Source organism: Tubulanus polymorphus, chromosome 6 (assembly GCF_964204645.1).
Source record: "Tubulanus polymorphus chromosome 6, tnTubPoly1.2, whole genome shotgun sequence".
NCBI lineage: Eukaryota > Metazoa > Nemertea > Palaeonemertea > Tubulaniformes > Tubulanidae > Tubulanus > Tubulanus polymorphus.
Window position 1 is genome coordinate 13,345,605 of NC_134030.1, and position 72,089 is coordinate 13,417,693.

General features: G+C 34.4%; 1 protein-coding gene across 1 annotated transcript; it reads right to left on the bottom strand.

Annotated features, from left to right (window-relative positions):
• Positions 1-10,774: 10,774 nt before the first annotated feature.
• LOC141907398 (uncharacterized) lies at positions 10,775-59,883 on the bottom strand. Its single transcript, XM_074797021.1, has 2 exons — positions 59,153-59,883; positions 10,775-11,481 (listed from the first exon to the last, which is right to left on the bottom strand). The coding sequence occupies exons 1-2, from the start codon at positions 59,619-59,621 to the stop codon at positions 11,012-11,014; spliced, it is 939 nt and encodes a 312-aa protein (XP_074653122.1). The 5' UTR covers positions 59,622-59,883; the 3' UTR covers positions 10,775-11,011.
• Positions 59,884-72,089: the final 12,206 nt, after the last annotated feature.

The following is a 72,089-nucleotide window of genomic DNA, read 5'->3' on the forward strand; positions in this document are numbered from 1 at the left end:
TTATAATATCTTTTATCACTGAATGATTGATTACACGTATTACATTTATATATTTCTTTTTCATTCTTTAATTCATCTAATTTAGTTTATAATATATCATCTTTATATTTTAACTTTAATTTATTCTCTAAATGTGTTTTAGTTTTATTGTGTCTTGCTTTTTGAGATTTATCTATATTGATTTTACATGTTGAACAGTAGTACTTATTTGCTTCCATTTTAATACTAAATTTTTTTATTAAAATTGATTTTAAAAGTTATTCATATATATATATATATATATATATATATATATATATATATATATATGAATATTTTAAGAGTAATAGGGGAAATGGGCTTTTTCATATCAAAGGTTAAAAGGGCGGGCGAGTAAAAAATGAAAAATAAATTCGAGCGTGCGAGAATTTATTTATCATTTTTTATGAGCTCGACCTTTCGACCTTTGGTATGAAAGCCCATTTTCCCTATTACTAACCAAATTTTACATTGGTAGTTCACTCTGATATAATGATAATCCAATGCGTCTCTGGTTGGTGGTAGCGAGCAAAGGTTTTTGGCCTTATTTTCATATAATGAAACACGAGCTTCCTCTACAGCTGAAAATTGTGTGTCATACATTTTACAGACAAACTCTTCAACTTTTTCAAAACTTCTGGATGCTTAACGTAAATATCCCAAGCAGTTTTTTTGCCAATGCCCCGAGAAAGAACTAGTTGTGTCACATCCAGTTATCGCATGCCATCCTAAAATATTGTTTAAAACGTTTTCCCTTAGACTGTCCCTGATTTTACTGATGTCGTACACCTTTTTACCACTAATCATCAAAACAGTAGCATCGATGTCTGCTGTGAAACAAACAGCAGCAGCAGCACGTCTGTGTCGTCAGCAACAATGACTACTCGAGTTGCACCTGAAAAGTTAACAAAAATTGTAATTAGATTACAATAATAAAGTGTTTTGCCAATACTTTTGTGGATTTTGAAACAGCAAAATGGATTATAATGCTTACCTGTATCTACTGCATGCTGCATGTGATAAATTATGCGGGTGTCAGCCTCCTCGTGATGGCATTCCAGATGCGGCAAAACCCCAGATGTAGTTGAAGTAGGAACAGTCCCACCACCACTGACTAATATCTCTATACCACTGTGTACTTTCACCACAAAGTTGCTGAGAAATGTTACGAGGTCTGATTTGTTTTCTTCTAGTGTGATGAATGCTTTCCAGTCCTGAAATTACATTTGAATTATCATAATCTATCATGTTATTAATAACTGCCAATGGTCAAACTGATGTTTAAACATATTATTCCGTTTTTATAATAAGAATTTCTGAAAAATAACTTAACAAACCTTTGGGAAAGGCGTGTCGTGGTTGATTAGTTTCCTCACTCCAGGTGTTTTCGATCTTTTTGGCGAGTTTGAAGTTTAATTGAATTACTTCCATTGTAACAGTCAAAGACAACGTCTATTCTGGATGTGTCATCAAGTTTCTTGGAACATGCCCGAAATATTGATATAACAACCAAGAATCAATATCATAATAAAATAACAATACAAATCCAAAATTAAAGGTTATAAGAAATTGGAAATTGAATCTGTGGGTAATTTATCATTATTACCTTCTCAAAGAATATTCTTCCATAGTCATTGTTACCAATTGTATTTGATTGTTTTAATTTCGTAAATTAAGTAATTTTGTCTTAAATTGTTTCCCGTATGGTGCTGCCACCTTCTGGGATTACTTTCCTTCCCAGGCATGCGAGGGAGAGAATTCAAGCTCAGTGATTGGCTGAGACTTCTTTGTTGTTGTTGTTCATCCAAAATGGTGGGGAAATCATAAGATGGGTCAGGCATTTTGTATGTAATAAATCTAATTTTGTAGCCTATCGAGATGGCTCGAGTGTGCCTTGATAATGTATTTAAGTTAAACTATGTATAGATCAGGCACAGCAGCATTGAGTTGGTGAAATTGTATACACACGACCGAAGTTTTATGGACTTTGAATTATAGGCAGATGTTGTCCTTGTCTGACCTTGAATACGATTCTGTTACTGATATGAAACTGTCACCGTGATTGATAATGTTCGCTTGAATCTGCGACATTTTCCAGCACCATACCTGAAGAGGATCCACCTATTGTATTGTATATATTAAACAGTTGAAAATGACCCATAATTGCAACCGTTAGCAGTTAATGTTTGTCATTGACTCGATCTTGTTGTAGTAAGGTTTTTGTAGTTAATCGACCTTACAATAACTGACTTGTTATATTTGGACGAAGATGTATGTGCGGTAGCGTGTCCCGACGTATCGCCGCCGAGGAAAAGGTGTTAATGCTGTCGACGAATCGCGATAAACTGTATATACTGTTTTCCGAATCCTGTCGAGCGTTATTCCGAATCCTGTCGAGCGTTATTCCGTATCCTGTCGAGCGTTATTCCGTTAATTGTCGTCGTTAGAATTCATCGCCCTAGATGTTATGTAAGCTAATGGCAATGCGTGCGAATTGCGAATAGTTGCGAATAATTGCGACTGCAGACGTGCAGTGAAGTTACTCTACTGTGCCTATTAATTTTTGCATAGTATTAAATTTATGTTTGGCATATAATTGTAATTCCATCAGTGAGCTAACTGTTGTTTTCCTTTGAGTAACATCAATAAAGTTATTTAGTTTTATATTTTTAATCCAAATTGTTTTGTTTCCTTCATAAGGACAGGTTAGACGGGTTTTTCCTACAATTGGCCCTTAACGAATTGTTTCAGTCATTGAAGGATTTGCATGATGAATTTGCTGGACTCCCAAGTTTTTGTATAAGTGCAAAACCGTCTACAATGATGATCGATTTCTCTGATTTTGTACTCTCCAGTTTACTTCTATCAGATACATCAATACCAGCATTTTTACCAAGAATTTCGAGAATTTTGCTTTTGGCTGTTTGACGCATCTCTCCTTTTGTAGTCACTATGGCTTGTGGGTATTCTGCCAACGCATGATTTGATATAAAATTCATGTCTATATCACGTCCAGCCTGCGTAGCCACTAGAACCTTTTGGAAGAATTTAGCAGTGCTGTCATTAGCGGCTGGTTTTACTTTCTTTGACTGAACGACTTCATCTTTGTAAACATCGGGAAACCTCTTTGCTTTCTCTTTGGTGATCGGATCAAAGAACTGTTGGATTTGTCCAGAAATCTACTTTGGATTATACCGTCCAACTTATTTTCGCCTTTCTGGTGAGCATTAACCAAGTCATTCGTAATTGGACTTGTCGCTACATCATTGCTTATCACAGATCGAATTAATCCACCAGGAGCACTTTGAAAAACCTGAAAATAACAAAATGGATTTTTTTATCAATATAATTTCAGAAAACCTTTAGGAATGATCAATTAAAATAATGATGACATTTTTGATATATTAATGACTTACATTGTGATTTATCAGAAGTGTAGTCAGATTTTGAATTTCTGTAACATCAGTATTAATTCTGCTGGGAAGCATGTCTTTTCGTCCTGATATGACAGGACCTTCAACTTCAGTATCTTCGATGCCCAGTAGAACTATGGTCTGCTGCATGGCATTAGCAGCTGCTGCCCATGTTATACAGAATCTGTTTCTGGTTTTCTCGTCAAGGGAAATACCAATGATACCATTAGCCATCTTACACGTTCTATTGATCCATTCCGTTGCCTGGTCAAAACTGACTTGATTAAACTTGTTGCTCGTTCTTGCAACAAAGTTACCCCTGATAAATTCCCTGTAATTCAAATGGATAACATGGTAAGCTTTTATGATAATCATGACACTGTCTGTTACATATTAGCAGATATTCACAAATAAAAATAAACCCGTGTCAAATCATTTTGCATTAGTACAGTACGGTAATTTCGATTTACCAGCCAAATAGAGCTGAATATTGATGAACTTTCTAAATTACAAAAATATTTTTTTCAAACGGCATTGTACCTCAAGATATCAGGTGCAGTGTTCTCCAAGTCAGTCATCTGTACCAGGTACACTGGTCCCCAACGACTATAGTGGACATGGTCGTACCTAACCATCAATGGTAGCATTTTAGCAAAACTTTCTAAATGAAGTGACCAGTTCCCGTCTCTCGTCGCTCCGATGAAATCAAGCATCACTCCAACCATATTTATATAATCAAGCCATAACTTGTAATTATTTGAGTGTTCACTTTGGACATCATCGAATATTTGCAGTAGATGGCTGAACTTTGCATCCCTCAATCGATCTGCGAGTAACTTCATTTTGTCTAAAAGATGAATAGCGTAGTGGAATTGAGCTGAAAATATCAGAATAAAATAAATTCCCAATTAAATATACACTGCTCAATGCCGACCAGTGATATATTGCCAAGTCTTAACATTGGAGCTATTCAAGCCTGGGTAATTAGCTTAGACTATAATTAGTAATATGTTTGAATTTGCTTGCTCACTGTGGAATAACAAAAATTGAATAATAAAATATAAGATGATAAGGTCTTCATACTAAATTACACTTACATACGGTGAGTCTTCAATCTTGATAGATTCAATGAGACCTTGAACAGCACATATTATATTGCATTGGTTTGCTTTGTCTTTAATCCAGGTAACGAACGTTTCCAACCTAATTTTATTCACAGCTTCAAAGACAAGTTGATGGCCTCTCACTGCTCTATAATATGCCTTCCCCTCTAACATTGCAGTGACACTGTGACTGGCAAATAATCCGGACTTTGTCCATAAGTCTTCTAGTCCTGCCCCTGCCATGTGTTGTCCTATGACCTTAAGAAAGTTAAAGAGTATATGAAGGTGACCAAGCATCAAAATTACGTGTTTGTACTGTGGGTTTTCTGACACAATTTCCTGGGCCAGACTGTAGAGTGGTTGATCGGCACACATAACAGTGTATTTCTGATTTAGTTGTTTCGAGCACTCCATAAACCTGTTTAGTACTTTTATCAATGTATCTCTGTTTTGAGACTGCGCATTTAGAATAGGTAGGATACCAACATTAGTTTTTTCTTGCAGTACCGGTTGTTGATCACAGATTTCAAAGAATGGGGCCCACATCGGCACAACATTTTGATCATCCAATATCCTACTCATCAACCATATGTCGGTCGCTTGGCGAAATTTATTGCATACATCTGATGTTTGGAGCATTTTACTGAGTACATTAGCATTAACTGTAGGGCTGGACCTCTCAGCTGAAAAAAACACCATTCACGATTTTACCTATGAACTGAAAGCAACAGTTTTTAAAATCAATACCCATTTATGTTTCCCTATCAGGGCTACCACCATCATCTAATAATAAAATGCTGAGGGGCAACTTAGTTTAGTCAACATTCTAATAATGTAATTTTTAAGAAAGAAATATACTAATAATGCCATTCTACAGAAGAGGACTAAGAGAAAAGCTTAGTACCTCAGAGAAAAGGTATTTCTAAAAGAACTGGTACAACCCCAGTGTACCGAAAAATTACTGTCGTGGCATGCTTACTTGGCTGACTTGAATTCTTTATCATGTTGTACTCTTCTAACGTTTCATTTCCGGCTCCACTTCGCACCAACTTCTTTCTTGGTATCAAAGAACTGTCAACGTTTGTGCCCCTTTGCCATAGAAGCATTTGTGTTGCATGAAGGGTGTCTTTCCCATCAGGTGTACACTCATTAAGGTCAATGTTGTCACATGAAGCTATAACCAGCCTCCCTGGTTCATAATGTTTTATATTTGGTGGTATATATACACAATTGCCCGATATATTTTCTGTGATATTTTCTTTTCCAGAGTATAATGGATGCGACGTATTGTGTTAATTCCTATACAATGCCCAGCTGCATGGAATATGTCGACGAGAGCTTCCGATCTGGTTGCGTGATGTAACGATAGCCCTAAACCTACATGTTTCGGGGTCAGTACATTCCCATTGGAGGCCGCATATACGAGATCCTGACCTATGCTACTTCTATTTTGCTTAGTCCTCTCTGTGTCATGTTCATTTTCTGGCTCTCCTTGGATAATGATCGACAATAATAAGTTCAGTGATTCAGGAATTATTTCACTAATTGCATCACAAGTTATGTCAATGTATTCTGTTGAATGCTTCGAAACAGAACTCAAAATATCATTCCTAATTTTCAGTGTTGCTTGAATCAAAGCGTGTCTATCATCCTCCATGTAACGTACTCCAATTTTGTCACCTGAACCATCATTTTTTATTGTATTCAAGACTAGGAAGAGTGGCGATCCATGTTCATTTGAATCCCTAAAAAGTTAGAACATAGGTGACGGAGACACCACGCTCTATTGCAGTTTTGCAGTTCACATTTCTCAATAAACAGAGGGAAAGAAAGAAATATGACAACAATATCCCCAATATCAACATGCATACTGGCGAGTGCACTTTCCACTGCCAAACTATCAAGCGACCGACTTGTAAAATCGAACCTAACAAGATGCCAAGGCATCTAAGCCCGCTTGCCTGTGTGCTTAGTGAAGTCAATTAATCACAATAATATACACCCCAGTTTAATAATCTTAGATGATACAGCCTATAGTGTTTCAAAGTGGAAAAATTCTAAATGGACAATAGACCACCACTAAGACCCGGGGGTACAGCATTTAAGCCCGTATGGCCTTTGGCCAAGCAGGCTAAAATACATAAGCTATGCTAATTTTTTACTTCAAAATTCCCAAATGGAGCCGTCTATAAAATACATCCATGCTGTAGGGGAAGGGGTTTGATTTTTTGTGGATAAAAGAATATAAGTAAAATAGCTCAACATTATTCAATAATCAAATCTCTCAATTATCCAAATGCCAATGCGGGTCACTGTCCAGTGAACAAGGGGAAGGGGGTTTAGATTATGTACATTTTATTTGGACATAGGGGAGGGGCGTCTAATTTTCCATATTTTGTGTGGACGTCTACAAACAATTATTTCTCTCGAATGATAAAAAGTTTAAAAACATATCCCGCATGGCTGCGCATTCATTATCCAAATGCACATTGTAGGTCAATTGCCTCTATGCAGGATGACTGATCAACACTGATTTTGGGGCCATTAAAGGGGGTGTCCCAAGAACCAGGGTAGAATTTGGTCATATATCATGGATTTGTATTTTCTTGGTTTTAAATGAGTTTCAGCTGTCTAGAGATAATCTAAGTATCTCAATTAAGCGGGAATCCCCACGGATTTGGCGAGTCGCCTAAAACTTGTTTATTAGTTAAGGGAACTGCAGGTGTCTGACAATTTCAGAATCCACTCTATATTCAATAAGCTTTATTTCAAACGCAAAGAAAATTCAAAACCTGTGACATAAAAATTTTCGACCCAGTTGCTGGGACCTCCCCTTTAAATAGAAAACATTCCATCCTTACATTATAAATGTACTTCAGAAGGTTTAATAATTACCATAATATGTCCTTTTTTTCCGTATGCAACATTTCCAGTCAAAATATATTCTGTGTTTTTATGTTACGCACTGTACGCTAAATAGTTTGGTTAAACGGTAATGCATTCACACACATCATGCAGTGAGGAAATAATTCAACTCTCATCAACCGTGGTATTACATACATAATGAATAAACTTATTTCGTGGGGCTATGTTGAGGAGAGGGTCGAAAATCTGGGTTTTACTGGGTCTTGCCCATGAGAGAAAGACGTAGATTTCTCTTTCTCCGAATGGAAGAAGCTTGATCAGTTTATGGGCTCGATTCATTGTGTTCCGTCAGCATGTTCTCCGAGTTGTTGACTTGAAGCCTGGCCTGAAATAAGTATAATGTGGATGGGAGGGTTTACTTGTTGAATTGGGTTAAAATAGTGTATGTAGAAGTCTTCTGAAATAAGTCGATGCTACTTTTGAAGAAGTCCTGAAATAAAGTGTTTTCTTAGTGGCCTACCTCACATAGTGAATATCTTCTAAGTTTTCTAATTTCTTTCTTATTGTTTCGTAAAATGTGGATTTTCTGGACATGTAGGAACTTCTAGGTGACTTGCCCATTGCCGTACATTTCTCGATTTACATGTCATACACCGCCGTAAAGCCAATCTATCTCCATTCTTCAGGAAATTATAACATCATTCAATAAATCATCAATTATAGTAGGTTCATCGTCGAGATTTTCTTTATTCTGTTTTTCTTTATCTATTGCAGCTTAACATTTCAGATGGTACTTCATTTTCCCCTTCATAAATTCATTGGCTATTCTAATGGAAATTGTCGAATCGGGTTTACTGGCTGCCATCTCTTTGATTTTCTGTTCAACATTTTGTCCATTGATGACATGTAACTTCTTCCCATCACTTTCTTCTTTACCGCACAGAACACTAGCAGAATCGAATGAGAAAGGTGCTATCTTCGGGCGTAAAACAGGTTTTTCTTCGCCATCTGAATATATTAGCTTTGACCTCAAACGTTGTATCTTGGACTCTGATGTAAATGTTGCATAACAGTTCCTGTGCCAGAATGCCTTAATTTCACCTATTCCATCTATTGCGTCAATAATCTCAGCATTCTCTTTGTCTCTCAATTTACTTCTTTCATTTGCTATTTCTCTTAATCTTTTCCATCCGCCATCACCTGTTTTTAAATCACCACCTCCTATTCCACAAATAATGCATTCTTCTTCATAATTCCTTTTCCTCTTAAGACCATTCATTTTCTTCTACTATCAATCTTGACTTCAAGAACATGTTCAAGAAAAAGCCAGGAAACAGATTATATTATTGGAAATCACTTAGCAACCTGAATGTGGATGGGGAATTTGAGGAGTTCTTAATTTTTGCTCTTAGGGGATATCCCTTTTGAAACAGGTTAGTTTGTAAAAAAGGTTGCCACTGGCGTAATTAAAAATTGGCTTGAAATTTTATTATCTGTAACTATGGCAACATCTTACTTTTTCAAATAAAATTGCAATGGAAAATAATTAGATTATGATAAATGGTATATCCATATTCAAAGTGTGATGTAGTGCACAGTGATTTTGCCTTAATTTTTGTAGTTGCACATTTTCAAAAATAAACCTATTTTACACATGAAAAACTAAACCTATTTTACACATGGAATTTTAGATTACATACTAGTCATATTCTACATAAACTTAATTTTTAAATGGATTTATCTCATCGGAAATGGATTCCTGGTCTATTGAAACCTAGGAAATGACACCAATATCAGCTTTTTATCAGTACTAGAACCAGAGTTATGGCAAATTTCGAAATATCCGCATTACAGTAATAACGGGAGCATGTTGCTATGGAAACACAACAATGACAATTTAATTTGATTATCAGGGGATTCTAAAATCCATAGCAACCATAATTTATTGTAGACATGTTGTTTACTTACCTTTACAGTAAGATAACGTAAATGCAAAGATTATCAGATAAATTCATAGATATTGGGTACTGTTTTCCTATAACCATAGCAACGGCGTGGCAACAATGAATTGGCCGATGATTGAGGAAAGAAAACTACCAATGGTCAAGTATTATCAGTAAGAATTGTTAAAAAAAATATAATGTCAAAGTATTACTTTTAGAACTTAAAAGTTTTTTTTCAGTATATTTTCAAGTAAATGATGGCACCAGATTTATGTTGCTAGGCAACACACAACAATGAAAAAAAGTGATTGTATTGACATTCATATTTGTGCATGACTATGGTATGTCATCACTAGTACATGTTTCAGCACCATTCACTTGACCTCCAGGTAATAAAATGAATTCACTTTTGCGTTATTTTTTGTTAAATTTAGCTTAAATTTTGGATAAACAAAGGGTACAGACTTTAGCGCCCCCTAGTGGCAAAAAATGAAGTTGCCAGAGTGGCAACAACCTGATTCTGGATGCTGACATTATGGTCTATCCATCGATGTATGTTGCCAAGCTCTACCCAAAAATGCCTAAAGATTGATTTCTAGACGTCCTAGGACCTGTTGGATGGCGGACTAATATGTTTCCTATGATACATATTTAAAGTAATTTAGTTCATAAATAGACTGTCCTCTGATTCACATGGGTAAAAAAACGTTTTACCAATATCCTTCAATAAAGCGTAAAATTGATATAAAAACGATGGTTTATTCATTCATTCACACTGCGTTTCATTGCTCATATTACGACTAGGTATTGAGGTATATGAACTTTTGAAACGCAATTACGTGTCATTCAATTTGTGTTTAAACGTTTTTTAACAAATCTTAAACCAGTATTATACTTAATAGAATGTTGCAGTAATATCACTTAACATTTAAATTAATAATTCGTAATTTTCATTATATCAATATATCATTGTAGTTCTCAAATTTCATTGGTTTGCAAGCACTTAATCAAACTAAACACCAGGACGGAGAAAAGATTCCTACATATGAAGCTTTGTGGATCCCGTTACCTGCAGTGCGTATTTGTGCTGAAAGTGCTTAACTATAATAAGAGCATACGCATGGCAGATTCTTCATGAAATCGCATGTATCCGTTGCCAGATTGAGGATAAATAGCCGGGTGTCCAATCAAAATACGTCTGCGTATACGGGATAACCTCTTCGAATCCGCAATGTATCCATTCATTGCGGTTATAATTAGTCAAAGAATATGTCATATATCCGATGCGGATAATTGTTTGAACTCGTCGAAATCGTCAAAGCCGGATTTCTCTAATCCGCCAAGCATACGTCAAGTGTCAGTTTCGTATCTGTCTAAGTACCAGCACCTGACAATCGACGTATGGTTGTGGATCTATCAATACATACGCGGATCCGTTTTCCCGGATTTCTCAATGTCAGTCACGGATTTGGGTCAGATATGAAATGTGTACGACCTTTATCCGTTAAAAATACGTCATAGATACGAGGTCAGATATTGATACCTTCCATCATGTGATGTGAATGAAAAATCATGACTGGATATAACTTCTGACAATATATTTTCATTTTAATCTTTAAAAATTCCCAAATTATAAGAGCAGATGAATAATCCATCACATCCTCGGTTGTCATGATAACGGTCGATTGGAGCGCTCGAATTGATGGTGCTGCGTTCGCACGGCCATTCTGTTAACGTGCACGGGTATAGGTACGACAATTTTTGGTTTATTGGTAGCCGTTCCATCTGGCGAGCAGTTCGGTTTCCCAGGATGTGAGAATCCAGCTTTTACACGTTTCCACTTGGCACGGCGATTTTGAAACCATATCTTCACCTGAACTTCGCTTAAATGAAGCGATTGGGCTATATGGGATCTCTCCGTTAGAGATAGATATTTTTTCAAATGGAATTCTTTTTCTAATTCTAACAATTGTTCAGTAGTGAAAGCAGTCCGCCTGCGACGCGATTTGTTAGTACTTCCTAGTAAATCTGGTGACTGCTGATCTCGCATCTCGTCTATTGACGTATTTCCGATATCTAAGAATCGATCCGATGAACTGTCCGCTTTCTCTTTGATCGGTTCGATATTTTCAACAGCATCTGAATTAGCAAAGACATCAAAATTTATTAATTAAGCCTAGTGCGCGCATAAAAAACAATATCATCACATCGTTAAATTTGAATTCGTAAGACAAAAAAAAATCAGAAGATAGCCTAGTTAAAAATATGTTGGCCTTCATATATGCCATACGCATCTCCAGAAAAGGTGGCTGCAGTGATAAACCTCCATTTGATCTGTGGAAATACATGTTTAAGCCTGTAATATTAGTTTTTCATGAATAAGGCAATTCATGGGTTATATGTCTCAAAAATGTTTACTGCTTCAATATTTTACATAGTACATTCGATATATTGCACAGTCGTTTGTTAAAACAATCGGGCATACACACGTGCCATTGAGGTTTTATCAATAAGGGATATCGAAAGAAAAAAAAACACAACATAATTTTAGGAACGGAAAGAGTGTTTTACCGCGTCCATACTACCACTAGTTAGGCCACACAAAGAAATACTGCCAGGAGAGTACCCTAGTTTCTCACGAAAGTCAAATGCCATACGAACCATACCATAAAAAATGAACCAGATAGAAATTACACATAAAATGTGCCCGCCCACAATCGGCAAAGCATCAATCATGCTCACCCGCATAACTGTAAGCTATTGCACAATCGCTTTTTTCTGTTGGCGTTTATGCCGTCCTTCACGAAACACGCTCTTGGATTTTAACGGTGACAACAGCAATAACCAGGTCACCGAGTTTCACTTCATTTCGGGGACGTGGAAATAATATCAGTTTCGATTAAATGTGACGATACAGCTTAATTTTGTTTTTGCATATGTTCTACTTGTCAGTATTAGTCAACGTGTAGCATTGGTAGAACCCCCCCCCCGCGTCTCTTCTATACGAGTCTTGTTAGGGTTTCTGCTGTTTTCGCAGAAACCCTCTTGTAATTCTGTTGATTATTAGGGTTTTCTGATTCATCACAGAAAAACCCTATTGATCTTCGCATGTTTATTATCATTATTGACAATTGACGTCATAACTGCAAAGGCTTTCGTACCTTACCGCGGTTTCCGATACAATCCATTTTATTTCATTTTGCTCACTTCGATCGACAGATACTACATGGGAATTGTGATGAATCAACGTTACAAAAGCACTGTCGGACCATAAACATCGAAAATTGAGCCCCATTCAACGAGGCGACATGTTTTTTAGAGGCGTCATCCCGAAATCATCCGCAGGCTTCACTTCGATTATCAATTCCAGTGTAAATAAACAAATTTATTGCCACAAGCCTTCACATTCAGTCGCGGTCTTGAAACTGTAATTTTAACAATTACCCATTTTCTTCATCGGTACACTTTACCGATTCATATGATATTTACTACTCTGAATATTATAAATATTATAAGCACTATTGAGCCGTAAAGATCGATAATTAACGTGTGCCTTCACGTCGTCGTTCCGCGGATCGGCTGCGAGTTTTCCTCGCCATGAGAATCAAATCAAGTACAAATAAATTTATTACTCCCATTGATTTGCCCGCGGGCTTCAAACAGTTAGTTTTACAATATTCTATTTTCCTTTACAAAATTTACCTGATATTTACTACGATAAATCATTTAAGTCCCGGCGAGTCGTAGGCCTAAACTTAACAGGCCGAATAGATTCAGCAGAGAAAAGCTGTAGCGTTGACGAGGTATCAAAAAAAATGAATTTACTACTACAGTGATTTGGCCCCGGGCTTCAGCCATGCATCTGTATTCTATTTTTCCTACAGTATATAACGAGCTTTTCCAAATCCACGGGATATTTACTAAATACCTGTATATGACATATTATTATCCGTCAGAGAAAAGCTGTAGTGTCGACGAGGTATCAAAATAAAATAATTTATTACTTGATTCGGCCGCGAGCTTCATTCAATTTTTTCCTACAGTACATACCGATCTTTACCAAATCCACAAGATGTTTACTAAATACAAGTATATGACACACTCTCATCCGTAAGCTGGACTCACGCTTATATTCGAAGTAATTGTTCGCCGCGGGGGATAGGAGATCGTTTCTCGGGTCGCTTGAAATGTTCATTGAGTTGTACGTGACCTTTAGGTCTACCGGTACTGAGCTTTACTGTCTGAAACAAACACATGTAATTGTTGTGATAATTAACGGACTCATGGATTGAACTCCAAACCAAAATTTGCAAAAAAAAAATCCGGCAACATTGCTGCGATGTACAATTGATGCGATCCCTGTTGAATAAGGTGTAGGAATAAGATGGTTTAAAGGGTTTAAATTCATTAGGCCTAAGACCGATCCGTCCGGATGTTAGGCCTACGCATATACATAGGCCTACGTAGGCTAGTAGCTTCTACTAGGTTAAAGCTTAGTTCACTATAATGGAGGAATCAGATTTATTAAAATGAATGTATAAGTGATTAACTGGTTCTGACTTCCAATGATCAATCACAATTATTAACGATATTTTATTGGCAAAAATTAAGAATTAATTCCTAATGACTTAAGTTACTGCGGATCCCCAGAAAGAGCTTTTTTTGTTCAAATAACTTTTCGCTCGAAATTTTTTTCGTCGAACCAATAACATTTCATTCAATTGAATCAATTTGAAAAAAATCGTTAGGACAAAGTTGTTTACGTTCGAACAAACTGTTTTTGTCAATACGAAATGTTTTTCGTTCGAACAATTGTTCGATCGAACAGAATCGTTTTCAATCTCATGTCAGAATGTTAAGTTTCCGTTCGAACAAGTATATTGTAAAAAGTTTTTCAATCGAAGAGAATTATTTTCATTCAAACATTTGTTCGAAACAAAACTGTTTTCACTCGACAAATTTTTTTGTCGGGAAAGAAAGTTTTTCACTTCAACAATTATTTTATTATTTTTATAATTTTATTCGAATAATTTTTTTTGTCAGAACGATGAAAAGTTTTCATTTGAACAAAAAGCATATTGTTCCATCTAACTGAATTTAGTCTTTTCGTTACAATGAGTATACTTTATTCGAACAAAATAATCTTCTCATTCGAACACTGAACCTAGGTTTTCTTTATCCAATATACATATAATGCCTTTCATGTTGAAGCCCATCTTCCATGTTTCTAACCTCATCAAATGCTTTTTCGAAATCTATAAAGACTAATTGAGACCTAATGGTCGATTTTCAAGAGTCAAATAACCATCTGGTCCAATCATCCATGGTTTCAAACAAGGCCTCGTTGACTGTTTGCCAACCGTCCTTTAATAAAACCGTTTTGACAGTTGAACAGGATTCTAACTTCCCTTCATGTTTATGGCATGGTGCGGCTGCATCAGCGTACACACGATCGTCGATACAGTATTCAGACGAGATCAAGAATACGAACGAGGATTTGCAGAAAACCCGCTATCGCTGTTTTGCAGCTATATTTATTGTTATCATTATTATTATAAATTTTTCACTTTGCAGCCAAAAATATTTAATAAAATGTAACTGACCATTTCGCCTGACCATTTCGAATTTGCGTTATGAATTAATTCCGCGTAACTATTGGGTCTAAACAGCAAATAAGAATGTCTCAAGCATCATCATCCATTGATAAATGTACACCCCGAAAAAGGCCTACAAATTACCGGAGGACCTTGAGCTTCAAACTATACCGTAAATCACGGAAACGGACTACATTAGTCTGGACCCTTCATTTCCCGCGAACAATAACTACAGCGGCGCAGCGAAACAACAGGGTGGATGGTTGAAATCATTTTTGGCTTAAATTTATAGAGTTTTGGGACTTAAATGAATTTCACGGAACCATGATCCCTAAAATTAGTCAATTGATTAATTATATTCCTACATAAAATTGACGTTGGCTCAAAGCAACGTAATATGGACAGAAATGGCAGGGTTTTTCACATGCAATTCTAAATCTGCGTTCACTTGACGATCGATGACAACGACGACAGCAGAGTTTATGTAATTTCCGATGAGAATCCGTTAACAAGGGCTTGTTTTGTATGATTTATTGAGTACATATGGTGGCAAATGAGTACTCGGTGAAGCAGTGATAATTGTTGGCTACCCGGTATCTACGGTCTTAGTGCCTAAATTGAGCTAGCTATTGGGGGGGGGGGGGTACGCCTAGAATAGATTAAGGCCCTAAATGTAGTGTGTAGAGCCAGTGGAAAGCCTAAGTAGTTAGTAAGGGGCTGGTTTACACTCTACGACTATTTATTTTGAGTATTTTCTTTCCAGCTATTACTCGTGGAATGAACTGTTCACTATGGTCTTCAATTCCTTTGGCTTTGCAGATTCTTGCAGCTGGTAGAAATAGATTCAAACCACAGTGTGCAAGTGTACGTTTCAAATGAAGCTTTTTCGTCATCGTCGTAATTTAAGCGCAGCAGTCTCGGATGCTGTAAGTACTTAGTAAATAGGAATAAGTTGTTCTAGATCAAAGTTCGAGAGGTCGAATTCATAAAAAATGAAAAATAAATTCTCGCACACTCGAATTTATTTTTCATTTTTTATGAATTCGACCCCTCAACCTTTAATCTAGAACAACTTATTCATATTTACTCTTAAAATGTTCATATATATAAATGAATAACATGTAAAATCAATTTCAATAGAAATTTGGATATTAAAATGGAGCCAGAACCATCACAAACTAACAATATTACAATATAACAAATAATATTATATAACATATAATGGTGTTATAAATATATACTACAAGAAATGTTCTAAATGTGAATTAGATAAGCCATTTACAGATTATTATAATTGTAACATTGGTAAAGATGGTTTTCAAAATACTTTTAAAAATTGCAAAAAAGCAAATGATAAACAATATTATATAAATAATACTGAAAAATGCAAAGAAACAAAAAAACAATATTATATGAATAATAAAGAAATATGTAAAGAAAAAATTTAACAATGGAAAGAAAATAACCCAGAATATGTTAAAGCGTACCAAAATAATTATCATAAAGAAAAATACCAAACAGATCTTAATTTTAAATTGAAACAATGTTTAAGATCTAGATTATCGCAATTATTCAGTAAAGACAAACACTCATACACGCTATCTAATTTGTTAGGTTGCACAGATGAATTCTTAAAATCATGGATTGTATATCAATTCGACGATAAAATGAATATAGATAATTATGGTGAATACTTTCATATTGATCACGTGTTACCAATATCGAAATTCAACATGAATGATGACCACAATCAGAAGCTAATCTGGAATTGGAGAAATTTAAGACCTCTTGAAAAGAAGGAACATTTGATTAAACATAGCAAACTTGATTTACAGTTATATTTGGAGCAATAAGATAAAGCAAAGACATTTGTTGAATTATGGAATAGTAGCTCGCAGAATTGCCCACATACTGAATTTTATAAACGCCCGATAATACTCAACTATATAGCTGGATGTATTAGCTGTAGTTTGGTAAACATCTGTTACCAGCTTACATTTCAATTGTAAAGAATTAATTTCATAAAGCCTATAAAAGAACAGCTGTCACCAGAGTTTCCATGGTGCCAGACAGTGCCTTGACGTATTGAGACATAGTGAATCGCCCACCTCTGGCACATTACATCATCCTCGATCGCGCATACAGAACGCATTGGATATTCTCTCTCGAAACACAGTTTACAGTTCTAAATCTAAATGTAAGTACCGTTTTTGTAGTTATTATGAAGTAGGGAAACCTTTTAACATATTTAAGTACAGTAATTCACAGCAACGCTGTGATAAAACATCCGTTAGGGGTTATTTGTATTGATATATATTTAACAACAGCTCTGTGACTTTGGAATACTCCGAGCTGTAATAAAGTGAAATACAAGCCACTTCCCAAACTCACAAGCTATGTTTTGACTCGTGTTAAATTTTAACATTAACCTGGTTCAACTTCAAGTTAATTATGTTCTACGCTAGATATCTAGCTAGATATCTTTTAGATATCAAAATGAAGACCATTGAATCAAGAAGGTGAAGATGGATGGATTCTGAATCAGAAATTATGGTTATTTCATCACAAGAGACTGAAGCTGTTTCATCGTGCTCTATTATATATGTCGGAATTGCAGTTGCGCGTACATTAGTCGTTCGGTCGTTATTAATGGTGACGGCTGTTCTGTATTGATTGTTACAGTTCTATGTTTGAATGTTGTAGTTTACAGGATAAATTATATAATCCACGCATGCGCACTGAGCAAAAGCGGTCTTCTAGGACCGCATTTCTATGGTTCTCCATTGTTCTATCTTCGATCGCTACAATTTGCATAATAAATATATGTGTTTATGAAATAGTAATTCCACCAGGCGTTTCGTTGAATTTATTTTCCGTTGAGGATTTATTATCGAGAACCCGAAATGACTTATCTGGACAGTTATAGTTACCGCTCCCATAGATAGACAATAGTAGTGAGATATTGAATCCTGATTTAAATAAAAAGTATTAAAAAAAACAATAACTTCAACTAGCTAGTGAATTCTATTATATTTTTAATATTTTCTCTTGGCAATTCTAATTGACACTAGATTAAACATATTTTGATAATAATAATAATAATAATAATAATAATAATAATAATAATAATAATAATAATAATAATAATAATAATAATAATAATAAAATAATAATAAATATGGATTTTTATAGCGCAGCTTTCCATGTTAAAAAAACAAAGTTGCGCTCCAGGGAATAGTATTGGCTGAATAGTTTTGTTTTGATGTGAGATTTGAACTGGTCAACTGTCATGGTAAGTGTAGATTCTCTTGAGTCGATGAACTGATTCCAGAGTCGAGGTGCGTGGGATGAGAAGGCTCTGCCGCCAAATGTAGATAAGCTGAGTGATGGTTCTGACAGTTTGAATTGGTTAGATGATTGAAGTGTTCGCCTTGGGGTATACACAGTAATTAGATGAGCAATATGGGCCGGTGCTATTCCGGTAAGAGGTTTGAATACTAGCAGTAGTGTTTTGAAGTCAATTCTTGCTTCTACTGGTAGCCAGTGTAACTACATGAGCGCTGGAGTTATATGCTCTCGTTTTGGGGTGCGCTGCACATTTTTGTAATTTCTGTAAGCTTCCACACAAGTCACTGGTTATTCCAGCCAGAAGGCTATTACAGTAGTCCAGCCTAGACAAGACAAGAGCTTGGACAAGTGCCTTGGTAGCATTTCTATTCAGATTCTTTCTAGCTAATCCAATGTTACGAATGTGAAAATATTCGCTTTTCAACACAGATTTCACATGTGCACTCATAGACATTTCATGATCGAACATAACACCGAGATTGCAGATCGGCGACTTTGAAACAGGGATACAAACACCCACGAACATGAGAGATTCAATGTCGGTAATATTGAGACGCTGCGATGTACCTAAAGGAAATACCTCAGTCTTTCCAGCATTTGCTTTGAGGAAATGGTCGGTATACCATTTATACACCGCGACCAAACACTTCTCAACATTTTACAGTTGTTGATTAACACGGATCATGAATGGATTTAATTACCTTGTACACTTGGTTGTCATCTGCAAATCCATGTCTATCAATATCAAATCATTTTATCAGTTTACCCAGAGGAAGCAGATAGACAAGAAAGAGTAAGGGGCCCAACACTGAGCCTTGTGGTACCCCACACTTTAACTCGTATGAATCAGAGGCATGGCCGTTAAAAGTAACATTCAATGTCCTGTGGGTGAGGTACGTCTTCAACCATTGGAGTGCTCTTCCATCGATGCCCAGGTAATGTTTGATGCGAGAGAGTAACACGGTGTGATATACCGTATTAAATGCCGCACTAAGATCGAGTAGTATCAGTATCACAATTGAACCCTGATCGATGAGGGTACGAATGTCATCTTGCACCTTGAGCAAAGCTGTCTCTGTGCTATGCCTTGGTTTATAGGCTGATTGCAAGACATCGTGAAGATGGTTACGATCCTCACGCAGTCGACTGGCTACAACTCTCTCGTGAACCTTAGACACAAATGAGGGATTACTAACTGGGCGATAGTTCTGGAGAGACTCAGGATCCAGAGATGACTTCTTGAGAATTGGTGTTACGATTGCTACCTTCATGGAATCAGGCACAGATCCACTAGCCATTGACAAATTCACAATGTAAGATACTGCTGGCAATACACAATCCACAACATTTTTGAATAACCAAGTCGGAAGTGGATCAAGTGCGCACGATTTGTTTGGAGCGCTCATGATTATTTTCCGAACTTCATCATCATCTGTTTGTTCAAACTCGTTCATTTTACACTCAGAAAGAACTGCAAAATTCTGCATGTTTGGCAACGAATCAACTGGTAGCGTAGAACGGATGACCTCAACCTTGTCCAGAAAGAACTTAACAAAGTGGTCAGCTAGTTCACCAGGGTGATCATGCTTCGGCAAACTAGAAGTTTTTCCGCTGTGTAGAATTTCGTTGTAAACACGCTGGAGTTTCTTTTGATCACCAGCAGCATCCTCAATAAGTGTATTATAATAGGATGACTTCGCTCTCTGTATCATTTTACTGTACTCTTTGCGACAGCGCTGGTATATCTGATAATGAACTGTTAGTTTCGAATTTCGCCAAACTTTCTCAGCTTTACGTTTATTTTGAATAGATTTGAATTAGAATTCTTTGTCTTCAAATAGCTAGTATCAGTAGTCAATACTAGAATTCTTTACCTTTAACTTGCTAGTATACTTATAATATTTTTTTCGCTTTTTCTCTAATATAAATGTCAAAGAAATCGAGTAAAAATAATACCGATATTGAAAAAACAATTGAGGATTTAAGTATTACAGATAATAAAGATACAGTTGTTTCTAATTGTATTCAAAATGATGATATTGATTATGAATACTATTTAACATGTAAGCACTATCTTGAGTTACTTATTGCTGGTGGAAAATCTAAGGATTTCTTGGGAAAAATTATACCTTTTCAAGAATTAGTTTACATGAAACCAGATAAAGTAATAAAACATTTCAAAATATATGAAGAAGCTAGATTAGCTAGAATAAACGATTCTATAAGTGATGGAATAGTAAAATATTACTCAAACTTATGTAACCGAGTAATACCAATTGATGATGAAAATAAATTATATAGTGATTTAAAAAATGATTATTTAGTTATGACAGAATTACAAAAATGGGTTGGATACGCTTCATTTCAATTGGCAGGAATAATTACAGTAATTTCTACTGGAGTTATAACATTTTCTAACATTAAACCTATAGAATACAAAGATAAAAGTAAATCAGAAGATATTGAATCAGAACAAAAATTAACTAAAATAAATGAGTGATGATGTCAAGAAGAAGCCTAGATCTGAAAAACAAATCAAATGGGCGAGGGAGTTAGGTAAAAGATCTTCAGAATTAAAAAGAGCTAAGAAAAAGAAATTAACTGATATAAATGAATCACAGAAATTATCTGATATTGATTCGAATGATAATCCATCTAATTCTTCTAATACTGGAAGAAATGATTACTTATATATTACAATTGGGTTAATCACAGTTATTATATTCTCTGGTGTAATATATAAATCCAAATCTAATAATAATGATTCCGATGGCAAACCTATTATACCAGAAAATAAGTCAAATGATAAAGTCATTGAAAATAAATCTAAATTATTATTAATGGATTAAAATAAGATGAAAAAAGAACAATATCTAAGAGATTTATATTATAACACAGAGAGTGAAGTATCATATTCTAGTATTTCAGAATTATGGGATAAAATTAAATCTGATAAAGAAAATATAAAATATAGTGAATTATAATTATGGTTACAAAACCAACCCACGTATCAAATCCACAAGAAAATGGATAAAAATTATTTAACAAGAAAAGTCATGGTTTCATATATTGATCAACTATGGCAAGCAGATTTAATTGATATGAAGAACTTAGAGGAATACAACAAATGATATTTTTGGATATTAAATGTTATAGATATATTCAGCAGATACGCATGGAGTATACCAATAAAGAATAAAACAGGCATAGAAGTTACAAATGCTTTTAAAAATATATTTAAAGAAGCTATTCCAGGTAAGATACAATTCGATGAAGGTAAGGAATTCTATAATAAACATTTAAAAAAATTATTATCTGATAACGATGTAGAGTATTTTTCAACACACTCAGATAAAAAAGCATCTATTATAGAAAGGTTTAATAAAACATTGAAAACTAGAATGTGGAAATATTTTACTGCCAATGAAACATATAAATATATAGATGTATTAGATGATTTAGTGAAAGGTTATAATAATTCTAAACATTCAAGCTAGAAAAGAGGATAATTCAGAAGTTGTTTGGAATAATTTATATGGAGCGTTTGTTACACATGATTTTGGTGAACCAAAGTTTAAAATAGGACAACATGTAAGAATATCTAAATATCGAAAAACATTTTATAAAGGTTATACTCCAAAATTTACTGAAGAAATATTTAAGGTTAAAAATATAATACTTACTAAACCATTTGTTTATAAATTATAAGATTTAAAAGATGAAGAAATATTAGGTTATTTTTATGAACAAGAATTATCACTTGTACCAAACCCGGATGAAATAGAATACAAAAAAGTATTAAAAACAAAAACTCTTGAAGGAAAAAAGTATTCTTTGGTGAAATATAAAGGGTACGATGATGAATTTTATGAAAGGATTTTATCTAGTAAAATTAAAAGAATAAATGAATAAAGATTTATCTATATTTGAACCACAAAATATGTTAGTTACTGGAGTAACCAACTGTGGTAAAACACATTTCATCTTAGATTTGATAGAAACTATTTATAAGAATCATTTTGATAATATGAAAGGCTGAATCCAAGAACATGTCTATCTCACTTTTGAGCCCAAACGTCTACTTTTACTTAGTAGCCACTTGAGAACAATAAGCAATTAACGATATCAGCTACTTTTCCAGTAGTATACATTTCAAAACAGTCACTCTGAAATAGTATTCTATTAGTCTACTATTGAAAAGTGACCATTTTGAAACATCTGGTTTCGATAGTGCACACTAGCAGTAGAGGTGACTGTAAAACCACCCGCCTGTTAACAGTGACTTAGTGATAGTAACTCCTACCATAGCAGCTACTCTCAAAACACATCGTTTCTAAAAGTCAACTATTGAAAAGTGACCATTTTGAAATGGCATGGTTATTTCCTGTTCAAAATAGCAGCATCTGTTAAAGATTTGCAGTGATACGTGACAGGTTCAAAGGTACTGTCAAACCCTATATGCTTTGTGTACAGAACTCTGTATGCTTTGAATACAGTTCTGTGAATAGAAAATCAAAGTTTTTGAGTTGCTAAGAATCCCCTAAATTATATTACGCTCAACAAAATGGAAAACTATTCATTCATATAACATCATCATGGATTAAATCCATTAATACTAAAATATAGTGCCAGTCCTAGAATTCTTTACATTTGCGATTATAAAACATTCTGGTGCGTTCATAAATCTTTGATTTTGTAGGAAAGAAAGACAAGACAAAAAAATAAATTTGTCTTTTAGGCTTAATTTGTTTTTAAGGGTATATGAGAGAGGATTTACAAATAAAATCATATGTTCAAAAAATGAATTACGAAAAAAATGTATCTAAAATACTTAGAATTAACCTTGAATTAATTGTTTGTTTCGATACAAACGATTTTTAAATAATCCATGTGATGTTCACTTTGTCACGCTGTTCTCTGCTTGTTCGTTAATGAATATTGAATCATTTTATCGCTTGCTAGAAATGATACCATAATCAAAATCTTATTTCGTAGTTATACAGTTTGGTTGAAATGAAATTACCAACTTATTATAAAAGATCAAACGATTAGCGTATAAAAGTGCAGTGTTGAGATGTTTACGTAATTTTGAAGTCAGCAATTTCATTTGATAGAGAAAAGTTATTTTGGCTTAAGATGTGAAAGAAATGCAATATGCTGTAATTCTAGTTTCACATACTTTCCCACTTTGTTGAGTAAATTGTTTATATAGGTTATCAAAAACCTAGCAGCAGCTATCGGTCAGCAGGTCAATTACACTGGCTAACTAGACAGTGATTGATGAACGAATGAACAAACTGCATTGGCCACCAAAAGACCACAAACCAAAAGTAATTACCTCTTAATATTGATAAACTTAGCACCGCAATATCTCTATGAAACTTTATTTCAAGGTGCCAATACAATAACATGCCAAAATGTACGGTGTTTGAACTTCGCTGAATCGATGAACCAATGATCGCTGAATTATAAGATTATCAGTTAACTCATTAACTGAATTATCAGTTTTCTCCAACTAAACTCTTTTTCTCAAATTATCGTAAACCAACGTTACCAATACTTGAATTTGGAAGTGAATGTGAGCTAGAACTAACAAAGGTACCGGTTTAAGGTGCAGATATACAGGGAATCCCTCTTCTAGCGACCAACACGGTTTTATATCGCTTCTTTGCCGATTAGTAAATAATTTTCGATCTAAACGGCTACAGGACCCGAAGAAGTCGAATAAAATACTCTAAAACGTGTTAACTGTAGACAAATGAAGAAATTCCACAATAGAATTTTGTATCATGAAATTTATTATAGTTAAACCACAACGTTTCAGCTGTTGACTGACAGCCATCTTACTAAAAGCCCTTATCACTAGGAATGTCTACATTCCACCTGATGATGGCTGTTAGTCTACAGTCAAAACGCTGCGGTTTCACCTTAACAAATTTTATCATATTTAAAATTCTATTTCTTCATTCATGACCCCAGGGACGATCACCAAAGGCCGTAACCGTAATCCAAATGAAATCTTGAATACCATAAAAAGTTTCTTCTATTAAATTCGATCAAATATGGGCACAATTTAGATGATTTCTTTAGAATGTTAAAAATCCACATGAATATAGCATATTTTGTTTGAAAAAAATCAATGATTTCGCAAAATTATAATTCAGGGAAATTCGAACACTCCGAAATGTCTTAATTTAAGATGCAAAGACATCCAGGCCCCCGTTGAAGATAAACCACCATTTCAATAATGAGAGGTTAGCCTGAATTTTTGCGCTTTTAATCTAAGAATTTAAATCAAAAATAAATGCAGACCTATGCTTGAAAATAGCTGCATTTGTTCAAATTGAATTCTTTATTCAATTACATCGCCATGAAAAGAAGGAAATTTTGATTTATCTTAAAACTACATAACTATTGACAATTTGTAAACAAATTTAACTCCAATTGAGAGTTGGGAATCGCTCATTACATTTCACATCCTCAAAGATAGTATCTACAATATCTTCAGATCTCAACTGAGTCACTCTTTAATAGAACTATACCCCAAACTATAGCGTGAGTAGAGTTTCTCAGTATGTTTATATTGTCACGTATCACTGCAAATCTGAAGCATATGTTGCTACAGTGTATTTATAACAGGGAATCTGGCAAGCGATCTCAAAATTGTCACTTTTCAACAGTTGACTTTTAGAAACGATGTGTTTTGAGAGTAGCTGCTATGGTAGGAGTTACTATCACAAAGTCACTGTTAACAGGCGGGTGGTTTTACAGTCACCTCTACTGCTAGTGTGCACTATCGAAACCAGATGTTTCAAAATGGTCACTTTTAACAATAGTAGACTCTTAGAAACAGCCACTATAGAAAACCAACCGAATTGAAAGGAATACTATTCCAGAGTGACTGTTTTGAAATGATACTACTGGAAAAGTGGCTGATATCGTTAATTGCTTATTGTTCTCAAGTGGCTACTAAGTAAAAGTAGACGTTTGGGCTCAAAAGTGCGATAGACATGTTCTTGGATTCAGCCTTTCATATAATATTATTCTGCCCTACTTGTGAAATGAATAAAACATATAATAGAGATATAGTTAAGATAAAAAAAGTTTATTATATTAAATCCTAAAACAGTAAAAGAAAATCTAGATAATTGTATTAAAATAGCAATTGATATCTATAAAGGATCAAATACATCATTCATTATAGATGATTGTGCTAATCTACATGATTCAAAAGTTAGAGAAAGTGAGTTATGGTATTTCGCTTTCTCTGGGAGACATTTTAGGATAACAACATGGGTTTTAAATCAAAAATATAATTCAATTGTTAAAGATTTTAGAGAAAACATTAGATTTTTAGTATTATTCTACAATTAAGATAGAAAATCAATGCAACAATCATTGGAAGAAAATCAAATTATACCTACTGAATTACATGATGAATATATGAATAAATTAAAAAGTAATAAAGGTTCCAAATTACTTCTGAGATTACAATTTCCTTATGAATATGAATTTATAAAATAAGGTATTTTAAATAATCTATACCCCCCTGTGTCTTTATGTCTTTAGTAGTCTCAGTACTTTTAGAACATAAAGAATAAATCTTTATTTTATTAGTAGTTGAAAAATAAAAACATATATATGATGAATCTGTGAGATAAATAAATCTATGATATTTATTACTGAGACAGTGATATATATAATAAATCTATGTGTGTTTGTTGTGTCTTTATCTCCTTAGTAGTTTTAGTACTTTTAGTACATAAAGAATAAATCTTTATTATATTCGTACTGATTTAAGTTATTTTTCAAACTACTAAACTACTAAAGACAAAAAAGACAATAAAGACATATAGATTTATCATTACTGAATCAAATATATATAATAAATATGTGAGATAAATAAATCTATGATATTTATTACTGAATCAAATGTAAATGATAAATCTATGTGTGTTTGTCATGTCTTTATCATCTTTAGTACTTTTAGTACATAAAGAATATATCTTTATTTTATTAGTACTTAGAAAAAAAATATATAAATATTTTTTGTATATAATAAATCTATGATATTTATCATTATTGAAACAGCAATATATAAAATCTATCAGATGAATTAATATTATTATTGAAACAGTAATATATAATAAATCTGTGTGATAAATAAATATAATTATTGAAACAGTGATATATATATACATTGGTCTTTATCTCCTTATTTTTCAAGTGCTAATAATGTAAAGATTTATTCTTTATGTACTAAAAGTACTAAAAGCACTAAAGACATAAAGACACAGGGGGGTATTATATTCATATTTTAAATTACTTTTCTGATTCTAATTCTAACAACAATTCCATGCATCTCTTAATTCTTCTTATTTTCAAAAAATCTTCAACTTCACCTAATTGTTTGGTATGATTACTATTGATAGCCCTCAAACCTTTAGCAAACAATTCATAATTGAAATGAATATATTGATTTAATTGATCTTCACTTATATTTTTATATTTATTTTTTGCATCATTTTTAATGTTATTTATAAAATCTTTTAAAAAATCTTCATAACTGTAATATTGAATTATTTCATCAAAGTTATCACGTTTATCATCATTAGCAGCAACTGTTTTCAATTCTGTTAAAAAAATCTCTCCTTTTAAATTTGATGAAATTAAGTATACCTGAACAATCATCTGGAAATTCATTTATATTTGTCCAACAATTTTTTACACCTGATAATACTACATTTGGATTATTTCGATGAAAATTGATCTATATAATTTCCTATAATTATAATTTTCGAAATCAAAAAATCCAGTTGGTATTCTATAAAGGTGTTTTGGATCAGCAGTTTTTAATGAAAGCTCAAAAGAATCATCATGTTTAATTTTATCTTTAGGTAATACAACAACATTACACTTTTCACATATATTTCTTTCTACATTATCCAAATGTATTTGAGTTAATTTATGTTTTGAAAAATTACTGCGACTTATATATTTATCACATTCCTCGCAATATTTATCATCATAATTATCTTCTTCAGTTTTATCATTATCAATTTCACTATTATTATTCAATTCATTTATATTCTTATTCTTATTTTTATTATGCTTGAGTGAATTAAGATGAGTTGCCCAATTCTTATAACTTTTATATTCTTTACATAGGTCGCAATATTTTTCATTTGTCTTTTTGTTTTTGATATCAAGTTCAATCTTATCATCATTCGATGTAGAAGGTATAACATTATCTTCTATTTTTGTTTCAATATTATCTTCTATTTTTGTTTCAATATTGTCTTCTATTTTAGGTTCAACATTATCTTCTATTTTACTTATTAAAGTATTCTCCAAAATACTTACTATATTCATCATAAGGTATTATATAATATATATCTGATATCATTTCACTCGGACTTTGTATTTCATATATTCCTCCTTCCATTTATTATAGAATTTTTTATTAAAATTAAAATTTTAATACATAACACTATTCAATTGAGAATTTATGATATTTAATTGCGCGTCAGATATAATATAAATGTGCATTTTGAAATTTAAACTTCCTTTTTTCTTTGTCATGAATAATTGTATTCCATCTTTAGTGTTTTGTAGTTTTTACCAGAACCATGTAATAAATTATCCTCTGTTGTTCTAAAATCTAACCATAATGCATATTTATTGCCGGTATAATAATCAATTTGATTAATATGACAATTTTCAGATGAATTTACTTTTTCATTCTTAAAATGTTTTCTAATTTCTGGCCACTGATCTATCATTCTCATTCCCTGACAAAATATTTTATTAGCTATGCCTTCGATAGTTATTTCTACTTTTGTTATTTCAGGGTTGTAATACTTATCAACCTGTATTGCGCCATTTGAATATGTAGCAATGGTAAAAATATTAATATACCTTTAATAGATCTTCTTGGGAAGTTAATATTCTCATTAATTATTTCATCATTTGCATTAATAGTTACAGTTTTAAATTTATCAATATAATCATATAATAATGAAAATCCTTGATTATATTGTGTTTGAATTATGCTTGAAATATTTTCATCATTTACTGTATCTTAAACTAAACATATATTCGATAATTTATATCCCAAATCTTTAACAACGCTAGATAATACAATTTCAGCAAATGTTATTTCAAATATAATATCTTCTTCAATTGCGTATTAATACAAAGGTGCATTATTATTTATCATTTCAAAGTCTAATGGAATTTTATATTTGCTTCCATAAATCTTTTTAATCAAATTATCTGTAGCATTAGTTGTTATTGCATTATTAGCTTCTGATCTTAATTTATTATGGTTTTCTGATTCGGTGCCTTGAAATATCATATTATTTCTATTTTCTTTCGTTAACCATAAATCTTTGTAATGCATGAATAAATTATAATCATCTAATGAGAAAACTGTTTCTGCTCCAATCTTTATAGTTAATTTTTTAATCAAATATCTTCCAACATTATCTACAACATAATTATTATCATGGCCAGTTATTCTTATATTAGCTGATAAATAAATACTATTTGGAACATAAAAAGTATTTTGTGTTAATTGAGGGATTCTGACATACAAAGTTTCATCAGGATTACTATTAGAAGGATTATGGGTAATTATATGATGAGATCTCTCTGCTTTAATTGCATTAGATATTCTAGGATTCTTAGAAGGATTGATATAACTCCCACTCATTTATTTAAGAGAAAAATTATTATTTATTTTTCATCATATTCACTAACCCAAAAATAATAGCACTTACAACTGTAATTAAAAATAAGATTATATGTTCAGCAGCAAAGTTGAACCATCTTTCACTTTATCTTGTATAGAATTGTTATTTGGTGGTTTATCCGGTTTATTGGGTGTAGGCGTAGATTTTGATGAATTTGAAATAGCTAAACCAATTGTTGTAAATAACATAGTTACAGCTGTTAGAATTGAAAGAATTATTATACCTTCTAACTTAAATAATAATCTTATTCTGTCTTTCAATGATATTTTAGAATTTGGTTTTATCAACAAATCTTTAAAAATAACTTTTAATCTATTAATATTATAATCATATGATTTTTTTAATAATTTAATTTCTTCTTTCTGAAATTCTATGTCATATACTAAATCATCTTTTTCTAAATATGCATTTCTTTTTTTAAATTCAATTTCTTCAATAACTTTATTATCTCTATCTAGTTTTAATTGTTCTATTTCTTTAATTTTATCAGTTCTATCTTTTTCTTAAGTTCTAATTTTAAAATCTCTTATACTTTTATCATGCGCAATTTTATCAGATGCAAGTCTTATACTAATAATTTCTTTAATTGCTTTATCAGAAAATATATTTAAATCTTCTAATTCTTGATCTGTTGCGTCAAGTAACCCATTTGGTAAAAGTTTTTCCATTGGAACTTCATTGGAAAGTCATGTTTAAATAATCTTTTATTTTGATTTATTTCTTCTTGTGTAAAACTTTCCATTTCATTACTATTACTTATTCTTTTAATTCTAGATGGTTCTAAATTACTCAAAGTTGATTCTGCTAATATTTTGTTTTGAATCTTATATGTGATATCAATAAAATAATCATCTTTCAAATGATAATAATATTCACCATCTAAAGATTTTAATTCTCTTACTAAATATCTGGCGCCTCTATCATTTATATTGTATCCAGATCTTTCAAATGTAGGTTTGAAATTATAAATATATTCTTTATATTCTAAATTTTGTTTTACTAAATCTCGATTTTCATTTTCGGGATTTATTCTCGATTTAGTTCTTCTATCGTCTGTTGAAGGGGCTTTAGAACCACTATATTCTAAAATAGAATTATATGCTGATCCATCATCATTATCAATATTAGTTTCATTAAAATCAGGTTGTGGTTCATCAGGTATAAATCCTTCATTATTATTTCCCATTTCTCCCATTTCATAAGCTTATCCACCTTCTACATCCATTTATATCGTATGAAAATTAAAATTTAAAATATAATATTCCTCCTATTACAATTCCTATACAAGTTATAGCTAATTTGGTATTTCCATGTGATTTATTATCATTATTAGATTTAATTATTTCTTGTTGTATATTATCAGTTTTTATATTTTCCGATGTATTGTAATCTTTCATTTTAGAATCATTATTTAATTTAATATTCTTAGTTTAAGTTTCTGTTGATTGAATATGTTTTTTAATTTTTTTACCTTCCATTAATTTCGGAGCAGTGATAATCTTTTTATTCATATCATTCAATCCAAACTTATTATTTATTGTTGCAGTCGTAATTAAATTATTATAACCAATTATATTTCCCATTTTTAATATTAAATCATCAGATGTGATTAATAGATTAGGTCCTATACAATGTTTTAATCTTACATGTGATTTATCTAAATAATTTAAATATCTTACAATGTTTTCTGGAATTGATCTATTTTTATCATTATGAATGGAATCTTCAAAAAAAACTTTAGATTGTTTTTGTGTATCAAATGAAGTGTTATCATTTCCAACTATTGGTGATCTTGTTTCAACATGAGCACCTAGAATACATATCAAATAAGTTCTAATTGATTGATTTATTCTTTGTATACCTGATTTTGTAAAACCTTCACTTTTTTCTAAAATGAAATTAATCCAACCATTATTATTATCATTTTTATAATTATGATAAGCTCCAATTCTATGCGAATAATCAATTCTTTTTATTTCATACTGTTCACCAATACCTTGCAATTTACCATGCGCTCTAAAATCGGAATTAATATTTATATTAAATTCATTAAATATTCTATAAAACTTAGATAGATTAATATTATTATCCAATTCTTTAAAATATTTAGATCCGGGCAAAAGACATTCTAATTCATTTAATATTATTCTGATTTGAAAATACGTGTGAAATCTAAATATTGTGTGAATTAATTTCAAATCAGAATAATTCAAATTGTTATCTAAGTTATTTAAATGATTATTCCAACTTATACCACAGCCAGTTGTTGCACAATAAACAGCAAAATTTAATCGATTCTGCCAATATTTCATATTAGATTTTACTTTATACATATGATATTTATCTCGAGTAAAAGAAACTTCATATGTATTAAATATATTTTCCATTTTAGAAATAAAAAACTGTGTTTCAGTAACATAAATTTCTAAATTAGTTTAAAATTAAATTAAATTTAAAACTAAATTTGTATATGTAATATTTTTATTAAAATCTATTGCAGGAATATTATATCTAATTGATTTATTATATTGGAAAGTTTTCGGAAACACAATTTACATAATTAAAAAATTAATAATTTATTGATTCTTTAAATAATTTATCCTGTTCTTCAACTGTGATATTACCATTTAAACTTATTATATAATCAAGGAAGAAAGACACTCTAAATATTTGGATGGATATATGAAAGCTGTGGGTACTGGAGTGTGTAATGGGTAGTGTAGTGTGATCTGTGTGCATTTGTGGCCAGCACACAGATCACATCGTTCAATGGGGTTTGGTCCAGGACTCGCGAGATTTTCAACAACACAGAAGTAACGTGTAATAAATGATGACTTGAATTGACTACCTACCACCCCTCATTATTGTTGGAAAACTAAACGTTCGGCACTGACTAAAAATCAGTAATAACATTTTAGAAATGGCCAGAATTTTAACTTAGGTTCTATCTCATTTTTATTTTACAATTGCGATTGGTATAATTTTTATCTAATCGGCCGTTAAGGCTTCATGTTTCGTCTGCAATTCCCTGCAAATAGTTACGCAACTACGCACATTTCAGAGTTTTTGGTAGCTGTACACTCAATCGGCACCGTTCGTGACTAGCTTCACTGCGGAATTATCATTAATTAACATCGCCATATCACATCATCAACTTATATTGTGCCTTAAAGCCCTCACAGCCGAAATAATTGAAATGCACACACGATTTCTATCATTGAAAATTCAGAGAGTGGCCATGTTTGTGTTTGCTGCTTCACGTAAATCCTGCGCGGTGGCGCAACCGCGCGGAGTGGGGCCGATACGTCTAGTGTATTTTTTAATTTATTAATTTCTTTTATATTAGATTTTATTTTTTCTTTATTACTTTTTATATTTAATTTTGAACTTATTCCGGTTAATACACTCGATGATAATCCTAGCACGCCAATTGATATAGCTAAAGGTATTATAATGGACTGAATATTGCTAGAAATGTTATTACAGAACTAATTGTAACTGAACCACTGATAATAAGATAATATATAATTTTACTTTTTAAATATTTTTTCTTTTTTATCTTTAAGTCACTTTCAAATTCTAATATTTGTTTTTCTAAATATGTTTTTAATTTGGTTTATCAACTTTATCATCCATTCATTTAGAAAAGAAATTACTAATTAGTAAATTTATAAGCAACAAATAATACAATAACTGTTCCACCTAAAATCCAAATTATTTCATATTTCTTCTGTTCACTTCTTGGTGTATAATAATCTGATAATTTAGGTTTATATAGATGTAATTTTTCACGATTTGTTACTGCGTTATATAAACTCATAGCTTCATCGACTGATTGAAAATCTCTATGTGTAATTTTCTGATTATATAATTCTTTATTGATGTAGATATTTTAGTTTTGCCTCTTTTCTCTATATTGTTCTGCTGCTTTATTATATTTTTCTAACGATAAGTTGTGTCTTTGTTGTTCTGAACCATTTTTATCAATATGTTTAAATAACCAGCACCTGTAAATGCTAAAGCGTTAACAATTGCCGATCCTATAATAGTTATTATTGCAGATTATTTAACAAAAAAATTAAACATTTATAAAGGAGGAATATATTTTTGTTTTTCCAAATAATCAATTGTTAAATTAGATAAAATAACTGCTAACGTTAATTTCAAAATATCATTTATATCAAATTTATCAACATTAATACTTCCCATTTTAAATACTTTTTTTAATACCATTGAATAACCAACAGTTCCAACTGATAGTAATGCTCCATTATATAATCCAGTTATTATCCACTTATTATCACTCATTTATTTATCAAAAAATCACCTTCAAAATATTTAGTTATCTTAGTTATAATTATTTCAACATTTATTTCATTACTACTTTTATGATTATCATATATTTTAGTTAATATGTTTACCATCGATAATTCCATCTTCATTTAATTCATAATATTCTAAAGGTGTTTTAATTAAATCAATTACTTTTTCTATATTATAATTTTCTTCATTAATCATTGATGCATTATTAAATGATGTACGTTTAATATCAGTAATTACATCATTTAGTTTATTTCTCATTTCCTTACCATGTTTAAAATCAAACCAAAAACATCTACTCGGTCCAACAGTTATATTTATTTATATAGTGAAAAAATTACTCTTTACATCTTATAACTAATTCATAAATTACAGGAAATTTATTCAAATCAATTATTAAACAACTTAAGTATCCATTATGATTTCTAATTTCTAATCTAAAATTATTAAATTGAGGAATGCATGGTTTGAAATCACACTCGGCTAAATTATGATTTATTTGAGTTCCAAATTCTTTAACATTCTTCAATGGTAAAATATTCAATAAACCAGAATTACAAATTGTATCTTTAGTTGCTTCAAATGTCTTTGTAGAGTCAATTAAATTGCAATAAATATAAAAGTGCGTAAAGGGTATTAAGTTTGGTGTAGCATCAGCATTACGTATCCTTACATCTGGGTTAATTCCTAAAATTTTAGCTAAAGGTTTTTTAACTAGAAATTGATGTTGATCTTCATTGCCTAATTTTATTCTTACTTTATCAGAGCAATCACTTTTAATAAGTCTTAATCAAAATCCAGCAGATGCACCCATTTTTGAGCGTGCTCTTTTATTAATTTCTTGAGCTAATGTTTCTAAATTATATAATCCTGGTTTTAGATAATGATGAAACCATCTATTCTTATTTCTGTCATGAATTAAAAAGACTCTATGTTCATTACTTTTATCCGATATATTGTAAAATGAGTTACATAAACTAATATTTACTAATTTTAAATCTACACAATTCTTAAATTCTCTATCTAATTGTACTAGTAAATTATGAGATTTATAATTTGTCAGTCTTCTTGAATCAACAAATATTCTGTATTCTTTTAATTCTACCATTTATTTTATATATTTTATTCGAAATCTATTTCATGGTGCCCTTTTTCATTCTTACCCTTATATATGAAATAGAAATCACCAGAACATAATTCTTCTAAATCTTCACTTGATAATCTATGAAATCTATCTAGTAAATATGTTCTGAATTTATATGTATTTCCTTTTAACCCTTCATATTCTAAGTGAATAACTAATTTATCTCCATATTTGTTAGTAACTGTATCAATATTAGTAATTAAATGTTTCTTATGAATTGTTAATTCTATTAACTTCTTAAATTTATAATCTACAGATTTGACATTTGTAGTATGTTGTATTCTATCTAGAAATGATTTGTTGTTCTCACTGTGTACTTGTTTACTACTCTCCATTATAATAACATATTTTTTTTTTAAATTGATTTTAGAAGTTATTAGATTAATATTTTAAGAGTAATAGGGAATAAGTTGTTTCAAGTTAAAGGTCGAAAAATACATTCGAGTGTGCGAGAATGTATTTTCCGACCTTTCGACCTTTAACTGGAAACAACTTATTCCCTATTACTGTACTTGACGTTTTGTGTAATTGATTTTTTCAGTTACGATGTTTACAATATTTCGATTAGTTGTGCTAAACGTACATGTGTTGTGGGTATGGATTCTCCAACTATGTTATGGTTCGTATATCTTCCAGTGCTGTGAATCCGGGTTGGGTTGTCCAACTAGCGTCGTGGTAATAATTCCTCTTAACGATGGTGCGAGGACACTCTTTGATCAGATCTCAGTTCTTGGTCTTGACTTTCTTACACAGCTCCCGGATATAACCTAACAATTTCTAAATTTATCTTTCCGTTTATTTTCTCTTACCAGATGTATACAAGAGAATTCCCGGAGCTCTCCCTAAAACCACATCTCGCCAGCCTCCCGCTAAAGCTTTCTTAAACCCTTTTATATTATTTCATCTTTAGTAACGTGTGCAGGCCCTCTTCCACACATGGCTTGGAATTCATGGATTGAATTCACAACATTTCTCCCATCCATGTATGGGTGATGACGTATCTGCACACATCACAATTATCTATAAATATCCCTTTGCACTCATCAGAGTCCATGGCCGCACCATAGGTAGACACCTCCGTAGACACATACGTCACTTTCAGACTTTCAGAATTTATATTACTTCTATTTATGTTTATATATCTTCCGTTCAAGATTAGCTTCTCTTGGAGACAGAGCCTTCTCAGTCGCCGCTCCACGTTTGTGGAACAACCTTCCTCGCCATGTAAGAGCGGCTTCGAGTATCTCTGTCTTCAAGAGAAGCCCCAAAACACATTTGTTGTCACCACATTAGATTTATTCAGTAATATAGTGTCATTGATCACTTAAGTGGATTCTGGCACTTAAAATACCATAATGATAATAATAATAATAATAATAATAATAATAATAATAATAATAATAATAATAATAATGTATGACGTACGCATCAACACAGGTTATCTGGCAATAACAACACTGGTCATGAACTCCAGCTTCCGTACATTTATCTGAACTGCTAAACTATCTGCACAACACATGCAGAATAGGATTCATTGTTATTATGGGATGATAATTCATGGGCGTCAAGAGTCATGCGACTTAAACTTAAAAAAGCTTCATATCAAGGGTAATCAGAGACTTGTTTTGGAGTAAACTGAATAGCCCTTAAAATACTAATTCCACATGGCTTAATGGTGTCTATGCTCTGCAAGACAGTAGTTATAGATTTTTAACGACAAACGCACGATCTAAATGGGTCTCCTAAGATTTCTATTATACTTTCTTTCGCTCATCTATGATAGCCGTTTATAACAGAGTAATTATTACACTTGATTGCTTAAATACAGGTGGGAAGACGTCAGATGGCATGACAATCGACTGTGGTTGACGCGCGCAGATAAAGCGTTGAGGTTTCAAAAGATGTCGCCAAAATGCTTGTATCATCAGGGGTAGACAAATTATCAGAGGATAAATGAAAACTCCACCTTGTTGATCGTCAGTTGATTTTGCTGTAATTATTTCGTCTGGATAAATCGACACATAATTCATTTCAAAATTTGTCTTCAGGAGAATTTCTTTTAATAAAAAAAGAGTCTATTTGACCATTTTTTGACTAATGTATTAAGGAGTGAATTTGAATTGATCTCAAAACCAGAGAAAGCATTCTTCAAAAATTGTGAAAATCCTAGACTCATAATCAAATTCTGTGAAGCCATTTAAGGTCTTTTGCTCGAATCAAGCCAAGGGCCCAGGTGGCTAAAATTCAATTCCTCACTGTCCTATAATGCTGAGTATGACGGAGTTTACACACTAAAAAAACGTTTGGATAAGTCAGCAATATGATGACGGCCCTGTCCCGCGCGCTCCATCTGAGACATAAACAAGTTGCACTGCATTGCTTTGATGCTTTGACAAATTGACTCCTAATATCCACATATCCAGCATAATATTGACCCAGGTTGCGCTTCTTGGCAAGAGTCATATGTTATGGGCTAGAATCATTTCGATGAAATCTTCGTACGCTTCCTTATGAACCAATAAGCAGAAACCCGTTATCGCTGCCATGCAGCTATATCTCATCCTCCCCCTGCAGGGACTCGAACCTGATGGCATCGCTACACTCAGCCACGGCACGAACCCCTGCATCAGTAGACCGGGTGCGCAGGTACATGCGCAGCTTTCCGAACGAAAACTGGCGGTACCAATCAGATTGCTCATTGAGGCAAATTTCAAGGAAGAACTATAAATGGGAAAACCCGGGCTAAGATAAAACGGGATTTCTGATTGGCTAAAAATCACATCATCTGAACTGCGCATGTATCTGCGCACACGGTCGATTATGACAGGGTTTCGTGCCGTGGCAATCTCGATGTCATCAGGTTCGAATCCCTGCCGGGGGAGGATGCTATATCTAAACTTTTCATTTCAACTGTAAAAAAAGCAATGATAGTTTAATTCACCCACCGCTCTTGACTCATCAGCAAAAGAAAAATGATGAGGAACTAAGGCATTACTTTGTTTGGCATAAGACCCGCCGAAATGGGTCCGTACCTGAAACGGACCAAATATGGGACGGACCATATCAGAGTGAGTGTTCACGCAAGCGTCTCATTGGACTGAAGCTCCCAAGTTTATGCAAATTTGAGGCCGGCACCGATTACTGACGAAAAGAAGTTCATCGATTGATATGGTTTTTAATAATTTCACGATAAGAATGCTGTTAGTAAGCAGGCAAGCTTACATCTTCACTCTGACAAATCCTTGTTGCGCGCGACCTGCGCCTTGGCGCGCGTTATATAGAACTAATACATACACGCATAGTATCGAGAGTAATAACGCAATATACTGCCTACGCGACTGTACACGACTGTTGTCAACGGAACGCTCATCTGACTGTGCCGCGATTAACAAACTAATAAATAACGAAGCTCAAAACGGATCGCTAATGCGTTACCTTATGCACGGGATTTCAAAACTAGATGAATCATTGAACACATCGCACACAAACAACTTTATATCATACGCCTTGAGTATCAGTATTCGCGCTAGAAATGATGAATAAGAACCTTTTCAATTTTGCCGCCATTTTATTTAGCGAAATGCCGACCTGCTGATCCACCTCATTTACATATTCAACGAATGCTATGACGTCATGATGGAGTTCAAACCGGGTCAACACAAATTATACATGACCGAGATTTTGGGGTTTCGTCTTTGAAAGCCCATAACTACCGAACAATGCGTCGGATCTTGACGAAGTTAAGTTCTTTCGACGCAAATAGCATTGAACTTTCACATGTGTGATTTTTGATAGTTAAAGATGCTGCATAAAAAAACGTGCTCAAATAAATCGAATTTTTGACATTTTTAGGTTAATTTCTCAAACAATATAAGACCCACGGCTTTCAACTTTGCGCACCATAATGAAGAATGAATGACGAAATATAGTATGCTTAATCCGTTCAATTCGCCCATTCGTAGTGAAATTACAGGCTACTGAAATTGCGTTTGAGTGTGCTAAAAATAGCTCGGAGCGTAGTGTATTAAGCATACGAATGATTATCGATCGGTCAGACCGTTGACTTAGGCTCACTAACGCGAGCCAAAAATCTGCTGCAGCTTTACCAGGATTTATGTCTTCGATCGTTAGTTTTATATTGAAGTCTGCTGGAAATATCATTAGTTTTGCTGCTGAACATATAATTTTATTTTCAATTACAGTTGTAAGTGCAATTATTTTTGGATTAGTAAATATGTCAAAAAAGATAGATAAGTAATTTTTTTTCTAAATAAATGGTGATTGGGAATATAGATCCTTCAAAAAATTTGAAAATATCTAATACGATTAAAGCAGAACACTGTCATCATATGATAAATCATAATCCTTCAAATTTTAATCCAAATGAAACTTCATATATTAGAATTCCGAGATTAAATAAAAATACTTTTTACGTTCCAAATAGTATTTATTTATCAGCTGATATAGAAGTAACTGGAAATAATAATAATCATGTTGTAGATAAATGTTGGCCGATATTTGATACAAAAATTAACCATAAAAATTTGACCGGAAACTGTTTTTAAATTAGATGATTATAATTGATTTGCACATTATAAAGATTTATGGTTAACTAAAGAAAATAGAAAAAAAATATGACATTTCAAGGAATTCAAACAGAAAACCAAAATAAATTGAGAACGAAAGCTAATAATGCAATAGTAACAGTTGCCGCAGATAAATTAATAAATCAGATTTATGGTAGTAGGTATAAAATTCCATTAGATTTTGAATTAATGAATGATAATGCGCCTTTATATAAATATGCAATTCAAGAAGATTAAATATTCGAAATCACTTATGCCCCTGTTATTGATATAGTATTCTTGAGTGTAATTAAAGATATGGGTTATGAATTATCAAATATATGCTTTGAATATGATGCAGTAACTAACGAAAATATTGCGAGTAAAATTCAAACTTATGATTATATGATGATAAATTATATGATTATATTGATAAATTTAAGACTCTAACTATTAATCCAAGTGATGAAATAATTAATGAAAATATCAATTTTCCTGGAAGATCTATTAAAGGTATATCAATATTCTTTACTAAAATATATTCTAATGGTACAATTGATGTAGATAATTATTATTATACTGAAATATTAAAAGTAGAAATAACAATTGAAGGTATAGCTAATAAGATATTTTGTCGAGGAATGAGAATGATAGATCAATGGGTGGAAATTTAAAATCATTTTATGAATGAAAAAAATAAATCTGAGGATTGTAATATTAATCAAATTAATTATTATACTGGTAATAAATTTGCATTATGGTTAGATTGAAGAACAACTGAAGATAATTCATTACATTTGCATTATGATAAGATTTAAGAACAACTGAAGATAATTCATTACATGGTTCTAGTAAAAAAAATTAGAAAATACATAAGATGGACTACAATCATTTATGAAAAAGAAAAAGGAATCGACAATTATAAAATGCATTTATATATCATTTCTGATGCGCAATTAAATACAACAAATAAACAATTACATAGTATTCAATATTGAAAATAAACAGTTAATATTAATGATATATAAATGGGAGACAAACAAACTCCTAATCCTTAAGAACAATATTTAAGAAAGTAATATTATAATCCTGAGAGTTCGGTCGCCTATATTTCTGTAAAAGTAATGTGGCACCAAGATAAATTAATTAAGATAATCACATAAAATTTAGTTCAATAAAACGTATCAATGAATTTATATTAGAACAACCAACATACACAACTCATAAAAAATTGTAAGAAAATATAAAACGCGTAAAACTATGGTAAGATATGTAGATCAGGGAGATTTGATTGATATGAAAAATCTTAAAAAAAGATAATGATGATTATATGTGGATATTAAATATAATTGATATGTTTAGTCGTTACGTATGGAGTTTTCCAGTATTCAGAAAAGATGCTGTTCAAACATCAATAGTTTTAAGAAAATTTCTATCAGGTACATTAAAACCAGAAAAAATACAATTTGATGATGGAAAAGAATTTGATATTTCATTAGTTCATGGATACTTAGATTACCATAATATTAAATATTTTTCAACAAAATCAGATACATAAGCAGCAGTTGTTGAGCAATTTAATAGAACATAAGGAACAAGAATGTGGAAATATTTCACAGCAAATAATACTTATAAATGGATTGATATTTTACCAAAATCAATAGGTTTTAGCAATTCTTATCATCCATCTATTGGAATGAAACCTATTGATGCTAGAAAACTTGAAAATGCTGAAATTGTTCGGAATAATTTATATGGTGCATTTCTTGTAAATGATTTTGGTGAACCTAAATTCAAAGTCACAATGTTAGAATTTCTAAGTATCAAAAGATATTTGACAAAGGATACGATCGAAATTTAAAAATAACAAATTGATAAAGATAAAGTTAAGGATGGTTTAAAGAAATTAGCAAAATATTTATGGGAACTATCTAAAAAATCTGCTGCAGCTTTACCAGGAATTATTGCATCAATTGTTGGTTTTATATTGAAATCTGCAGGTAATATTCTTAACTTTGCTGCTGAACATATTATTTTATTTTTAATTACAGTTGTAAGTGCTATTATTTTTGGGTTAGTAAACATGATATCAAAAAATATCAAGAAAACATAATAAAAAATAAATGATTAATTTTTTTGTTAAATAAATGAGTGGGCGTTATATCAATCCTTCTAAGAATCATAGAATATCTAATGCTATTAAAGCAGAAAGATCACATCATATAATTACTCATAATCCTTCAAATGTTAATCCCGATGAAGCTTTATATGTTAGAATTCCTAGATTAACACAAAATACTTTTTATGTTCCAAATAGTATTTTATTTATCAGCCGATATAAAAGTAACCGGTAATAGTAATAATTATGTTGTCGATAATGTTGGAAGATATTTGATTAAAAAATTAACAATAAAGATTGGTCCAGAAACAGTTTTCTCATTAGATGATTATAATTTATTTATGCATTATAAAGATTTATGGTTAACTAAAGAAAATAGAAATAATATGATATTTCAAGGCATTCAATCGGAAAACCATAATAAATTAAGATCTGAAGCCAATAACGCAGTAGTAACTAATGACGTAGATAATTTGATTAAAAAGATTTATGGAAGCAAATATAAAATTCCATTAGACTTTGAATTGATAAATAATAATGCACCTTTATATAAATATGTAATTCAAGAAGATATTATGTTTGAGATAACATTTGCTCCTGTAAATGAAATTGTATTATCTAGCGTTGTTAAAGATATGGGTTATAAATTATCGAATATATGTTTAGAATATAACACAGTAACTAATGAAAATATTGCTAGCACAATTCAAACTCAATACAATCAAGGATTTTCATTATTATATGATTATATTGATAAATTTTAAACTGTAACTATTAATGCAAATGATGAAATAATTAATGAGAATATTAACTTCCCAAGAAGATCTATTAAAGGAATATTAATATTTTTACCATTGCAACATATTCTAATGGCGCAATAAAGGTAGATAATTATTATAATCCTGAAATGACAAAAGTAGAAATAACTATCGAAGGAATAGCAAATAAAATATTTTGTCAAGGAATGAGAATGATAGATCAATGGCCAGAAATTAGAAAACATTTTATGAATGAAAAAGTAAAATCATCTGAAAATTGTAATATTAATCAAATTGATTATTATACCGGTAATAAATATGCATTATGGTTAGATTTTAGAACAACAGAGGATAATTCATTACATGGTTCTGGGAAAAAACTACAGAACACTAAAGATGGAATACAATTATTCATGAAAAAGAAAAAAGGAAGCTTAAATTTCAAAATGCACATTTATATTATATCTGACGCACAATTAAATATTGTAAATTCACAATTAGATAGTATTCAATATTAGAAATATAAAGTTAAAATTAACGATATATAAATGGGCGGTAAAAAAACTCCTAATACTAAAGAACAATAGTTAAGAAATTTATATTACAACCCTGAGAGTTCGGTTGCTTATTCTTCTACCAAAAATATATGGCGTCAAGTAAAACAAGATAAATTAGATAAGATAATCCCACAAAATTTAGTTAAATATAAAGATATAAATGAATTTATGTTAGAACAACCAACATATACAACACATAGAAAAATTGTTAGAAAATATAAAACTCGTAAAACTATGGTAAGTTATGTAGATCAACAGTGGCAAGGAGATTTAATTGATATGAAAAATGTTAAGAAAGATAATGATGATTATTGGTGGATATTGAGTATAATTGATATCTTTAGTCGTTATGTATGGAGCTTCCCAGTTTATAGAAAAGATGCTGTACAAACATCAAATGTTTTAAGAAAATTTCTTTCGGATGATAAACTAAAACCACAAAAAATACAATTTGATGATGGAAAAGAATTTGATAATTCACTTGTTCATGAACTCTTAGATAATCATAATATTAAATATTTTTCAACAAAATCGGATAAAAAAGCAGCAGTTGTTGAACGATTTAATAGAACATTAAGAACAAGAATGTGGAAATATTTTACAGCATATGATACTTTTAAATGGATTGATGTTTTACCAAAATTGATAGAAGGATATAATAATTCTTATCATTCTTCTATTGGAATGAAACCTATTGATGCTAGAAAACCTGAAAATGCTGAAATTGTTTGGAATAATTTATATGGAGCATTTCTTGTAGATGATTTTGGTGAACCTAAATTTAAAATAGGACAACACGTTAGAATTTATAAGTATAAAAAGATATTTGATAAAGGATACGTAATTTTACAAGAGAAATATATTAGATGAAAAAAATAATAAAAACAAAACCATTTGTCTATAAATTAGAAGATTTAGATGCTGAAGAAGTTGCAAGGTATTTTATGAAGAAGAATTAAGTTTAACTACTGAAAAACTAGAATAAGAATATGAAATTGAAAATGTATTAAAAACAAAAACTGTTAAAAGAAAAAAAGTAAAACGGTATGGATGAATTTAATGAATGGATATTATCAAGTAAAATTAAAAATATATAAATGAATAAGGAATTATTTATATTTGAACCTCATAATATGTTAATTTCTGGTGTAACAAATTGTGGAAAAACTTATCTTATTATTAATTTATTAGAAACTATTTATAAAAACTATTTTGATGATATAGTATTATTTAGTCCAACATATGAGTTTCATCAAACTTATAATATAAATATTACTAGAAATAATAAATTTATCGTATTGGATACTAAAATAGTGAAAGAAAATTTAGATAATTGTTTTAAAATAGCAATTGATATTCATAAAGGAACAAATACATCACTTATAATAGATGATTGTGCAAATTATTCAATTGATTCAAAAATTAGAGAAAGTGAAAGCTTTTTCTGGTAGACATTTTGGGATAACCACATGGGTTTTAAATCAAAAATGTAATTCAATTGTAAAAGATTTTAGAGAAAACATTAGATTTTTAGTATTATTCTACAATAAAGATAGAAAATCAATGAAAATGCACTTGAAGAAAATTATATCATTCCACATGATTTTCATAATGAATATATGGATAAATTGGAAAATAACAAAAGATCAAATTATTTCGATAACAACGCCCATTTAAATGTGAATTTATCTAAACTCAACTAGTTTTTTAAAATCTATTTTATTTTAGCCACTTTCTATTTGAATTTTAGTTAGTAGTTGAAACAAATATCAAATAAAATTCAACAAGAAATAAATAAAAACAACAACTAGCTTGTTAAATTTAGTGTATTTTTAGTTAAATTTTAGTTGTAACAACTAATGTTTTTGTTAGATAAATAAGAGGTGAAAAGAAATAAAATCTAAAAATAGTGATGTTCAAACTAAAAAACTGGATGATTTCGGAATAATAGAAACAAAATTAACTGCAGATAATGAATTTCAAAATGATATTACAACAAATAATAATTTTGAATGTTATATTTATTGCAAACCTCAATTAGAAATATTAATTGCATCTGGAAAAATTTAAAACCTTTATTGTTAAAAATTTGACTTATTATGAATTAGATATAATGAAATCAGATCAAATCATAAACTTATTTAAGATTTATAAAACTGCGAGAATAGCTAGAATTAATGACACGATATCAGAAAATGTGATAAAAGGTTATTCTAAATTATGTAATTATATGCTACCAATTGTGAAGATGAAAATAAATTTCATTCCGATTTGAAAAATGATTATTTAGTTAAGACTGAATTAAATGAATTGGATTGGATATTGATCATTTCAATCAGGTAGATTTATGACATTATTACTCAACTGGAGTTATTACATTTTCAAACATTGATAATAAATATTTTTCTACAATAAATGAGCGAAACGGAAGAAGTGAAAGAAATAACTGTGAAGAAAAAAACCGAGAACTCAGAAACACATTGAATGGTCTCGACAATTAGGAAAAAAATCAAAAGAATTTAAAAAAGCTAAAAAAGAAAAAATGAATAATAAAAATGTTGATAAAGATGAAAATAATGTTATTTCTACTCCTAGATTAAATTTCAAAATTCACTATAAAGAAACATGATTAATATTTTAAAAAGCAAACAAAATAATTCATTTTACTTAACAATTTCTATTTTTAATAGATTACATATCTCACTATTTTTGTATGCGGAGCAATTATATCGTCATTTTCTTGTTAAATATCGACTAATTTTTTATTTCATATTGTTCTTTTGATGGTTTCTATTCTATTATCTATTGACGCTAAGAATGCTTTTCTGTCTCCCATTTAAATAGAAAAAAAATTACTTGTGGTGGCGAGTCGCTCTATCGCTCTCTGGTATGAAACCCTGATTTTGTAATTACTGACATGTTTTATGATTGTGGCGAGTTTCAATGTCATAATTTTGTGTATGGTCACCAGAGGATGTTCAATTGCTGAAAAACTAAGTATTTAAATATAACATTGGTACCTAGTCATATTTTGTAACCACATTCAATTGCATAAATTTAGCTAGTGACATGTTCTCTGGTTTGGCGAGTTTTAAGGTTATTGCTTTCTTAATATATTCACCAGGGTACGTCAAATATTGATATTTTTGTTTATTGAGAATTTTAAACCATTTCCCAGGCGGCCGTGGTGTCCCTGGACCCCTAGTTCATTTTGAAAGTGTTTTTTTTAAATAATTGTAGTTCATCGTATATCCGGACACATGGACCTATGATAAATTCGAGAACATTTTCAAAGCAAGTAAAGCGGATCTATATATTCCGCGAGCAACAAACGCTTAGATTTCAACATAGACAATAATCCGTTAGCCTTAAGATTCTTTTCAAGGCAATTTAAAAATCATACGGAATCTGGAAACTATATCAATCAGCTCGATGAGGAATGCGGGCATAACGTTGAGAGTGACCAGTTCTTAGATTTGCCGATGATGAGACTTCGAACGGACCTGGAAGCAGTTTCAGTCAACACACACAGCGTTAGAACGGACCTGATTCGCACTTTTAGGTCGGTCGAATTGGACCTGCTCAAAAATTGACCAGGCCATTTTAGAACGGACTTTTTGCAAGCTTTAACAATCGGTCCCAATTAGTACGGTCCAAAATTCTGACCGGTTGTCTAAATGAAGTTGTTTTTTGTCTTAAAAAAAAAAGCTGACTCAATGATAATGACCAATGACGAAGAGAAGATGTCCTTTATCCGTGGAGGCCACTAGTAGCAAAACTATAGGCTAGGAAGTGAACAGAAATGATTTTAGTTCGATTAAATGTATTCATTAATAGAATATGAAAATATATGCACCGCGCAGGTCGAACCTCTGAGCAAAATATATCTCCCGTACCTGCTGCGTACTAAATGGACTACAGCTGCAACTATTGACCGCAGCTGCTTGTAATTGCTCTTCAAACTAACGAAACAGCCATTGAAGCAGATACCTCTCAGCAATAACATTGCGAAAATACACGTAATCTGTAATGTCTGTTACAAAATGGTGGCGCGTATGGTATGCCATGATGCTTAATTCCTTACATATCATCGTCACAGATGTCGACTTTCGAGGAGAAAGCATCTGCTTTCAAACTGTGTGAGCGAGGCTATCCACAACTTATATTCGATTGAATTCTCAATGATACCGATTAAAAAAGAGAATTGAACGCAGTGTGATTGACCACGCCCTGAGAGGTTTACTTCAGAACTATCGCCATATCAAACGCACATGGTTGCTTTTGTAACAAATAAAATGGACAATGCACCTATTCAAAGCGAGGTGTTTTGGTTCAGACCCCGAGCTTGTGTGGCCTCGGGGTTTGTTTTCATATTATTACTTCCAAGTTTGAGTCCGCCGCGTTTGGGCTCGCGTACACAGTGTAGGCCTACTGGCATTCCTATTCCTAAATGGTATTTTATCGGACTCAAGACTTAGATATAATCCACTTATCTCAAAATAAGTGCACTAAATTAACAGAAATTAAAATAACACTCTTATTAAATTTGGCAACAGACCCGTTCGTTCGTATCGCTACTTGTCTGGCCATGGGACTCTACTAAGAATCCTGAAGGTTAAGCTGGAAGAAACTTAGTACGTTAGTAAACATTAAGTAAATTAATAACAAGTTGCAGTGCCATATTTTGTGAACCAATTGATTTATCGTTATTTTTATCAAGTGACATTGATGAAACAGGTGGTAAAACGATATAATCTGATGAACTCCATCGAATTGTGGGATGATAGGGATAAAAGTCTTTGAATATGATTTTTGGATCGCCGATAGAAAATGATTACTAGAACCCACCAGTCTTTTTAATCACTACATGTATAGTAGATCAACTGATCGTAGTACTCAAACATACATTTTGAACAAGAGTCCATCAATGCCACATATGGAACGAACTATTACTTCGATTCGGTCAGTTCTCTGGGGCTGGTTTCAATTGGGGCGGTGCCAGATTTTCAACGCGCCAAACCGCCCAGTAGATACATGGTCAGATTTTGATGTTGAAAATACATCTATTGGTCCTATCTTACCAAAACATCGATATGACGTATTCGAAAGGTAACAAACTATTAGTTTTTAATATATCAATTATGGTGATGATTATCGAAGGTAATCTATTCGCTGTTACAAAACGAATACCATGTTGGCACGAATAGGGTTTTGTGTGCAGAAAAAAATTATATTCATATCTCGTTTTTCCTGGGAGTAGAACTTACAACGCAAGTGCTAATCAATCTCTGTGTTCATGGCTTAGGAGCTGAAGAGTAGATGAAAATTCTGGGGTCTCATGAAAAGAAAATCAATTTGTGTTGTGAAATCACAGATGGGCTAGAATAATATGACTGTAATTTATTGAGTTCCATATTTCATTATGGTGTTATCGAAATTGAAATAAACCGAGTGATTACATCTGGCGAACACTCCGAATTGGAAAGCTGTATAAGGAGAGGACTCATTATTAAAAGATAAGTTGAGCATGATTGGATTAATCTGTATTTCAAATTCCACATGAACAATATTTGTGATATGCTAGTTGATTCGAGTTAAGAGGTATCTTCGTCTAATAGTTCGAATGAATTTGTGAATATTACTTCGTGTATTTAGATATTTCCGAATTTGTATGAAAACTTCGACATTTTATCTAACCACTGTTCATTTATATTTTATTTTGAGATCTCTACATTTAATATTCTATGTCATATTGACATCGGTATTCCATTGCATGATTGAAAACAACGTACTATTCACATCAATTCTTCAGCGTGATTTTCATCATCACGGGTGAGGGTGGGGCAAGATGGAGGCAAACAATACTTCAGCCAATCACTGGGTGGGATTTTTTAAGCCCAGCGCACACTATAAAAGCCCAACGCACACGAAACGGAAAAAACACGTTTTTTCTTCCCTCTTGAAAAACGATGTTTCTTCGATGCGTTTTGTTATTCCGTGTGCGTTGAAGTCATAACAGAGAATGCTCAACATAAAGAAGGTTTTTCGCGATACAACCATTGCTTGATTTGATCAAAATTATTTGTGTCGTCGAATACATTTTTCGTCCCGTGTGCGTTTGCGAAACACATCCATAGCTGAAAAACCGATCAGCGAGCATCACGTGACATTAACAAATATTCACGAAAGCTTATCATTGCAACACGGTGCATAAACGGTTTGCCACGCATTTTTGTTTCACCGCAGTCGTTGATCATCTAAAAGTTTGCCCGGAGAAATACGATTGTAAAAAACGTGTGTTCTGTCTTGATGGAACAAAACGCATGCCGCGTGCATTAGGCTAAACAGGCTATCATTCCGTGAATATAATGTTACAGTGCAGCATATAGTATCATTATATATTAACAGCCAAGTCTAAGTCCAACAACTAATAATTAAATAAGAATGATAATAATAATGATGATAAAACTATTTTGAATTATATGTTTTTGCAAAGTGGCAAAGCCACAGGAGTTGGTGGAATACCAAATGAAATCTTTAAAGAAAAAAGTGTTGGGACCAACTACGCTATACTAGTGTAGCGTAGTTGGCCCCAGATATGATTTAACATTATACATTATTTTTTAATTTAAAGGCATGTTATTTATTTAATGTGTATCTGTATGTATTTTATGTTATATCTTCTTTGTTCATTCTTGTCACTAACTGGAGACAGTGAACGTTTTACATGAGAGAGTGAGCTCGACTTGATAGTATTCGTCACTGTTTGTACAACAATTTGCCATCTGTTTCGGAGTAGCTGTACTGGTCATTTTCTTTGAAAATGTGTCAGACATGTCTTTAACATATGTAGTTTATTTAAGATATACAAAGCTTCTAAAATAAAGTGAGAGGAATCAGAGTTAGACTTTCGTCTTTGTATGGATCCTGTCGGTGACGCCATTAAGTTTGACACAATTCTTTCTCTAATCTAAAGTTTAAACCGCTCTAATCAGTACATTTTCATTCAGGCATTACGGTAATTCGACTCTCTTTAAGTAAACGAGGCATCACCCACGTCTCTCCTTCCTCTGCACATGCGCATGCAATCATAACCATATAGATTTTAGTACAATATACTCAGTTAGTCATATGGAAATTCTTGAGTTACGTCTTATAAATCGGTAGTCGCCACTCGGACGGTCAGAGTCGACGACAGTGGTGCCGTGACCAGGATAATAATCATCATCGATCATCAATACACAACGCAATGCATTAATGGATAAAGTCAACTTACTCAAACGAAGTCAAAAGTTAAGAAAATTCAAATCATCATGACGAAGATCGAACAACTCATCAGAAAAAGAGAATCAACCATCGACGCATTTGATGTGGAATACTCTGTTATTCTGCAAATAATGCAGCAAGCAACGGCAACCGAAGACCAGGTGACTGAGCTCGAAGCTCGCTGGAAGAATTACAAGACGCACACGAAACACGGGAAAATGTTTCTAATCAAATTCAAGAGATGATTAGAAACGACGATGACTATAAAAACGAAACGAAAACATCAAACGTAAGACGATCTGAAGAACGAGTAAAACTTCTGAAAACCAAACGATACATCGACAACCATACGAAGTCTAAACAACCCGAGACATCAACTGTCCGGATAACAGACGACTATGATCATGATCAATTTACGGCGAGATTACCTAAATTGAAACTACCTGTATTCGATGGAACCTTCACCCAGAGGACAGCGTTCTGGGAAACGATTGAATGCGACGTCTTCAAAGGAAAATTCAGCGATACAACAAAATCCAACTTTATCGTCGGTCAGCTTCGGGGAAGCGCCCTCGAAGCAGTTAAGGGACTGTACGCATCCGGCTCGAATCTCGGACATTGACATCAATGCTGAAAGATCGTTTCGGACAAAATCGTGAAATTGTTCGAGCGCATATTCAGGAAATCTATGATATTCCATCACCAACTTCGAACTATTGGGGACTGTCTCAATTTCTAAATAAGATCAACGCGAATGTAAGATCATTAAAACATCTGGCCGTTGACGTTAACGCGTGTGCACCATTCATCATAACATCGTTAGAGAAAACACTACCGCGCAATCTATTAGAAAAAAATGGGCACATGTGGTCAAAAAGAGAACTTCGATCTGAATAAATTCATTTACACATACGAAGAATGTCTCGACAATCTAGGAGAAAATATAAGTGAAAAATCTCTACAGTACCAATATTAGTATCGAAATTCAAGACCCGGTACTGCGACATCATTGGTGACCGTCGCTAAACAGACACAGTTGAAATGCACATTTTGTGACGGCGAACACTACCTAACAAACTGTCAACTACCGATCGAAGAACGTCTCCAAAGGGTAATCGAAAGACGATTATATCAGAACTGTCTTCAACCAAATCACCAAGCAAAGGACTGTCACAACCGCAATCACTGTAAGATATGCAAGAAAACACACCACACGTCATTTCACCGAGATCAACATCAACAAACCGTCTCCGGATGTACATTCGTCAACCAAGGTCATGCGCTGGATAACATCGTTCAAACATCGGATATAAATAATGTTAAATCATGCGAGGATATGAATTTCAGTACCGATTTCGGAAAATACGCATTGGATACTACCAACATGGTCGGTAATCAAAACCATGATTATCAAAATGAGGTTGTGTTACTGCAAACGGGGCAGGTGAGTATTGAATATCACAATCACACTTTGGAAGACAATACCCTGCTCGACAATTGTTCCTCTATGTCATACATTCGCAGCTCCGCTGTTGCTAAAGCTCTAAAATTGGTACTGTCGTACCAACTGTCGAAAGAAGTAAATGGTTTCGGTGGCCACTCTACGAAATGCGTATTTGATATGGCGCCCATGGGCATTAGAACGTCTGATGGCATTAGTCATCGATGAAGCAATCACTATTGAGATAATTCGTCCCATCTATCGACACAGAGGGCTGATTGTCTATAATACGAACAAATCTCAAATGCAAACCTCGCAGATAACTCTAACTGCAAAGGTATTCGTGGTCGATGTATTAATCGGTACTGCCCATCATCATTTATTCTTAAAGAACAATCTGGAGGACGTACCGGACGGTCCCCAGTTACAACACACGAATCTCGGTAGTTTCGTTTTCAGGCCGTTACACAGGTCATAAACCCCTATTGGTACAAATAGGTCTATTACAAATGCATACACGGTAAGTACCCTTAAAGACTTATCAATTAACCATCGGGAACTGTTGGATGACCAAAGCATAGGAGATTATCTACACCAAAACATAGCAGAGTTTCCCTGGGATAAAACCTTCGATCGAGAAAGTTTCATAACGCAGTATCAAGGTAAGATAGAGATTTCGGAAAATACGCATTGGATACTACCAACATGGTCGGTAATCAAAATCATGATTATCAAAATGAGGTTGTGTTACTGCAAACGGGGCAGGTGAGTATTGAATATCACAATCATACTTTGGAAGACAATACCCCGCTCGACAATTGTTCCTCTATGTCATACATTCGCAGCTCCGCTGTTGCTAAAGCTCTAAAATTGGTACTGTCGTACCAACTATCGAAAAAAGTAAATGGTTTCGGTGGCCACTCTACGAAATGCGTATTTGATATGGCGCCCATGGGCATTAGGACGTCTGATGACTTTAAAGTCATCGATGAAGCAATCACTATTGAGATAATTCGTCCCATCTATCGACACAGAGGGCTGATAGTCTAAAATACGAACAAATCTCAAATGCAAACCTCGCAGATAACTCTAACTGCAAAGGTATTCGTGGTCGATGTATTAATCGGTACTGCCCATCATCATTTATTCTTAAAGAACAATCTGGAGGACGTACCGGACGGTCCCCAGTTACAACACACGAATCTCGGTAGTTTCGTTTTCAGGCCGTTACACAGGTCATAAACCCCTATTGGTACAAATAGGTCTATTACAAATGCATACACGGTAAGTACCCTTAAAGACTTATCAATTAACCATCGGGAACTGTTGGATGACCAAAGCATAGGAGATTATCTACACCAAAACATAGCAGAGTTTCCCTGGGATAAAACCTTCGATCGAGAAAGTTTCATAACGCAGTATCAAGGTAAGATAGAGTATAAACATGGGTGTTACTGGGCCCCACTGATTGATACCTAACGAAGAAATCGGGGAATCTGAAATATTTGATGCGGATTATTTGAACAAAACGAGCATAACGTTGCAAAAGATGGCCGATTTCCAAAACCGCTTTAAATCTGAGGACCAAGCTGTACTCCGCGAACGACATACAACTGAAATCAAAAAGTGGCACCACAAAAAGGCCACAATAGAAAACGGTGATGTGGTAGTGATTAACGACAAAGACACTCCTCGTCACAAATGCAAACTCGGAATTATTACCAAAACCCTCGAAAGTAGTGACGGCGGTATTCGCGCAGCTAGGGTCAAAACCATCAACGTCACAACCTGTCGAGCAGTGTCAAAATTGTATCCACTTGAATTTAGTTTAGATATGATTGTGAAACAAAACAAATCAGCAGCTGACAAACCCAAACCATTAAAAAGACCCTGTCGTGAAGCAGCACACAAAGCTCGAGCTAAGATTGCTCAACTGGCGACCGATAGTGATCATAATTCGGATTCGACTTAGTTGGAAATTTACATTCGAAAGTGTTTAAGTTAAAATTAAAATTCTTACGTTTACACTGTGTGCACCTCGTTCAATCTCGCTCATATTATAGTTTAGTGTAGATTAGTATTAGATTAAATTGTTTAGTTATATGTTACATGTTCAATTGAAATCAAAGTGTATCTGTGATTACATATTCGTGGATTATTTCAACGCGTGCAGCCATGACCTATGGAATGGAACACAGTGACCTACAACCGTGGATAACTCATGTCACCGGATGATATAAACATAACTAACTTTAATCACTCCAGTAACTGTTAACGCGTTTACATCTGGAACTTAAACTGTTTCAGTGCAAATTGTATATGTGGATATTATAGAAAGACACTAGGACTGCGCTGCGACTACATGTATTTCATATCGTGTCAGATTTTCCGGCGCGGGAGGATGTCGGTGACGCCATTCAGTTTGACACAATTCTTTCTCTAATTTATAGTTTGAACCGCTCTTATAAGTACATTTTCATTCAGGAATTACGGTAATTCGACTCTCTTTAAGTAAACGAGGCATCACCCACGTCTCTCCTTCCTCTGCGCATGCGTATGTAATCATAACATCATCTTATCGATTTTAGTAAAATATATTCAGTTAGTCATATGTAAATTCTTGAATTACGTCTTATAAATCGGTAGTCGCACCTCGGACGGCCAGAGTCGACGACAGATCCTTGCTGTGACTTGGAATACCCATACCCAATATTTGAAAACGCCAAGATTTTGTTAGCTTTAGTTAAAATAAACTACGGTTTCATCGGAGTTGGAGCTTTGTCGTCTTACTTATCGAGGACCTGGAGCTGAGCCTGCGTTGAAGATGAATTTCACTTAATTATGTCATGTAAGAAATACAAACACGAGCGGTATGAACTTTTTGTAGATATGCCACAGCAGGTGCATGACTTCCAAGAGCTAACAAAACAACAACTGTTTCAAATATCAATGGCTAACTATCAAATTACTCTAGCAACTTTTATTGAACAATGTTGGAGAAAAAGGAGTCTATGTATTTCCAGTGCCACTTGAATCTTTTTGTAATAAATCTAATTAGTATGATTGGATAACCCCGTTGAGGGCTAGATAGTGTTGAAATGAATAAATAAATATATACATTTCACCTCTCAAACCCGATCGCACTCCTTTCTGAATATAATGGTTGACGAATGGAAAAGTTTAAGGTTCTGTGCTAAGAAGAAAACACCCGTAATTTCCACGAGTGTTATGTGCTCCAGTATTTTATTATTTATTAGATAATTGAAGCTAATATTCAAATAATTGTGGTATATCCACAAATGATGCGCAAATGGATTCAGAATCGAATTTAACTTGGCATTCACACCTGATAACTATGGAATCTGAGGACATTTGGAGATGAAAGTGCATTTTCTTAAAACGTTTTTTAAATACCACGCATTACGCGACTATGCGGTGCCTACAAAGGTTTGAATTACAATATGTTCTGAAAAACATAGATAAAGATAGGCCTAACACGAATGAAGAGCCAACAATATACTAAACAAATCAACTATATATTTACTAAACGATTATACTTTCTAATTGTCATGTTTGTCTGTCATATTTACTCCAAATAACGTAATCACAATCGCAACCGCCAGTTTACGTGGTCTTGTCAAATAATTTAGCTTGGAAAATGTTTGCCGTCATCGTTCTACATTACTTAGACTGCTGTGTTAAAATGATTCTGAGTATTTCAAATTACAAAAATAAAATACTATCGATTGATTCCAGGTTGACATTAAACCAACAACCGGTTAATTGGACCCACATTCAAACTAGAAATACATGTACAATTGAATCGAATTAAAACCCAAAATAAGGAACAAAACTGGGGAACCGAATTCAACTCAATACAAAACGAATGAAAATGAAAAGGGAATGAAAGCAGCAAACATTCGGGCAGCGATAATGGGTTTTCTGTAGCCTGCTGCGTACTCATTTTAAGGTGGGCGATAGGTTAGAACCCCCCCCCCCGCCCCCCAACATGAGGCGAACGGTTAAAATGGTCAAATGAGCGCTTATGCGGGCAGTCTCGCGATGCATTGCGAAGCGTGTATAGATCGACTGGTTTTTGTGACACGATTGTCCACGGGAGTGAAAGGGAATCGTGTCCACTGTCGCAACGAGTCGCTGGCAAGTGCAAGTGCGTGTACGATGTCTGGTACTTGCAAAACAGTCGTCGCTGTCGGTCACAGGGAATCGCGTTGTTGTAACTTCATAGATAGAACATGCATACGTAGTATAAACGCACTTCATTTTTACTCTATGACTAACGAGACGAGTAGTACTATATAGGTTAACTATTTATTTGACGCACGAGCTTTCGCTTCTAATGTATAGAAGCTTCATCAGGTGAATGAGCTGATTCAAATGAGTTCATTCACCTGATGAAGCTTCTATACATTAGAAAGCTCGTGCGTCAAATAAATAGTTAACCTATATAGTACTACTCGCTCGTCTCGTTACTCATTTTAAACCAGGTTAACACGGCTACTCTACGAATATACTCTATGCCTAGTGAGGGTTCGAATGATCATTCACTCGTTTAATGTAGATAACTAAATCAATATAGATTTATTAATGAAGATTAATCAATATAGATTCTAGAATGAACTTTGACTAATGCCTTTAATATTCTTGCGAAGGACTGTCCTAAATTATGGTTCGAACCAATACAAATCTTCGTATACGAGTCCGGGCCGTGTACTCGGATGAATTGTACCCAAACTACTCTTCAAGTGCAACACTGCTAGTCGTCTAAAGTTCATATGCCTTTTCTGTAGATAATTAGGTCTATGCTTAAAAGCATTAGATAACCTAGTATTTAGGCACAGCTCTACCCTAGCATTAACTTATGCCATTTACGATAGGCCTAGAGATCATTTCGCTATTTCGATCCGTAGACGTAACATTTTTAGACAAGTTGAAAAGATGGGCGCCACAAAAGATTTGTTTTGATTCGGTAATGGGTTTTTTTGCGGTGTAGGTACTGGATAAATACTGGGGGTCGTTATATATATTTTGTCTCAAAATCACGAAAAATCTCGGAGATTTGTAGAGTAATCCATAATTAACGTGCGCGATGAAGTTGCGCAGCGTGGCCCGTGAGACATTAAATGATTGGTAAGGACGTATGCTTTTCCGACTTCAGTCGCCCACGGCAGTTCGCTAGTGTGCCGTTGTAGTCGCCTACGGCAGAGCTTGGAGTAATCTGGTTACTCCAAGGGCAGAGCAAAGAAGCTATGGGTTTCATCGGCTCTTTTCAGTATCCACCAATAAACACAACACTGTGGAACTGGATCACTGTTGGATCATCCATTTTGCAAAACTGTGGAGCTTGGGCCGGAAACGCACTGATAATATAAACTGTACCCTCTTATGTGTACGTATGAAGTATTTTTTTAACAATAATATCTAAAAGTGATATAATTCGACAGTACACACATATCATGAAACTCGAACCGTGTAGTAAATTGATTCGTATAGGTGGTAAAATTCAGTTACAAAAAGTGATGAAATGACTAATGGTTAGAGTTCGTATAGTAGTTTCAGCGTAATATGTTGGATCAATCTAGATTCTAGATTTTAAATTTAGGCTTAGTGATAATATTTCAATCTGAGTTAAATCATTGAGCACATTCAATTTTACTATATAATCTGGACCCAGTTTCACATGTTCTGAGATTTTACTCAGAGTTAACTCTTAACTCACACCTTTTAAACCGGTCCCCGAGTTGTTGCGAGGATAAGTGTTTTGAGAGCCAATGATAAGGCACTGGAGTCTTGTGATACAAGTTTAGTATTAACAGGGAGGTATATCTCCCTGGTATTAATTAGATTGATTTGAATTTTGTCTGAAATTGAATTAAGTGGCGGTACGTTGGACTAGAAAACGATGGCAATGTAATAGATAGTGTTTAAGAGATTTAACATAGGCCCAAAAATTGATACCTTGCTTCTCATATCCGGCTGGGTGCAAAAATCTTAGGATTAGAGACTGGTAAATTAAAAACCTGAAAATTAGTTCCTGGGTTACAAGAAGTAAAATTAAAAACCGTTCGGGCTGGTGTCAATTCGTTTGACAATATACATACAATATACATTTAATGCGGTGTTGTTGTGTGTGAAATTGGACACAGGCATCAAAGATCCCTCTGCCTTGGTCCACCGTGTCAATGATCCAAGATATACAAGGCGTATTGACGATGTGTTCGTTCAGTGAGAGTAAGTACAGTGTAGCCTGATAGTTATTTCTCGGTTCTGGCGTGAGTCAATGCTCGCAATCCTCTATGTGACACATTTTACTTGTAAAACAAAGGAGGGTTGCTTCCAATTATTTTGTTAACAATATTTGGAATAATCTGCCTGCCGGTTCATTATTTCAAAAAATTCATGCTTTAAAAAAAAGTTAACACCTGCCTGCCAGGTTATTTTCAGGAATTTTAAAAATGAGAAATATGGTATCATTTTCTTGCCCTTTATGCAAAAACCATAGGGAGGTTTTAAGAGACATCTAAAACGTGGTGTACGGGAACAGGTATTGAAACCTTCCCAGGTGGAAATCCCCTGTAAATATCTAGGTTATTCCATATGGTAAAAGTTCATCCAAATCTAATTTTACAATGAAATTTGAGAAATTTTTTCAAAACAAAAGTTTTATGTTGAAATACATTGATAGATATAAAAAAATCTCAAATGTTCAGTAGTGTTGGTGACAGTATTCACTTTGGAGAATGTGTGATTTTTAAGCCGGGCGTAGGTCGGCCTTGCGACGGCTTGCGACTCACTGCGACGCGACTCAGTGCGACCGCCAGCGACGATCGCGTCTCAACGACCAACGGACCTACGCTACCTTGCGACTGCCAGTGACGGGTTGCGACTGGCAGCGACGCCAGTCGCAATGAGTCGCACATGTTCTACTTTCTGCGACGCGACGCGACCGTCGCAACCGATCTACGCGCTCTTGCGACTGGGAGCAACTAGTCGCACACAGTCGCGTGTCGCAACCGACTTACGCCCCCACTTGTGACGCGACGCGACGATCGCGTCGCGTCGCAAGGTCGACCTACGCCCGGCTTTAGGAAGCTACATGCTTTGAGTTACCAAGGGGGGATTTAAAGAAATAGAATTAGAAAAACGAATGCAATGCGAGTTTTTTCACTGTTGATAGGAATAATTTTTGCTAGGATTTATTTTCGACCAATGAACCTTCGTGGAACATTTTTCATAGTATATATATATTCCTTAGCCTTATTTATCAACTTAGTATCGGGTTTTCTTTCGTAATCATCACTCACAAATCATCAATATAGATAGAAGATATACATACCCCAAGAAATAAGAGATTGTACGCCTACATGTATTTGTAGCAAAACTTAGAATTCACCTAATCATTAAATGCAAACGATTCGCTTCTCTAAGAACTTTTGCGATCGCTTACTATGAAGCCCGTTTCAAAAGATCTTTCGCATGATCATACCTTTACTAACACAAATAAGGTGTCGTGTCTCTTTGGTCTATTTTGTTTTGCTATTTCTTTGAAATGTGTAAATATTTGTATAATGTCAAGCCGTGTCCATATTTTACATCAAAACAGATTTGCGAAATTTCTGCCTCCTTGAATTTAAATATAGATACGTTCATACCGATTCGATTATTTGACCAATTAGGTCAAAGATCAAAGATATATTCGACACCACCAAAGCTCGGTAAATTTATTTTAAAAGACCCAACTTATTTAGATTTCTATCGTATTTTCAAATCAGTTACACGGTGTCAGATCCCAACTCTAATTAAAATCAACCGCCCAAACTTAACTGAATACGACACTCCGTGGTGTCCAATTTATTCAATATTGCATTCGCCGGTTAGAATTCACCACGAACCAAACATATGATAAATGTCGATGTTTTTCTTTACCTGATGTATTACTCGGTATTTCTGGTGTTTGGTCTCTTTGTTCGATATCTGACTGATGGTCGTCGCCACTTCCTGTACTAGATAATCTCTGGTAATGGTGCTGCTGTAGAGTCAGTGAGGCTGGTATAGCTGCAACTGCCCCTGTTGAAGATGTTGTTATCGATTCCGTTGCATATCCGTAAGGGGCCGAATATACGGATGGTGAAAGAGTTAGTTGAGACTGGTGATATCCTACTCCAGTTCTAATGTACGATCCTGTAGATTGTGGATTTGTTCCAGCAGTTGCAGCCGGCAATAACCCGTGCGATGTCACAGTACGTGGATCGAACAATAATCTCGGACTAATTAAAGCCTGTGGCATAAACGTGGTATAAGTATACGGGTGTAAAGTGTGCGGTAGTCCGGGGTAACATGGTAAAATGCCGTGTTGTCCAGTTTGGCCAGGTACTCGTTCCGTAATGGCATACATGTTCTCCGATTCCAGGTGGCGTTTGCCAGCAAAAGTTGAACCGAGTTTCCGAAACGAATGAGTCCTGAATTGGCCGTTGAACTCGAGTTCAGTCCCTGATCGGCTACAAACACTCTAACCCGGTGCTTGGTCGCTTTAATAGATCTGGGTCATTGATTACGCTAGACAGTTTTCTCGTTTTTTATTGTAAATCCCACAGTCCTGCTGCTACATTACAGACTCACGTATTTGCGTTCGAAAGCTAGAATACCCAGTGAGTGTCATCGAGAATAACTTAGCGAAACTTGTCCCATTAAATACTAGGGCGGTAACTCTGTTCTTTAACGCTGAACCGACAACTGTCACGTGGTGTGTACAATAGCTGTTGGTTGGCCAAACGGGTGACAGTGGAATGATTGATGGGTTCGCAATGCGAGCTCCGCCAAAGCAATAAACTGTTATTAATGAAATGATGAATGAGCAACTTAAGCTTAACGTTTCTACCTGATAGGCTGTTCCACCGTATGTTCAACTTTGTAGGATATGCTATAAACGTATAGCGTTTTAAGTTCACTGCTTGATCGGGATTAAGTTTGATGATTTTACCCATGCAAAACTTATTTTACCATATCCATCTAAATCCTACCACTAAAAATACCTTTTTGCAATAGTTTTCCTAATCTAAAAACTCAAGCTAACATTTTTTGTAACCTACCACATCTTATATTGACCCTTAAACTACACTTTCCCATTATCAAGGATGCATTAACGATACGGGCTTTACACATACGAAACATTTATGACTGTCTGTAAAATTTGTCCAGACATCTCCAAAGTTTACAAGAAAAGGCAACGCGACTAATACGACCGAGCCCAATATGCGCTAAATATCTAAGATCTTTTGCGTTATAGGTACAATTTCGAACGCTTAAAAATCGACACTTTAATAGCCACTCAAAACCTCAAACCACTGAATGGTAGATATACCGTATATGCATGTATTAGAAATACTTGTATCTGGTACGCATAGTATAGATTTAATGTTATCAAAACATGTGCTTCATTCATTCCTTATCGATCCTTTCGTTGACTGATAAGTTCATTGGGCGGTTTCATTTTCGACTGGACCAATTATTAGCAACCAAAAGGTCAATTCAGCTACGTTCTGAATTATGGAATGGACGTAATCTGTTAAGACAGAAACCGGTTCCAAGGTCCGCTCTTTATCTTAACTGGGAATCTGCGATGTGAACTTAATTGAAATAAGCTCGGCATTTGATCGTCTTCACGCTTATTAAATGTAGTATTCATGTATAAAGAACTAAAATATCACGTTATAGGAACATATTTTGTTCAGTTATTATGCTGGCAAGAATATTCAACTTAAGAACACGGTTGGCTTGCTTTGTTTGATGATGACCGACAACTTGTAAACTAGAACATTGATGAAAATTACCATGCTCCAGAATTGAATTTTGGCATGACTTTTCGGAGATTTACCTTGCCGGTTTTTCATTCCATCGATAAGTATAACTAAAATACGTTTTATTTATCTCGAGGGTCTTCCACCTTTGGGCTGGGTGCAGGTTAAGGCAATTGACTCACATCATACTTCACTATAATAAATGAATTATAAGTAAAATTGAAATTATTTGTAGTTTGCAGGAGGGTAATTACGTACAACTTTGCCATAACCCAACTATATTTATTTTGATAAATGTCTTTAGACCATACCCCACCTAATCTAAACCCAAACCTAAAGCCCACCTTACTATGCAACTGGGGCCCGAATCCAGGTAAAATGACAGAGGTTGAAATGCCAAAAGAAAAATCACACCATAGGTAAAAATGCCAGGGGTAAAAATGCCAGAGGGAAATATGATGAAAATTGAGTGAAGAATTTATTAATATTGGACCTGAAAATTCTTATTTCCACTAGATTTTACGTAATGAATGCACAGTTTAGAACACATTCCGGCCTAAGATGAAAAAAAAAATTAATGACAAATTTGTAATCACAAATCTATAAAATAAAGTCTAACATAAGCAAAGGATTCATTAAAAATTATTGCTATTTTTATTTTGAGATTATTGGAAATTAGAAAATTAACACATGTTCTTATATAATTGTAATCAAAAAAGGAACGTAGTCATGATATATAACACGTTTCTAAATTAATGAATATTAACAAATGTACAAACGAATGGGCAGAGTTTACGTATTGAATGCACAGTTTGCCATGCAAACATAGGCTAGATTTTTTCAGGGTCATACATTGCTGTATATTGCTGATTATAACTTGAGAATTCTTTTTTAGCAAATTGTGATAATCATTGGAACCAAAAAGTATCACAGGCACTGAATAACGCAGGAGAGTAATGATAACGAAAAATGAATATAATATTCGTGTGACCTATGGCGTGAAATTACTCACTTCAAGGTTAACAATCGGTTATCGCGGTTAAAAATCACTAAACGATGTCGGGATGAAATTGAGTCGGGTCGCCTTTGATGTTTGCGAGTAAATTATTTAATTATCGTCAATTACACGCAATCTTATGTCTAATGGTACCACGACGCTATTGCTTTTGACGGTCGACCCATAAATATCTCTTCTCCCTCTCTCCCTCTCTCCCTCTCTCCCTCTCTCCCTCTCTCCCTCTCTCCCTCTCTCCCTCTCTCCCTCTCTCCCTCTCTCCCTCTCTCCCTCTCTCCCTCTCTCCCTCTCTCCCTCTCTCCCTCTCTCCCTCTCTCCCTCTCTCCCTCTCTCCCTCTCTCCCTCTCTCCCTCTCTCCCTCTCTCCCTCTCTCCCTCTTTTTACCTCTCTCCCTCTCTCCCTCTCTCCCTCTCTCCCTCTCTCCCTCTCTCCCTCTCTCCCTCTCTCCCTCTCTCCCTCTCTCCCTCTCTCCCTCTCTCCCTCTCTCCCTCTCTCCCTCTCTCCCTCTCTCCCTCTCTCCCTCTCTCCCTCTCTCCCTCTCTCCCTCTCTCCCTCTCTCCCTCTCTCCCTCTCTCCCTCTCTCCCTCTCTCCCTCTCTCCCTCTCTCCCTCTCTCCCTCTCTCCCTCTCTCTCTCTCTCTCTCTCTCTCTCTCTCTCTCTCTCTCTCTCTCTCTCTCTCTCTCTCTCTCTCTCTCTCTCTCTCTCTCTCTCTCTCTCTCTCTCTCTCTCTCTATGGCTGGCAAACCACTGATAACTGTAGTACCCTCATCATACCAGACACAATATGCTTAATAGCTTCGAAAATAAGCTGTAATCGCTACTTTTGACGTTGTTATGCACACTAATTGCACGGTAGTTGACGCGCCTTTGAAGGTGCCGATCGACGCTCAGTGTTCATATTTTCGAAACTAGGTGTAGGGTTAAAAGCTGGTCCGTTAAATTAGTTAGTTCCGGGTTTACAATAAAAGCTGGTGCATAAACCAGCCCTAGTCGACTGAGTCAAGTTAAAACAATTATTCTGCGCACGGTCCTGGTCTTAAACCTGGCCCATCTATTCTTCTCTCCGGCCGGCCTTTATGGCGGTGTGGACGACTTTTATACAGCTACTTACTATCGCCCGGGGCACAATCAAACTTTAACGTCTCAAAGGCTTTAATGCGCATTCGGAAGGGACAATGTTTTGATTTACAACAAAGGCCGGAGAGTACATAATCTCGCGAAGAATAATCGTGTTAAAATGATCCAAGGCCCATTGAGCTTTCAAAGGCGCCCGACTGCACGTAAAATAACCATCGATCAATGTCGACAAAACAATGCCGAGCGAAAACACCTTCTGATGATAAAAACGACAACTCGACAACTCTGGTTCTAAGCTTGCAAAAGTGCAATAGTGCAAAAATATAGCGCATTTCGTAGCGTATTATTCATTATAAATCCTCACAACATGATTGTTATAGAAAGAAAACACCAGGCAAAAGCAATGTTTAAACAAAGCTATATGGAGAAAGAAAACACCAGGCAAAAGCAATGTTTAAACAAAGCTATATGGAGATGAATGATATTAACAGCGTCTCATGATTAAATTTTGCAAACGTATTTATAAAGTTCCAAGCTCGATTGATATTTACCCATATGTCAATTTTAGATTAATATTAATATTTAACAATAGATCTGTTCACAGTTTGATCGAAACTAGTGACTTCGGCAGGCGAGTGGTTTCACAACTACTTTGAACCATTCTTGTGAGCTAGCTCTGCTACTTAGAATAGGAAGAAAAAATAATTCGCGTCAACAAAATTTGAATAGCTGGATCTATTCATTGTCATGTTAATGGTTTGGATTGTTAATTGTAACCCCGCCTGGGTTATCAAAGAATTCCCGAGCAATCGATCATATTACGAGCCGGTCTCTTCGACGTGCCAATAATGGAGAATTACGTTATTCAGAGCACTTAAGAATTTCATTCGCTATCAAAGACGGCTGCTAAATTCGGGTTTCGTCTGCGGGCGAGTTAATCGCCATTTTCCACTGGCGGAATGTTGTATTGAATTTTAATTGGCTTGCTTGCATTTAATCAAGCGTAAGCCTTTAAAGTAAGATGAATTTCTGTTTCGGGTCCGCATGTTTTTCTTGTAATGTACGTAATCCTTATTGTATTTTTCTAAGTTTTCTTTGTGTAACGATTAAGAGAAATTAGTGAAATTACGCGCACTCACCGGGGATCGAACCCGGGTCTTGTGCGTAGAAAGCAAGCGTGCTAGCCAGTACACAGAACTAGTACACTTGGTCAGCGGGTATACAGCTTCTCCTAATATGCGTAACACTGCCCTCCCCTCTAATTTCGGCTGCCCTCAGGCGATTTTAAAAATATATTTTATTACTATTATTGATAGATGATTATTATGAATATTTCATAGAATATTTCAACAGAATTCTGTTGCCCGATTCGGGGTCTCCACCGATATAACGATTAAGAGAAGTGACAGTGAAATTACGCGCACTCACCGGGGATCGAACCCGGGTCTTGATTTCAGAAAGCAAGCGTGCTAGCCAGTAGACCAATAGAACTAGTCCACTTGGTCAGTGGTTATACAGCTTTTCGTATATGCGTAACATTTGTGCCTTGACATTTAAAGGGCACCAGCATTACCCAGCCATTACTTTTTTGCGGTTCTGCATAGTATGTTAGGACGTCGTATTAACATGTATGATTTCCAAGCAAATACAGATTACTTGCAGAAAACCTGTGGTAACTATTGTCATTTTCAGGCCAGGTCAAACTTTTCGATTCATTGCCCCGTGAACATAATAAGAGCATTGTATAATGTACGTATGAATATATTTTGATACATGTTCTCTCTACTGCCATGCGGTATCCCGTGCCCAGAATTCATTTGTAAATCTTTTATATTTCTCATTTTAAACACAACTGCGATACAACCCAGAACTATGGTGGCTGATAAGGGCCAAATACAATAATTTTCACACGACCTCGATTATATTAAAACACAAAACGAAACTTATAGAGCAAAAACGAACTCTTCGTTTTTGCTAGGGCGCAAAAACGAAAAATCATAGAGCAAAAATGAATATTTTACATTACTCACTCTCTCTACTCTAAACTAGTGAAGAATCGTTACTACAGAGTTGTAAGCCTTGCCTCCGGCTGTAACGACTCGGGCAATGGTAATGCGAGTTGTGAATTGGCAATCTCAGCGTGAAGCACACGAACTGTAAGTTTCAAGTAAGAACCAGTACATCGTACTATACGATTCTCACTTCCCTTCTTTTATGTAATATTTGAATAGAATTATACATCAATTACAGGAAAGGAGGTGATACATGAAATTATATTTAAAGGAAGAAACAGACAAGCTATCACGAATTTGATGTGGGATGCTATTCCAGATCTTGGGACCAGACATATTTTTATGGAGAATAACCTGTGGGTTGTGCGAAAATACGGTTTATTGAGATCCTGTACATTGCGTAGAATTCTTAACTGTCACTCATTTTAAAAGACAATGAATACATGAAGTTATGGGCACTAGATGATGGACTAGTTTATATATAAAGACCGCTGTAAGAAACTTATCAATATCAGCAAGATTAAGAAATCTGCCAAGTTTAAACGGAGGGGCCGTACATATATGCAAGAAATGGGGCATTGGATACAACGCGAATTGCTTTCTTTGAAGGAAGCAATTTGACTTTCTTTGACTTGTTTATACGTCCATAATCAAACCGATCGCTCGTGAAACTTTACTAGAAATATAGTCTATATGAGGAGACCATTGTAACACACCTAAGAATTTCGAGGTATCAGTTTACCAAAGATTATATAGCTTGTTCTATTTATATTTAGGGAGAGTTTGTTTAATCTAAACGAGGAAGAGAGCCGCTTTAGCTCATTGTTACTTTTAATAACGAGAGCTATTGGGTCTTTATTGCTGTAAAATATAGTAGTGTCATCTGCGAACAGGATGAAGTTGAGAGGCTTTAGTAATATCGTTGATGTAGAGTTAGAATAGAAGAGGTCCGAGAATTGATCCTTGAGGTACTCCACAAATTATAGATTGTTTCGAAGAAAATGCACCGTTGTAAGAAACATTCAGTGTTCTTTCTTTTAGATAGCTAGTGAACCAAGAACACCTTTCTGTAATTTGCTGACGAGTATGCCATGGTTGATTGTGTCGAATACTTTTGAAAGGTCGATGAATATTCCCACAGTAACGTAACCCTCTTCAGTTAATTTGGAAATTTGATCAGTGAAACCAAGAAGGGCAAGCTCAGCGGAGTAACCCTTCCTAAAACCGTATTGCTTTGGTGATAATACATTGTGTTTTTTGATAAATGAAATGTACTTCGCTCCAGTATCTTTGAGAAACAAGATAACATTGAAATCGGTCGATAATTCGATATAATCTCCCTAGAACCGTTCTTAAATAGAGGAATTACTTTAGCAATTTTAAACTGAGTGGAAGCAATACCTGTTACATAAGAACGATTAAAAACGTGTAAGAGAGGAGACAATATTTCATATATTGTGTTTGTATGTATGATATTATTATTATGTATTGATAATCTTTGGTTTAATATCATCAGGGCACGTCCCATTATCGCCGTCCATACTACTTACAATGCTTAAGATTTCAGATTGTATGATAGGTGAAAGGTAAATATTGTCCTCAATCCTAGCGTCAAGGTACACAGAAGCTGGTGATGATGGTGTCTTAGCTGCAAGGTCAGGCCCAATATTAACGAAGAAGGTATTTAATGCGTCAGCAACTTGATCAGTTGTCAGAAGAAGTCCATCGCGAGACTTAAATTGAGGGATAGACTGATCTTGGATAGAAGTTCCCACTACTTTATTGAGAGTTTCCCAGGTTTTCCGTAGATCATGTATAACTTTCAAAAGTGATTCAGAATAATACTTTTTTCAGCAGTTTTAAAAGTCTCTCTGTTTGGTGCTGTACTGGAAACGATTCATCATATATGAATTTGTTTCTATCAAAAAATAAATTTTATGCTTGATTAGGGTCAGGTTCAGTAACGACAGGATTCCAATCTGTCATTAGTTGTCTGGTTTTCAAGTCGCGGGTCTTAGCCTCGGTTATAGGTCGAGAGGAAATGACGCTTCTATGAGAACTGTGTTTATGTATGAAATAGTGGATGACAAAAGTAGAGAAGTGATCGGAAATATCGGTGGTCACAATACCTGAACGTGTTGAGTAATGATGAATAACATTAGAATATATGTGGTCAATGCAATAGGCGGTATATTCAGTGACGCGGGTCGGTTGGGAGATCAGAGGATTAAGCGAGAAGGTCAAAATATTATTGAGTAAAGCCTCGGTAGCTGCATTATTACTAAGTTTAGTGAGATCAATGATAAAGTCACCTAGTATGTAAACGTTGTTATGGGTAATTCGGATAGTGAACCATTTATTTCATCAATAAAGTGATCAATGGGATGACCTAAATTTTTGTACATGACGCCGATTGTTACTTTTTCTCTTAGGAGACAAATTAACTTTGCACAATAGAAGTTAAAAGCATGTTGATCGAATTTATAGGTCGTCACGGATTTTGTATTCGGAACAATTATCAAAATAAAGTGCCACACCCCCAGAATGATTGAAGTAACTATTGAAAAATATACTATTGTAACCATCCAAGGCATCAAAGAGTATGATTAGCATTTCCATCAGATGCACACGTTTCGGTAACGCAAACAATGCTAGGTAAATTAACAAATGCATGGAAGGTGTCTCCTAAAGACTTACAATTCTTATCAAAGCTTCTGATGTAGGCATGGTAGATCCACGTCCCGTGCTTTCGCGAAGGAAAGTTGATAAGCTGGTTAAGCTGATCGATTGAGTAGTATGAATCATCAACGTTATCCCCATCGCTGGCTTGATCGAAATTGAAGTCATTTAACATCCCAAATCATGCGTTCAGAATTAGGAGGAACAAGTATTGCCTGCCATAAAAATGATAAATCGATAATAGTTTACCACAATTGACAATATATTGTAGAAGATGTCATGTCTATATCTGATGCTTTTAACAGAGAAAACGAAACATGAATATAGCTGTAACAACTACCATTTACAGTGCACTCGGGAACTAGCTTGTCAAAATAAATCCAAAGTCATCAATTCCAATTCCATCTTGATGAAATATCTTTTATTCAAATGCTTGGTCGGCTACCGACCGCAACAACTGCTCAGTACAAACTTCCCACTAAAAGTGTGTGTCGTGTCTCCAATTCTATCTCAACTCGACTCTAAGGTATATATAATATGAAAACAAAAACAAAAACAGACAGAGGGGTACGTGGTATTTCACAATACATGTGGAACAAGGCATTTGACATTGAAATATTGACTAATCTACTGGCACATTTGCCATCTCAATATCGCTTTAGAGATGGTCGCGATCGTTTCCAAAAAATTAATGAGCATCCAATAAATCACGACACTATTCCTTTTATTCCAAAAAGTTATGTCTTTTTAATCAATCGCAAACAGAACACAAATTTTGAATTTTCTCATCGAGAATAGAAATATCGCCTGCGGTTTCCTCGGTAGAATACACATTATTTACTAAGATGCACTGGTCAGGGACATGATTTTGGATTTTTTCGAAATTGAGATCCAGCTCACTCGCGCTAAAAATTGAGTTACTCACGAATTCAAGTAGCTTTGATGTGTCTAACTGCTCCGGTTGTAAAATATCCACTGACAAATGCTCATTATCCCAGTCTAAGATGAAAACAACGTCGAAAACATCAAGTTCTCCCCGTATCTGAAAATGTCGATGCGCAAAAGCTCTCAAATCGACGGGAAAAGCACATTTCGACCCGAAAACATCGTTCAGCGCGAGAAAAGACGTTTTCTCATCAGATCTTCCCCGTATCGAGAAAATGAAAATGTCGATGCGCAAAAGCGCTCAAATCGACGGGAAAAGCACATTTCGACCCGAAAACGTCGTTCAGCGCGAGAAAAGACGTTTTCTCATCAAGTTTTCCCCGTATCGAAAAAAATGAAAATGTCGATGGGCAAAAGCGCTCAAATCGACGGGAAAAGCACATTTCGACCCGAAAACGTCGTTCAGTGCGAGAAAAGATGTTTTCTCATCAAATTTTCTCCGAATCAAAAAAATGAAATTGTCGATGCGCAAAAGCGCTCAAATAGACGGAAAAAGCACATTTCGACCAGAAAACGTCGTTCAGCGCGAGAAAAGACGTTTTCTCATCAAGTTTTCTCCGAATCGAAAAAATGAAAATGTCAATGCGCAAAAGCGCTCAAATCGACGGGAAAAGCACATTTCGACACATTTCAACCCGAAAACGTCGTTCAGCGCGAGAAAAGACGTTTTCTCATCAAGTTTTCCCCGTATCGAAAAAATGAAATTGTCTATGCGCAAAAGTGCTCAAATCAACGGAAAAAGCACATTTCGACCCGAAAACGTCGTTCAGCGCGAGAAAAGACGTTTTCTCATCAAGTTTTCCCCGTATCGAAAAAATGAAATTGTCTATGCGCAAAAGTGCTCAAATCAACGGAAAAAGCACATTTCGACCCGAAAACGTCGTTCAGCGCGAGAAAAGACGTTTTCTCATCAAGTTTTCCCCGTATCGAAAAAATGAAAATGTCGATGCGCAAAAGCGCTCAAATCGACGGGAAAAGCACATTTCGACACATTTCGACCCGAAAACGTCGTTCAGCGCGAGAAAAGATGTTTTCTCATCAAGTTTTCTCCGTATCAAAAAAATGAAATTGTCGATGCGCAAACGCGCTCAAATCGACGGAAAAAGCACATTTCGACCCGAAAACGTCGTTCAGCGCGAGAAAAGACGTTTTCTCATCAAGTTTTCTCCGAATCGAAAAAATGAAAATGTCAATGCGCAAAACCGCACAAATCGGCGGCAAAAGCACATTTCGACACATTTGAACCGAAAACGTCGTTCAGCGCGAGAAAAGACGTTTTCTCATCAAGTTTTCCCCGTATCAAAAAAAATGAAATTGTCGGTGCGCAAAAGCGCTCAAATCGACGGAAAAAACACATTTCGACCCGAAAACGTCGTTCAGCGCGAGAAAAGACGTTTTCTCATCAAGTTTTCTCCGAATCGAAAAAATGAAAATGTCAATGCGCAAAACCGCACAAATCGGCGGGAAAAGCACATTTCGACACATTTGAACCGAAAACGTCGTTCAGCGCGAGAAAAAACGTTTTCTCATCAAGTTATCCCCGTATCGAAAAAAATGAAAATGTCGGTGCGCAAAAGTGCTGAAATCGAAGGGAAAAGCACATTTCGACCCGAAAACATCGTTCAGCGCGAGAAAAGACGTTTTCTCATCAAGTTTTCTCCGTATCGAAAAATGAAATTGTCGATGCGCAAAAGCGCTCAAATCGACGGGAAAAGCACATTTCGACCCGAAAACGTTTTTCAGCGCGAGAAAAGACGTTTTCTCATCAGATCTTCTCTGTATCGAAAAACGAAAATGTCGATGCGCAAAAGCGCTCAAATCGACGGGAAAAGCACATTTCGAAACGAAAACGTATTTCAGCGCGTGACAAGACGTTTTCTCATCAGATCTTCCCCGTATCGAAAAAATGAAATGTCGATGCGCAAAACCGCTCAAATCGGCGGGAAAAGCACATTTCGACACATTTGACCCGAAAAAGTCGTTCAGCGCGAGAAAAGAGGTTTTCTCATCAAGTTTTCCCCGTATCGAAAAAAGGAAAATGTCGATGCGCAAAAGCGCTCAAATCGACGGGAAAAGCACATTTCGACCCGAAAACGTCGTTCAGCGCGAGAAAAGACGTTTTCTCATCAGATCTTCCCCGTATCGAAAAATTAAAATGTCGATGCGCAAAACCGCTCAAATCGGCGGGAAAAGGAAATTTCGACACATTTGACCCGAAAACGTCGTTCAGCGCGAGAAAAGACGTTTTCTCATCAAGTTCTCCCTGTATCGAAAAAATGGAACTGTCGATGCGCAAAAGCGCTCAAATCGACGGGAAAAGCACATTTCGACCCGAAAACGTCGTTCAGCGCGAGAAAAGACGTTTTCTCACCAAGTTTTCCCCGTATCGAAAAAAATGAAAATGTCGATGCGCAAAAGCGCTCAAATCGACGGGAAAAGCACATTTCGACCCGAAAAACGTCGTTCAGCGCGAGAAAAGACGTTTTCTCACCAAGTTTTCTCCGTATCGAAAAAATGAAATTGTCGATGCGCAAAAGCGCTCAAATCGACGGAAAAAGCACATTTCGACCAGAAAACGTCGTTCAGCGCGAGAAAAGACGTTTTCTCATTAAGTTTTCCCCGTATCGAAAAAATGAAAATGTCGATGCGCAAAAGCGCTCAAATCGACGAGAAAAGCACATTTCGACCCAGAAACGTCGTTCAGCGCGAGAAAAGACGTTTTCTCATCGAGTTTTCCCCGTATCGAAAAAATGAAAATGTCGGTGCGCAAAAGGGCTCAAATCGACGGGAAAAGCACATTTCGACACATTTCGAACCGAAAACGTCGTTCAGCGCGAGAAAAGACGTTTTCTCATCAAGTTTTCCCCGTATCAAAAACATTAAATTGTCGATGCGCAGAAGCGCTCAAATCGACGGGAAAAGCACATTTCTACCCGAAAAGTGCGTTCAGCGCGAGAAAAGACGTTTTCTCATCAAGTTTTCCCCGTATCGAAAAAAATGAAAATGTCAATGCGCAAAAGCGCTCAAATCGACGGGAAAAGCACATTTCGACATATTTCGACCCGAAAACGTCGTTCAGTGCGAGAAAAGATGTTTTCTCATCAAGTTTTTTCCGTATCGAAAAAATGAAATTGTCGTTCCGCAAAAGCGCTCAAATCGACGGAAAAAGCACATTTCGACCAGAAAACGTCGTTCAGCGCGAGAAAAGACGTTTTCTCGTCAAGTTTTCCCCGTATCAAAAAAAATGAAATTGTCGATGCGCAAAAGCTCTCAAATCGACGGAAAAAGCACATTTCGACCCGAAAACGTCGTTCAGCGCGAGAAAAGACGTTTTCTCA

Coding starts and splice junctions, on each gene's coding strand:
- LOC141907398 (XM_074797021.1), bottom strand. CDS start 59,621: ATGTATGCCATTACGGAACGAGTACCTGGCCAAACTGGACAACACGGC. Junction 11,482..59,152: donor AATACCGAGTAATACATCAG/GTAAAGAAAAAC, acceptor TTGCTAATTCAG/ATGCTGTTGAAAATATCGAA.